At 36.0% G+C, this 72,089-nt stretch overlaps 5 protein-coding genes and 1 long non-coding RNA gene across 7 annotated transcripts; 1 reads left to right on the top strand and 5 right to left on the bottom strand.

Annotated features, from left to right (window-relative positions):
• Nucleotides 1-259: 259 nt before the first annotated feature.
• On the bottom strand, nucleotides 260-4,265 carry LOC131008108 (uncharacterized). Its single transcript, XM_057935008.1, has 4 exons — nucleotides 4,119-4,265; nucleotides 3,405-3,995; nucleotides 2,600-3,226; nucleotides 260-2,488 (listed from the first exon to the last, which is right to left on the bottom strand). Exons 1-4 carry the CDS (start codon nucleotides 4,263-4,265, stop codon nucleotides 260-262), a joined length of 3,594 nt encoding a protein of 1,197 aa, XP_057790991.1.
• A 4,670-nt stretch (nucleotides 4,266-8,935) lies between these two features.
• On the bottom strand, nucleotides 8,936-9,783 carry LOC131015565 (uncharacterized). The gene is made up of 2 exons (XR_009098570.1): nucleotides 9,395-9,783; nucleotides 8,936-9,124 (listed from the first exon to the last, which is right to left on the bottom strand). It is a non-coding gene; the product is annotated as an uncharacterized LOC131015565 (long non-coding RNA).
• Nucleotides 9,784-39,679: 29,896 nt separating this feature from the next.
• LOC131006453 (phospholipase A1-Ibeta2, chloroplastic) lies at nucleotides 39,680-41,392 on the top strand. The gene has a single exon (XM_057933612.1). It carries the CDS (start codon nucleotides 39,744-39,746, stop codon nucleotides 41,307-41,309), a length of 1,566 nt encoding a protein of 521 aa, XP_057789595.1. The 5' UTR covers nucleotides 39,680-39,743; the 3' UTR covers nucleotides 41,310-41,392.
• A 10,830-nt stretch (nucleotides 41,393-52,222) lies between these two features.
• On the bottom strand, nucleotides 52,223-56,818 carry LOC131024497 (uncharacterized). The gene is made up of 2 exons (XM_057954007.1): nucleotides 56,411-56,818; nucleotides 52,223-52,852 (listed from the first exon to the last, which is right to left on the bottom strand). Exons 1-2 carry the CDS (start codon nucleotides 56,794-56,796, stop codon nucleotides 52,474-52,476), a joined length of 765 nt encoding a protein of 254 aa, XP_057809990.1. The 5' UTR covers nucleotides 56,797-56,818; the 3' UTR covers nucleotides 52,223-52,473.
• On the bottom strand, nucleotides 53,504-55,498 carry LOC131024506 (uncharacterized). The gene is made up of 2 exons (XM_057954017.1): nucleotides 53,920-55,498; nucleotides 53,504-53,845 (listed from the first exon to the last, which is right to left on the bottom strand). Exons 1-2 carry the CDS (start codon nucleotides 54,157-54,159, stop codon nucleotides 53,537-53,539), a joined length of 549 nt encoding a protein of 182 aa, XP_057810000.1. The 5' UTR covers nucleotides 54,160-55,498; the 3' UTR covers nucleotides 53,504-53,536.
• A 9,861-nt stretch (nucleotides 56,819-66,679) lies between the features above and the next one.
• LOC131024517 (GTP-binding protein YPTM2) lies at nucleotides 66,680-70,698 on the bottom strand. Of its 2 annotated transcripts, XM_057954031.1 has the most exons (8): nucleotides 70,432-70,698; nucleotides 69,513-69,585; nucleotides 68,131-68,178; nucleotides 67,998-68,045; nucleotides 67,810-67,881; nucleotides 67,560-67,715; nucleotides 67,289-67,392; nucleotides 66,680-67,001 (listed from the first exon to the last, which is right to left on the bottom strand). In XM_057954031.1, exons 1-8 carry the CDS (start codon nucleotides 70,443-70,445, stop codon nucleotides 66,905-66,907), a joined length of 612 nt encoding a protein of 203 aa, XP_057810014.1. In that variant the 5' UTR covers nucleotides 70,446-70,698; the 3' UTR covers nucleotides 66,680-66,904. The 2 variants fall into 2 exon arrangements, with proteins under 2 accessions (XP_057810014.1, XP_057810008.1); XM_057954025.1 differs by having other exon boundaries at nucleotides 66,680-67,392; nucleotides 70,432-70,646.
• Nucleotides 70,699-72,089: the final 1,391 nt, after the last annotated feature.

Below are 72,089 nucleotides of genomic sequence, written 5' to 3' on the forward strand. Positions count from 1 at the left end.
GAGTACTCGTTTAAGAAAAGGTGCCTAAGAAGCTTAGTTGGAAAATTTTCAGAAGCTCCGGCCGAACCATCGCCCCTTAAAAATCCCGGCTCCCAAAAGCACAGAAAAGGAACAAAACAACATAAAAGAAAAGAAGAAGACGGGTACATGGCCGGAAAGACGCCGTCGCCGTGACCCCTCGAAACCGCAGAGCAAACAAAACCGAGGGCCAAGATGAATCGCTCCACCCAAGCGCAAGCCAAACCACAACCAAAACTCATCAATAACGTAAACGAACGTGGCTGTGAGAAGCCATGTCAAGACCAACCGCCGTCTTGATAGCCTCAATCGCATGGAGCCACCAACCATTTGGCACCCCCTCGCTTGCCATAATATCCGCCGGCTTATTGCCCTCCCTGTAAATATGAGTAACCTGCAAGTTGAAATCTCTAAGCAAACCCAAGGTCTTCTTCCAAGCAGCCACGAAGCGCCACGGAACCAAATAATCCCGCCTTCCAAAAATATTCACAATATAAGTAGAATCTGATTCCACCCATAAAAACCGCCAGTTCCGCTCATGCGCAATTTGAATCGCGAGAATGACCGCAAGAAGCTCCGCTTCAAAGGCAAACCCTTTGCCACCATCTTGATGAAAACACCCACGGACACAACCATGATTATCCCGAAAAACTCCGCCAGCAGCGATCTTCCCCGGAGCTCCCAAAGCAGAGCCATCAGTGTTGACCTTAATCCACTGTAGAATCGGAGGCCACCAATGCACATTCACAAAAATAGGAGGCGGCGAGGCTTTAGACGCCACCCCAATCCTCCTAATAATCAAATAATCCGACCAACTGTTATTCATACAACCCAACTTGCTGAAGTTAGCTTCAACTTCTTTAAAAGTAATCCTAATGTGTTGTAGCAAACGCTGCCTGCTAAAAACCTTCCCTTTGAACACACACTCGTTTCTTTGATGCCAAATAGCCCAAAGAAGATAAATAATACCAGCCTTCCAGTACGTCAGAACTTGAGAGCTAGGCTTATGATTCCATGCAGTAACTAAGAAACAATGGATATCAACATGTTCACCATTAAAATTAAACCAGTTTAGGAACTCCTCCCAAACATGTCTAAGCTCGCTGCATTGCCAGAAAAGATGATCGATAGACTCCCCACTCCTATAGCAAAAACAGCAAAAATTAGGCATAATCAGTCCTTGCTTAATGAGGCAATCAAAAGTAGGTAAACGGTTATGAATCAGCCTCCAACAAAGCAACGAACGTCGAACCGGGATGAAATTTTCCCAAATCCAAGAACCCCACTTAACATAAGGAAACCCATGACAGCGTTTTGAGAAAGCTGCGGTAGCAGAGACCGTACCATGCACAGAACTCTTCCAAAACCTATCATCCGAACCCTCCCCGACAAGAAGCAGCAGGATATCACAAACGATTTCTGGGAAGACATTTATAAAGTTTTGAGTGAAATGCCAAATCCCTTCATAAAAATAATCCGCCACTGAGCAAGTCAGCGTCTGCAAAAGAAAATCCGGGACACCACAGCGCTTCACAAGAGAGTAACCAAGCCAATCATCAATCCAAAAATTGATCGAAGTTCCTTCACCCACATAACAATCAGTGTCATCAACTAACTTAGTGATTTCCAGCCTCAAGCCCAACCAGATCGAAGACGCCGCCACCTTGGTAGGACGGCAAAGCGGCGTCAAATATCTACTGCGCATAATCTGATGACTGAAACTATGCCCACCAATAATGTTCCACGCCATCTTCATCAAGTAGCTCTTGTTCATAATATCAAATGAACGAATTCCAAGACCACCCTCCTCCTTAATAGCACACACCCTCGCCCAACGAACCGGGCAGCTGGGTCTCTTGGAGACATCGCCAGTCCAGATAAAATTCCGACACTTCAAATCCAGCTCCTTAATGAGACTTCTCGGCCAGCGATACACCATCATAGAATGCGTAATAGAACTCTGAATCACAGACTTCACCAAACAAATTCTACCAGCCATAGAAAGCTGCATGCCCTTCCATCTAGCAAACTTGAGAATTATCCGATCATGAATTGCACGCAAGAAAGAGGCTTTGACCCGCCCAGAGAAAATAGGCACGCCTAGATAATTGAACGGCAGAGATCCCTTCCTGAACTTCAAAATATTAATGATATGACGTTTCAACCTGTTAGGAGTCTTGTCCCCAAAATAAACGTGAGATTTCTCCATAGAACAGATCTGACCGGAAAGAGAGCCATAAAACTCAAAAATATGAGTGATCTTTCGAGCATTCGCAGTCGTTGCACGACCAAACACCAAAATATCATCTGCATAAAGAAGATGAGTAGGGAAAGCAGTACCTCTGGTAATTTTCATTGGAACAAGATTACCAGAATCAACACAATTCTGGAAGAGGACACTGAGCACATCTTCAGCAATTCCAAATAAAATTGGGGACAAAGGATCCCCCTGCCTGACGCCTCTAGAACACTGAAAATAACCACAAAGATTGTTGTTATAAAGAATTGAAAGTCTAGCAGAACGAAGAATAATATCAATCCATCTGATGAAAGTTTCAGTGTAGCCTCCAACTCACAAAACCTTAAGAAGAAAATCCCAACGTAAAGTATCAAAAGCCTTTCTGATATCAATCTTACAAGCCATGTTAATCCCCCCATGAGAACGCTTGAGGCAGTTAACCCCCTCAGAACCAAGCATAATGCAGTCATGAATGGAACGACCTCTAACAAAACCAAACTGATGCTTGGAGACCAACTCCGCCGCCACACCGCTCAGCCTCGTAGCCAAAACTTTCGAAATGATTTTGAAAATGAAATTCGAAAGCACAATAGGCCTCAGATCAGTAACTGAATTCACCGTCTCTTTCTTCGGAATGAGAATCAAAGTATTGGAGTTGCAACCTGTCGGAAGATAGGAAGCCACAAAGAAATTCCTAACAGCCTCCCAGATATCCTGCTTAATGATACTCCAGCAAGCATGATAGAACCGACCACAAAAGCCATCCGGACCCGCAGCACTGTGTGGATCCATGTCAAAAACCGCAGCAGTAATCTCCTCCTGATCAGGAATCCTAGACAGAAAGGCATTCTGAGCCGAAGAAACCGTGTGCTCAATAACAGCCTCAATCTGCACAATATCCACCTCAGCTGTTTGATCTTCTGCAAAGAGACTAGTAAAAAACTGAACAATATGACCACCAATCTCCTCCTGATCATAAACCATCTTATTATTGGGCAATCATATAAGATCTCTTTTTGTAACGAAGCAGGGAGTGAAAAAACGAGTTGTTCCGATCTCCATCATGCAGCCACTTGACTCTACATTTCTGACGAAGCAGACTACTCTTTCTGGATAAAGACACATTAATTTTCGCCTGAGCTAAAACCTCAGCGTCAAAAAGCGCATCCGTATACCCTTCTTGTGAAATCTGAGCCTGAATCTCCAATAACTCCTGCTGCGCAGTAGCGATTGAAATATCAACATTCCCAAAGACAGATCTATTCCAATTTTGCAGCTCTTTTCGCAGCCGTTTAAGCTTAAACATAACCCTATAAATCGGACATCGCGTGTCCACCGTGTTCCGCCAAGATTTTTCAACGAAACTCTCAAAATCCGGATGACTAGTCCACATATGTAAGAACTTGAAGAAACGACGACTAGTCTGCTGGGCTTGACAACAAATAAGCACCAATGGCGCATCATCAGACGTCACACGGGGAAGAGCATGTGACGTTATAGACTGCCAGTTATCGGAAAAAGAATTCGAAACAATTGCCCTGTCAAGAACTGACTCAACATGAGAAGGCATAAACCTCCGGCCCGACCAAGTAAATCGAAGACCAGAAGTCTGGGGTTCCACAAACCCAGAAGCAGCAATAAAATCGTTGAACTCTCTGCAGGCGGCTGCATTTGGGAGACGGGTGCTAATCCGTTCATGAGCTCCCTTAACAGCATTGAAATCACCAATGAAAACCGTCTAACCATCAAAATAATTCAGCAAATCCAGCCACAGAGTGCACCGTTCAATATGAGAGTTTGAGCCGTGAACCACAGCAACCCTAAAGTTATGATGAAGCCAAACACAACTCAATAAAACAACCTGATCAGTAGATAACTCAATTCTGACAAAAACAACAGGATGAACGAACACCCAAATATTCGAACACATATCAACTCTGGAGTTCTGATGACAAGGAACCACATTCAAAGAACGCCAAAAAGAAGCAGGGCAATTATGAAAAGCCATTTTAGGTTCCAGAATACCGACCACCAACGGCGAAAAAGAGGCACAATGCTCTTTCAGAAGAAGTTTGGTTTCATCCGTGAGCCCACAGACGTTCCAAACAAGCAAGTTCATAAAAACTAATGAGTGTTAGTGGATTGGGACTCCCCCCTCTCCACTTTATCTGCCCAACTGTTAGCCGTAAAGTCAACAACGTTACTCATAACTTTGCCGCTCTTCGACGTCCGCTGTTCAATCACATAACCCATTGGGTTATGCCCCAACTCTTTCGCCTCTTGCATACGTTTGTTAATCAAATCCTCAGATTGTTGATTATGTTCCACCTCCTCTGTTCCACGCAGCCTAGATTTAATTGTTCCTGCCGGCGGGTCCGTGTTCCCGGATTGAGTACCCTGTCGCTTAGGCGGCCTACCACGCGGCCGTTTAAGAGCGCTGTCTCTGTTTGACTGAAGAACCTCCTTAACACGCTGAGCTTTAATAGCTGCCTCCAACTGCGCTGTTTTTTTAACCAAATCCAACCTAATCTCATCAACAGTAGGCTCCATTGGACAAACCTCTGAATCCACCCTAGACTCGGGACCCTCGAAAACATGGACATCATTCTCCAAATTTTCAGCAAAGTTTTCCTCATCCACTTCCTCACAACTGGTAGAACCCGTCTCCACTGTTTTCGAAAAAACTGCATGCAATAAATCCGGACCAAAGAGATCCGAATCCTCCTTCTCCGAGCGCTTCTCCCGAGCAATGTAGCTATCCTTGTGAATCGGAGAACGGGAGTTATGCAACCCCACCTCCGCGTCATCACTATGCCTCTCCGGCATTCTACAATCATCCGCTAAAAAACCCCCCTGAATCACCCGATCCTCCTCAGCCAAAGGACCAAAGGGATTAACATCAGTTGCCACCTTGTCAAAAGACTCTCCCTGCAGATTTTCTCTTTCTTTCGGGGGAGAAACCCGTAAAGGTCTTCCAGTAGGCTGCCAACTTTTCCCACGAGCCCTGGGATTTACATCTTTAGACCTCGCTTCCTTCTCAGTGGCATCATTTTTCGATTGATTGGCATGATCTTTGGCTTTGCTTTTGATACATTTGTCCCGGCTATGCCCCGTAATTCTGCATGAAGAACAATAAAGTGGTAACTGTTCATAGTAAAATTCAACATAAATAGAATTATTGTCACACCCGATGGTCATAGAATCTTGAAGAGGAAGAGCCAAATCAACTTCAACAAGAATTCTTGCAAAGTGTCCGACTTCTTTATACACGGACGGACCATCAAACCGAATCGGAAGACCGATGGTTCTGCCTATAGCCGAGAAAACCTCAGGATGCCATAACTCAATCGGCAGATAGTAAAGCCGCACCCAAACTTGACATAGCGAGGAAATCTCTTTGTAGGGATCAAAGAAACGTGTCCATTCTCGGAGCCGAAAAGCGCCCTGCGTCAAATCCCAGCCATTGCGCTGCTTAGCTAACGCCTTATTCGCTGCAGAACTGAAGTTAATAATATAGAAACCCTTGGCCATAGGTGTTAGCGTCCAGCTACCTTTAATGCTCCAATGATGTTGGAGTTCTTCCTTAAGACCGAAAGAAGTTCTCGGTTTGTCCCCCTTTCGAAGCAACAGACGCCCAATGAGAGCATGATCAAAAGTTTCCACTTGTTTCTTGTAGAATTCAGAAGGGATATCCAAGTTGTATTTATTGCCAATCTTCTCTGAATTAAAAGCCTCAAACTTGTTGGCCAAGATATCAGGCTTACGGGCTGTACGAGGACGGACCAAAGCAGCGTACGACGCCTTGATGTTCCCTTCCGAAGCCGCAACATCAGGCAGTCCCGTAGTCTGCTGCTCAGCGGCGAGAACATGTTGGTCAGAAGCAGAGGTTCCCGCATTGAGAAGAGCACGCGCAGTAGGTAAAGAAATGACATCAACGTGATTTTGATTCTCAGCGGCAGAAATATGTGTTGCTGCAGCCTCCTGCTGCTTAGTGTTCGTTGTAGAAGACCGAAAGTTATTTGAAATAGGAGGGAGGTTGAGTGCCGACCGGTCGGCATAACCTGCCATCGCTGGCACTGCGGCGGAAGCCGCCTTGATGATCTCTACTTCCAGAGCAGCAGCAACAGGCGACTCCAAGCGAGCAGTTCAGCTGCAAACGCGACGGCGTCGTCGGATGCAGCGATTTTTCAGCGAGCCAATTGCTGCTGCTGTGTGCGGTGAGGCGCTGAGGAGAACAGGCGGGGCGAGCCGCCTAGGGCGGCAGCGCGGTGCAGTCGCGCAGCTGAGGGTCGGCGAGAGACGGAAGTCGCGCAGCACAAAGAGCTCCGATCTAGATCTGAGTCGCCGCCCAGAGGTGATGCGGGTTTTGGGCACGAGGACGCCGGTCTAACCTCCGACGCGCCTACGAGCTGTGGCCGGCTGGGTTCCGTCCAGCGAGAGCAGCGCTTCTCCCTCCGCTGAAAACGCCTCCCCTCGACGCAGGCTTGGACTCCGGCGTGCTGACTACCAGCGGACTTCGTCAGGTGAGGCCGCGCGACGTCGTCGGCGTGGCGGATCTGGCGGCAGCGACGGGCTGACGGGAACGAGAAGGGAGCAGCGGCTGCTGCTGCAAACCCAATTCCCAAACCCTTGCTGCTCCAAGTTTCACTGTAGCGAGAGCGAATGGTCTGAAATCTAAAATCTGAAATATTATTATAAATATTAAATATATAAATTAAATAATTAGTTTATAAAATATATGGATAGGTCTGAGTTCGATTGGTTCAAGCGGGTTTAGATCCAAACCGACCCGAATCAGACCACATATGCATATTGGATCGATTCGGTCCGAATCGAACCCGTCGGTTCAAATCGGTTTAACGGGTCCGATTTGAGTTTGCTCACTCCTACGTGCCTCCAATGCGAGACAAAAATGATTTAGTGTGGAGTATATATAGTGTGATTTGCTTCCTGTTTATGTTTTTTTTTTGGATAATTGAATTTTATAATTTAAATTTTGAATACATAGTTACTTTATAATCTGAATTCTTTTAAAAAATTAAAAAGTAGTTTGAATATTACTTTGATACCCACTTTATGGCTGCAGAAAATACTTCAAGATAGTCTTACGACCTTGATTCCTAAAAAGATTATCTAAAGGTGTGTCTACTTAGGTTATAAAATTTTTATTAAAAAATGATGGATAAAAATAGATGAGAATATTATCTTTTTCTTTATTTTTTTATTATATGTTTATTAGAGATGAAAAGATGAGAAAATATGAAAAAATATTTTTACACCCCTATCTTATGATAATATTATCCAGCATTGAAAAGAAAATAAATGAAAAGAGCAGCCCAAAAAAATATTTCATCATATCCGAAAAAAAAAATCATCATAATAAACATGTTAGAATAATAAAAAATGAGCGAAAATATATTTTCTTTCATCTATATCTATATATAATATAAAACACCAGTTTTCTTCCTGCCAATTTAATGGCATTTTTGTAATTATAATGTCAATTAAGGATAAAAGTTTAGAAATTAAAAGAGAGTGGGGTGAGAGGAGAGAGAAAAGTAAAAATGTGAGATAAGTTACGCTTCATCTACTATCATTTTTTCCCCACATTTTATCTCTCCTCATTTTCTTATACATTCACCCATTTTTTCTCAATTCCAAATTTTTCTCTCTTCTAACCTATTTTTCATATTTAGATGATTTTCTAAAAATCTTTAAATTTAATTTATGAAAATATATTCGACATGTATCTTAAATTAAAGATCATGACAAGATTTTTAATTTGATATAAAAATCATTAAATGTGAATTTGAAATAAATAAGTTATTATAATTTAAAATTTTAAAGTGATTATATTTCTCTCTCCTCTTTCTTTTTCTATATTCTTTCATTTTTTCCCCTCTCTCCACGTTATTATATTATCTATATATTAATCTCTCTCCACAAAATTTATCATGTTCTCTTCTCTTTTGATTATAATCATTTTAATTTAATGCAATTAAGGAGAAGGAAATTTCAATATGAATTTGTAAAAAAAATAGTTATTTATCTTAAAATTAGAATTTAAATTGTAATATAGATTTATTTAATAATATGTACAAATTATTTATTTGTTTGTATAAACATATTTGTTGTTATATTTTGTTTTTATATTATTCGTATTTTTTCTATTTTTGTAATTATTTTTGGGCTATTTAAATATGAACTTTTAATAATAATGCAGTTCGTACTTTTAAGAGCCCAAAATTATTATATGACGTCTATTAATATTGTTATTGATAGTTTTAGTGTTATTTGCTCAAAATGAGATTCACTTAAATTATATGCTTTATAATCAGTAAATTTAATTATTATACAATACTCATCAAATTTAATACTTATACTCCTACTCATTAAGTTGATAAATTATCTAATACTAATATTTAAATTAACAGAATTTTTTTGTTATTAAGAAACTTACTTTTCAGGAGTAAGTGGCGTGGTTTACACCAATTAAGTATATTTTCTTTACTGAAAATGAAAAACGAGCCTATTGGAGTGAGACGCCTCAAAAAGAAAAACGAACCTATTAGAATGAGACGGAGAGAATAATATATTTATATAAATTAAAATTTTAAAAATAAATAAATATATCGTGGCCCGTGCATCGCACGGGAGGATGTACTAATTTTCCATTAAAGTAAACATACCATCTATATACTATATAAAAGACCAGTTAAACGGTAACTTATTCCCGCTAAAACACAAATTTTTTCCGCTAAAATTGAATATGATAGTTGTAAAAACTGAAACGCTTACAAAAACTGTGGCAGTTGTCGAGAGTTCTTCAAAATTTTCTCAATTTTTCAGAAACCAAACCCATCATCCCTGCAAAAGAAAGCCATTCAACCTTTCTCCAAAACTTTGAACGAACTTAAGTTTTCAAAACGGATTATACCAAGAAACCTCCTTTTAAACAAAATAAAAAAAGAAAATTCAAGATTCACCAACCCATAAATAGGTACAATTTGAATAGCAGATAAATACAACAAAATTCAAAAATCGTGGATGGAGAAGAACGAGAAGAAAAAAGGGGAAATTCGAAGCCCTAATTGAGTTATTTGGTTGTAGTTGTGAAAGTCGGACGAAGGCACTCACACAGAGCCGCGGAGGTCAGAGAGGCGGACTGATGCAACTGTAGAGGCAAACTTCTCGAGGCTTGCAACGCTACTGCTGATTTTCCCTTTTGCGGCTGTTAGCGGAGAAGACGGTGGCGGCGAGTGGGAGGCGAGGCGGATGGGGCGATGAAAAAAGGAGACGTACCGTACTACAGCTGTTGCCGGAGAAGGCGAGGTGGGAAGATCTGTGCGGCACGACGAGTGAGTGTGAGAGAGATTTTATTTTACGAGAAAGGCAGAAAGAGGAAAATGGTTTTCTGGTGTGAGAGAGAGGCGGAAATAACAAGAGATAAAATTTGTGGAGTATAGTATTTCAAGAAAAGAAATGTACTTAATTGCTATTTTTATTAATGAGTTTTATTAGATTGATTTTTAACATAACGTACTTAATCTAGCCAATTTCAATTTTTCATGTTGTTGAAACTCTTGCGCCAAACAAAAATATTTTATAGTACCTTTAAAAAAATATATATATATATAGTAATGCCCATCTTTCCATTTCTTTCTGCATTTTAATATATAATTTAGTTAAATACGCTAAAACATTCAAATTCTAATTTTTATTTAGGGCTAATATATATATAATGTTCGGTGATTATTCTATATGCTTCCTTGAATTTTAAAATTAATAATTTTTTATATTTTATTGTTATTATATTTAATTCATGCATAAATAAAGATACAATAAAAATTAAAATTTATATACAAATAAACGAGGAGTTTTTTTCCTTCAAAATTTCTCTCTCTTCACTTCTCCCACCAAAATTTCTCTCTTCTTTTTTCTTTTTTCTATGTTATTTCTTTTTTCAAAAAATCATTAACTTCGATTAATGAAAAAGTATTCAATTTGGATGTTAAACTAAAGATCACGAAAAGATATTTAATTCGATGTAAAAATTATAAAAAATAAATTTGAAACGAATAAGTTAAGATTGTTTAAAGTATCAAAATTAATTTTTGTTGCTCTCATTTATCTATAATGTTCAACATCATGCTTTTCTTTTCATTTTATTTTTATTTGTTGGTGAAAAAATAAGTAGATGTTCCTTTCAAAAAAATTTATATGATTGTTTAATTATAATTATTTTAAATTTAATTTAATACAATTAAGGAGCAAGAAATTTGTATTAAATTTTCTCTCTCCTCTCATTTATTCCCTCCAAAATTTTGTTATATTGATAGTTTAGTATTATTTGCTCAAAATGAGATTGACTGAAATGATTTATTTTATAATCTATAAATTTATTTATATTATTATTATACAATGCTCATTAAGTTGATTTACCGTTATATACATTATTTTAAATCAAATACTTATATTTAAATCAACACTTCATCCGTCTACGATATCGTTTCCACTTTGTAGATGATACAAGTTATAAAAAGTGGTGAATAATAGTCCATAATAGTGGGTATTGTTGTAAGTGGAGTTTGTGTCTCACTATTGTGTTTTTTTAGGGGTGGGTCCCACTATTGTTGTGAGTGGAGTTTGTGAACCTCACTGCTATAAATAAAAGTGAAAATGATATTGTGGACATACCAAAATGACAAAAGTGAAATTGATATCGTGGACGAAGGGTGTATAATTTTTTCGTTACCAATTAATCTAATTCATAAATAATGACACTTTGATATTTTAACATAATTTAAAATTTTAAAAAATAAGTAAATATATTGTGGCCCGTGCATCGCACGGGAGGCCGTACTAGTAGATGATTAAAGGTGAGTAGCTGGCAACACGGACAAATAGATGTAGCCATGTAGGCACCGACTTTCCTATGCTCTTTCTTTCCATTTATATCCCAAATTTCCAATATAACAAAACGTCACAAAACAATGTCTCAACGTTTAGGATAAACACTCAAAATGCTTTGTTCTTGTCGTTTTTTTTTTTTCTTTTCTTTTTTTTCTTTTCTGGGCACGGGTGGGGATGGAGGATTAGAGTTTGAACAATAGACTTCACTGTTCATTGATGTCCCCTTAGAGATAAAAACACTCAAAATGTTCAAATGATTCAAATGCAACAATTTTATACCTAAGACTTTATAATTATAACAAAAATATATCAGTGACATTTTCGATAGTATTCACGAAAATCTTAGTACTCTATATAGGTTTTCCACACATTTCTCATTCAAAAATATCGATTTAGGGTTAAATGTATAATTTTCTATAAAATTGAACGACGCCGTTCTTTATTTATAGAAGTGAAAATTTTATTTTCTTTATAAAGAATAATATATAGATGCAGCACTTTAATTGAGGTGGCAATTACACAACTCCACGTACATCTGCAACCTCTGACGGTGATGTATGAATATTCTAGTATCGTAAAATATGATTGGGATATTTTTATTATAATTATAAAATGTTGGTTCCTCAAGTAGTACTCCAACGTCCCATTTTAATAGGTTCATTTAATATAGGCTCATTTTTTTTTAAAATAAAAAATGTACTTAATTGGTGTAGACCACACTAATTTTTTAATAAAAAGTAAATTTCATAATTTTCGTACTCAAAAGAAATGAGCCTATTAAGGTGGGACTGAGAGAGTATTACTCTTGGAATGTTGGGATATTTTTTAAGGTTGAATATCTTCAACTATATCCATTTTATTAAAATTTGTCTCACATTTAAAAAAAAATTATTTAAATAAATAAAATATTCTCTCAGTCCCACTTTAATAGTTTCATTTTCTTTTTGGGACGTCCCATTAAAATAGGCTCGTTTTCCATTTTGAGTAAAAAAATATATTTAATTAAGGGTAAATATCATGAAAACTCCTGAAGTATACCCACTTTATCAAAAATACCCTGAAACTTTCAAAATATTCTCTAAACCCTCAAACTATCAGGTTTTTATCAAATATATTCCGCATCTATTTTTCGGTCACCAAAAACGTGATGTGACTCGTCGGATGCCACAATATAATTTATATTCTATTTTTAAAAAAATGCAATGGAAAAAAAAACGTCGTTTCGTACCATATCATCAAAAAAAATTCACTCTGAAATTTAAAATTCACTTCTATCGTGTTTGAAATTCACGCTAATAACCTAGAATTAGGAATAAACACGATAGAATATGGTAAGAAACGAAGTCTTTTTTTCAATGTCATTTAAAAAAAATAGAATATAAATTACATTGTGGCATCCGACGAGTCACATCATGTTTCTGGTAATCGAAAAATAGATGTAGGATATATTTGATAAAAACCTGATAGTTTGAGGATTTAGAGAACATTTCAAAAGTTTTAGGGTATTTTTGATAAAGTGGATATAGTTCAGGGGTTTTCATCATATTTACCCTTTAATTAATTAGTGTGGACCCCACCATTTTTCTTTTAAAAAAATAAATTTCTTAATCTTCGTGCCCAAAAGAAGTTGATGAATCATAAAAGAATGGATATCTGTTTAATCGGTGAATTATTAGGGAATCGCGAATTATACCTAGTTTTGATCGGAGAAGACAAAAGAGAGTAATCGGAATTTTAGAGCACGAGAGTAAAATGGCGGCTTGATAATAAATAATAACCTAGTCGTACAACATGTGCGTGCACGAGTATTTATAGAGGCATACACGCTAAGGATAAGAAAGTAATTTCGCTCCCCGAACATGCTCCTCACACGGACGGGGGCAAAATAGTAAATTCCTAGTTAAGAACATGTACTCCGCGTAGTCAGGGGCAAAAAGGTAGATTCACTGGTGAGGTGGACGATTCCTCTGGTGCAAGCCTTCCCTCTGGCAGGGACCTTTCCTCTGGTTAAGTATTATTCCTCTGGGAAGTATGATTCCTCTGGCGAGTATGATTATTCTGGCGAATGTAATTCCTCTGGCAAGTATGATTCCTCTGGCGAGTATGATTCCTCTGACGAGTGTGATTCCTCTGGCGAGTGTGATTCCTCTGGCAAGTATGATTCCTCTGGCGAGTGTGATTCCTCTGGCGAATGTGATTCCTCTGGCGAATGTGACTCCTCTGGCGAGGATTTCACTGATTCCTCTAGCGCAAGTTATCTCGCTGCTCCCCGTGATTCCCCTGGTAAAGTCATTCCTCTGTTCCTCATATATTATTCCTCATCAGAAGTGAACATATTAAAGTGGGACGTAGGAAGTATCAATTTTGTATAAAAAATTCGGCATCCATTTTATGGCTCTAAAATATTAATTGATGTGGCTTGTTGGATAACACATTTATTAATTATAACTAAGTATTCTTTCCGTCCACAATAAGTATGGTGTGAATGAGAGGCCACAAGTTTTAAAAAAATATTGGAAGATATGTATAACGTGAAGAAAGAGTCTCACCAAGTAGATTTATTAGGTATAAATGATTTGTGAGATAAGTTTTTTGTAAATATTATGAGTGAATGGGGTAAAGTATAAGGGTATATGTCCTAAAATGAAAATACTACACTTGTTGTAGACGGATGAAAATAGCAAAACTTATTGTAGATGGATAGAATATTTTTTAACTAAAATGGCACAATCATTTTCTTCTCCAACAATTTCAATAACGAACACTGGCAGCAATCACTATATCAACTGCCACATTCATGCCACAACCTCATCCATTCACCCTCTTCGAAACTCAAATATTCTTTCGCTCTTCCTTTCACCTTCCCATTCGCCACAACCCTTCGTCACGGTGGTGCCCAACCCCTCTGATTCTTTATCGACCCCAAAATATTAGCCATCATCACTATCGGCAACAAGCTCTCCGATGCCACCCTTTCCTACTTTTATCGATGCCTTCAGCATACTCTAGGCCGTCCAACCACGTCAACATTTTGATGCGTTTTTTATATAAAACTTATATTTATAATTTAAATAAATATATTTAAAATTTTATAATTCACCATTAAAAGTGATATTTACCCTCCGTACAACCTAATGTTAATATTTTACCAAAAGTTAACCTTGTTGAACTTAATTGTCGAAAAAACTTTATAAATGAAAACTAGTGTGTAACTCGCTGAAATTTGACGGCCAACTACTTTGCATCGTAATTTATAATCATTGTACATGGTTTATAGGCATAGCATTTAAAATGGTCTTTATATAAACTTTTGAGGGACGAAGGGAGTAATTTTTTGTTGATAACTAGAATAGATTGCCTTTTTGTATAAGCTTTCATTTGATGAAAATTTCATAAAAAGTTGATGTGGGGTTAGGGATTTCAAAAAACAAAGAAAAAAATATATATGTAAATTTGACATAGGATATGATGGAGGATTGATACATTGTATTTCTTATTAATCATATATAGAAAAGATTTACTAATTATATAAGAGAATATTTTTTTTAACTTGACAGATAAAAAATAATTTAAGATCACATCTTATATCTGAGTATCATCTCATTCGAACCTTACACGACTTTTGAGCATCATCTTGTCTGAAGTTTGAAATATGACATTTGACTAATGAGTATCACTATCTGAAGTATGAAAGAATATAACTTACTTTTGAGAATCGTCTTATCTACAGCTTAAAAGATTGGAATTGACTTGTTAGCAACATTTCATTGGGGACTCGTAAGACCATAACTGACTTGTGAACATCATCTTGTGTGTAACTTGAAAGATTATAACTGACTTGTGAGCATCATCTCGTCTAGAGTTTGATAGCAAAAGCTGAGTTCTAAAGCATCACTCATTTGAAGTTTGAAAGACTGGAGCTGGGTGTTAAACATCATCTCATTTGGAGTTTAAAAGACTTGAATTAAGTTATGAGCATTATCTCATTTAGAGCTTGACAAACCACTTCTAATTTGTGAGCATCATATTGTTTGAAGTCAAAATTGAGTTCGGAGTACATCTCGTATGGAGGTTGATAGACCACCTTTGAATTTTTAACACTATCTTGTCTGAAGTTTGAAATATCATAAGTGAATTTTGAGAATAATCTCGTCCAGAGCTATAAAGAAGCATATACCTAGTAGAAATGCTTATCAATTTATTGACCAATTTGTATTGTCATTAATTTAATACAAAAGATAAGTTTGTCACGTTAAACAATAAAAAAGTTATGCAGTATGAATTTGTTTTAGATATATTAAGCCAAAATTTATTATATTTTAATTTATTTTATATGCAAATATTAATGTTTATAAAATAATCTTAAGCTTACTAGACAATTAGAGTTTCCAGCTTTCTGAATGTTGATGTTGGCCACAATGCGAGTATGTACTGAGGTATGGAGAAATACACCAATTAGTGTTTTTGCTCAATTTTTCAGATTAAGTGTTCTAAGGCAGGCTAGTTGATAATTGTTTTGTCGTTTTATATGTCATTTTTCTAGTCATTTTAGATATAGGTTTCTTCCGAAGTTGTGTAATTTGAGTGGTGATTTTTGTTTCAAATTGTCAAGTCGAGCTTAGTATTGTGATTTTAATTATTTAAGTACTCGTCATTTAAAGTGGAAGAAATTGATAGTGAAAAGTTGAGAATTGTGGAATTGAGTAAAATTCCAATTCAACCGCGGATGACGAATCAACCATGGCTAATAAAAGAAGGACGTAAAATACAGAAGTGCAGGTGAGCCGCAGTTGACTAAAGAGTCCCAGCGAGACAGAATGATAGGTGAACCGCTACTGACCAGTAAATCGTAGTTGATAAGAACGGTTTTTGTATGAGATTTTGACTTTCTTAAGTAGTTTTTAGAGAGGAAAAATTGAATATTTTTCATTTCAACTTTTACTTATCCATATTTATGAAGCAAGAACTTTAGGAACTCCAGACTTTACGATTTATCTTGACTTCTGAACGCATTTGAAACAGATTTACACTTGACTTTGTAAGAATTACCTTTATTTTGATGGAATATTTTTCTCATGCTTTTATTTTTACTTCATGATAAATTAATTCCATAATCTAGGGTTTGGAGAATCAATTGGGTCATTGATTTGTTGTGAATGGTTGATGCACATATCCAATTCAATTGTTTAATTTTCAATTTAGCAATTAGTCACTACTTTATTGTGTTTGCAACTTGTGAGATCGAGAGAAGAACTCGTTGGTTGACCGGGGTTGAATTGGAATTAGACTTAATCGGACACATACATTATAATAATTGGTTAATACACATGATTTTATTAGCGTAGATTCTAACTTGAATGTGAAAGCTATGGGTTGAGTTTCTAAGTTAGGAGAATTTGTTTGAGTTTATTAATTGTGCAGTATTTATTACTTGTTTATCGATGTCCTGAGAAGATGACCCATCTCACTAGAATCTTTAATTCGGACACTTTTGTTGTTATTTGTTTTGAATTTTTTTTCTTGTTATTAGGGACTATACTTGAACAATATGATTAGGATGTTTAGAATGTATTTATTTTTTCGTATGTGACATATAAATTGCTAGCCCTACTAAGCCTTCTTCTTCGATACGAATTGGGCAACTTATCACTCTACGATTGACCTCGTTCTCCTGTGAGCAATCTAGAGATACGCTTTAGGTTGAACAATAATGAGTTAGCTGGCTGACAAAGATAGGAAACTATGACGAATGTCCAAATAAGCCATGCTCTAACTGAGTGATCAGTTAACAATCCTACTAACTGCTCGTAAGGTGGTCAGTAGGACTAATAACAGAAACATGTGCGGAATGTGGTGGCAACTTTTTAACTCGCTTAAGAAATCTTTTCAAGTTTAACTTTTCAATTTATTAGTGTTCAGTTTATGATCAGTGACTTGAGTCAGCCGATGAAATATAATGAACTGTTTGATGCTTGTGCTGATGATTGTGTGGGTCAATATGTTGAGCAGTTTAAACAATATAGCAAACTGAAACATAAAAGCTTAGTAAACGACACAATTAATTTTATGTAATTCAGAACAAACTCTTATGTCCACAGTCCTGGTTTACAGGACAATCCCTTAACTTGGATTCCTTGCTTTTATAGTTGCAAGTTCAGGTTGATCAGTCAGTTGAGTTAGACTGGTCCATAGGTTATAGGACCATAACCGTTGAGAACTATTTTCACATTTGCAATTTCAATTACAAATCTTTAACTTTCAGATTACGAACTTGTAGCTTACTTGTTGACTTCCTTCTAACACTAACACCTTACTTTTACAAAGGTAAGGGGTTTTAGGTTGGGTTTCCAACTATGAGCACACTGTTACAATAAGAATAGTGGTTTGATAGTGTGCTCGGATCTAGCCTGAGAGTACCAAGATTAATTGTCTAGATTAAGGGAATGTTTATATGCAAATACAGAAGAACAAATTGTGTAATTCCATATGAAAATTTGTAAACACTTTGATGATACTCTTCTTCTAAATACGTTGAGTGCTTGAGAGATTTCAAATTCACAACGTTTTGGTGGTCTTCTCGCTAGAATACCTTGGGGTATTTATAAACCGATCTCTGAATAATTTATTTGGAGAGAACATCTTCAAATTGCTATGGTTAACTTCAAAAAATTTCAGTTGAATTTCAAGGAGAGGTGTTGTCAGTAGTCTGCAGTTTCGTACAGAACAGATGTTGTCATTCTTGTGGTATCCTCATACTATGTTGGACTTTCGTATGAAAAAGTGGGATATTCATTAAAAGCAGATGGCTGCAGCATTAAATGTCCGTCTTGCTTCATACACTTCCGAGATTGACTTCACTTTTAACTCTTGACTTTAGGGTTGGCGTAGCATAAGTGATTTAATTGGGCATATGTTAGCTTCGGTCCTTCAATCAATTCTAGTAAACTGATACTTTCATCCGTTCACGTTCCATGCGTAGGGGACATTTACTTTGCATGATTGATCATGTGGATGAGTGAGTATTACTGTATTTTTATCCTCAAGAGTAGGATTTCTCCAATCCCACATTTTCCACGGGATAAAAATCAAGCAAAACTCGCTTAAATGATAGAAATAATCAATGATTTTGGGATATCCTAAAGTTTTAATCTATCTAAGTAAACAAGAGATGAGATTTACTATTTTTATCTACCTAGAGTAATCCTCCAAAGTAAACGCCTCCTTAGTGAAATCTTTATCACTTTTGCATGCTATATTTAGTAATTCATTCCGTTGAACCTCCAGTTCAGCTCTTTAGGATGCAATCTGTAAATATAATTAAATGAACAGTCTTTAACACGTGAGCTGCAGTCTACAAGATAGAATCTATGACATATACATCAGTTTAGGGTTTTGGCATTAATTCAAAACTTTATAATTTTCTCCAACGGTTGGTATTCTGGTAAACTCATTATTTTTAAAAATTGAATTCAAATAACTTAAATTTAAAGTTTTCATATCTACGCTAAACTAAATTTCCCTCGAAGCAACATCAAATAATTGAATTTTTCAGTTCGATTATTGGTTAATCTAGTTACACCAAGTAACATTTTTAGTTTGAAAAAATTAGTAATAATTCGTATAAGTTGGTTAGTTTGAATTTATAAGAAAAAATAAAACTAAATTATTTGATCTTTTTAATTTTATACAATAAAGCATATTTAAAATTAATTAACTATTTCAAATAAATTAACAATGTGTTATCCAATTAATCTAATAAAATGCTATATGTTGTTATACATAGTTTTTTAATAATAAATTTAATTTACCATTTAAATATGAACTCATATAAAAAATCGATGTGAAATTCCAATTTATGAAGTCTCATACTCTTTCCGTCCACGATATCGTTTCCCCTTTTGTCATTTTAGTCCGTTCACATTATCATTTTCACTTCTATTTATAAACAGTAGCGTGTCAACATAACACTTTATTTTTGTCCACACATTTATAGTGGGACCTAAACTCCACTCACACTACTATTCACTATTTTCTTAAAATCTGTGCCGCTCACAATGTAAAAACGATATCATGGAATATAAAATTACTATTTGTTTCAAATTTTATTTTTTTGAAAAATAAATCCAATATTTTATTATCAATAAATATATATGAATATAAATAAGCAAATATATGAATTTAAAGAAGCCAATGAAATATAAGTCATACACGGGTTAGTAGTTATCAATTCTTAAACTTCATATAATAAAAATCATGTACACAAACATAATCTATATACTGAATTTGATATTTTGTTGAGTAATTGAGAAATGGAAGCTGCAAAGATTAATCTCGGAAAATAAAATTTGTTAATTCATTGTTCTAACATATAATAAAAATCATGTACACAAACTTAATTGTTTTATGTTTAATCATAGAATTAGTAAATTAAAAAAAATAACATAAGAAAAATTAAATTTATTAATTCATCGTTTTAATATGGACTTTTATTATTTGTCAAACTTAGTTATTGTCTAGATTATTATTAGTCAAATTAAATTAAAATTTTGATGAAAAAATATAACTATTTATTTGACCAACTAATTAATTAATCAGTCAAATCAAATTTAAGGTGCAAAACGTATGTAGAATGAGATATTACATAACTATTTATATAGAGTTTATTCAAGGTTAAATATGATTAGAAAGCAATGTGGAATAGAAGTTGTGAGAAAAATAAAACTGAAGGAGAAAAATAAGAATTAAAGAAAATTAAGGCCGATGAAGCCTAGCTCAAGTGACAAAACTGAGACACCCAAAAACTCTCATTTGTGAGAGATTTTGGGTTCAATCCCGTATGCGTGCGAGTAATTTTTCTTTATTTTTTCACCATTGTGTGTGATCTAAAAAGAATTAAAGAGAAACCAGGGGGCTTAGCCCACTGGCCACCAGGTCCTCACTTAAGTGAAGTGACCCGGGTTCGATCCCTCTTGGGAGCGAATTGGAGATTGGAGATATAAGGTGAATTTGGTGAATGAAGAGACAAGGTGGTTCTTGGAGTGGATGGGGAACTAACTACTAACATCTAACATGACTTTGCCCGATCAAAAAAAAAAAAAAAAAAGAATTAAAGAGAATTAAGAAATATATAAATTAAAAAAATCGAGATATGCCACCTAAAAAGAGAAAATAAAATCCCCTAATCCTATTATTATATTGTTTATGTGTGTGATAATTTCTTATAACGACTGGGCTGGGCATGTTAATTCAAATGTATTGACCAACTTATCCAGTAAATTCGAAGAGGGTTGTTGCATTATGAACGGCATATCTGAGAAGACTTTCTTTACTGCTGTTTAACATGTCGACTTAAAAAGTCTAAACACGATTAATTCATTAATTAATGATTTCGTTGACAAAGAATTTACTTTCACTGTGATTCCCATTTCCAACAACCATTTTCAGCCTGATAAGTGATAACTTTTCATTTCTATATATCCTTAATTTATCCGAGTTTTCCAATCCTCTTTTCAAACTAACGTTAAGACTCAAGTACGTGCTACGAAATTCATCAATTCCTTACATTTTTTCATATCGGTAGTTACATTTTTTTTGCATTTATATGTCTTCTAACCATCTATACTATATCAAAGGGCCAAGATTTCAATTTAAAAATAATTTTAAAATTGAGTGGCAATTTTGTATTTATAATAAAATTGAAGGTTTATTTGTAAATTATTTTTTTTAATTTAATTTTTTTTAAATTGTGAAATTCGACTAATTATAAAATATTTAGTATGCATTTCAAATTAAAGATCATGATAAGAGCTTTAATTTGATATTGTTTATGTAACTATTTAATTTAAAATGTGTAAGTTATATTTATTTAAAGATTAATTTTTTTAAAAAAAAAATCTCTCTACTTATCATTTTTTATTGAATAATTTATTTTTTCATTTTTTAACTTTTTTTAATCTTTTCATTAATATCAATTTTTATTATTGCGGTTCTTCTTTATTTTTTAATTTTTTTAATATGAAACCCAAACATATTCAATTAAAATTAATATTTATAAATATGATAGTTGAGTTGACATTAATTTTATATAAATATAGCAATAAAAAAATATTTTTAGTGCACAGGGTGTAAATACTAATTAGGTTAGATAGATTAAAATAACATAGGGTAATCTATATATTGTTTAGTAAAATAAATTGTAGGGCTCAATTTTTCTTGACGGATTCTATAATCTGAGGTAACTTGCTTGATTTTATTCCATTCAAATACGTAAGCTTGGAGAAATTCTAATAGAGGCAAAATTTTGTATATAGACAGTGGAAATTAATAGTTGGCCACAAATTTAAGTCGTAAAGCTTTTAGCCAAATTTTAGTAATTTGACAAAATTGCTCCTAAAGTAATGCATACAGATTACCCACATACTCTGTTTCTCTCTCTCTCTCAAATACCGCAATCGTCATCCTATTTTTCGATTATCTTCGTCGCTACCATCACTTACGCCAAGTCATTCTCTTCTCTGATTCACCGTTATTGTCGCCATCATCTCCAGAATCTATTAAACTTTGCTTCCATGCAGTCGTCTCCAAATTTAGTTTTAGATCTATTAGATATGTGAGATCCAGTTCTAGATATATGAAGAAAATGTAGATTTAGTTCAAACATTTAGTAACATGTTGGGTATCTTCGCCTTGCCGGGATTACTCCTCTTGTTTCCCGAACCTCCGGTCCTTCTCACTCGACACTCTAGTGCCAAGATCCACTTCTCGTTCCTTCTTCTTCTTCGTCTTCACTCCTCTGTACCTGTACCTGTAGAACACCAAGAAACCAACAAGTAAACTGATACAAAGTGAAGAAAACAGAAAGAGACAGAAAAAGCAGGAAAGAGCAGAAATGATTGAAGTGGGAAAATGTGTCCTCGGGACACTTTGGCTCAGATTTTCCCACGGTAGACTCGGCTTCTTCCGGCAGCGTTAATGATCACAGCACAAAGGAACGGTGAGAGCAAATCGGCACTCAGATCTCAGATGGTCAGTCACCAACAGCAGGAATCCTAAGGGCAGGAATTCCGATGACTTCACAATCAACCAGAGTATCACCAATCAGGAATCCGGTGATAACTCTCACAGCAACAGAGAAGGTCTCGTTCACACACAGGAGAGAAAACTTAGAAGGATTAGCAGAGCCTTCTCAAGAAAATTGCCTGAAGACCTTCCCATTGCTGTGAAGAATTAGGGCCAGATTAAAAAGGGTGGGAGGCATCGGGAAGGGGGTGGAGAATTGAAGACGGAAGGAGAACCGAGGAGTCGGGCGGCGGAGGGAACTGGAAGGGCGCAGATGGGAGAGAGAGATCACAGCGGCGCAAGGTAGGAGAGGGATTTAGGGTTTGGTTGAGGGGAGGTTGGATATAAAGGGGATGGGCTTGGGCTGAGAGTTTAAAGGGAAGGTGGGCTCGGGTTTGGGCTTGGGGAATTTTAATGAGAATTGGGCAAACACTCCACATTCCACCTTTGGCACAATGATCATTAAGTTACCAGGGAAGAGCCAGCCTTTGATTCGAGCTTTATCATCACAGCCATTTTTACTATCATCCTATCACAAAGACAAGATAATAGAGGGTGAGAAAAATATTATGCATATTTAACTCAATCTCAACAACAGAGACCAACCCAAAGGGAAATCACCATTTCTCAAACCTAAAGGGTTATCATTGAAGACACACAGACACCACAAAACACACACAAACATACAGAGCAGTCAACAAATTAAGCAGAACAAGGCAGGTACACACAAACAGAGCAAAGAGAATCATAAACAGAAGACAAAAAACAGGACCAAAGCAGGCAAACAGAACACAAAAGGCAGAATAAGGTCAACACAAAAACATGCAAAAGGAAGAAAAAACAAAAAACACAGAAGAGACAAGCAGCCACAGAGGCTGAGCTTGTCACACAAAGACACAAAAGGATTAACCGGGACCTATATTCAAAGTTTCCAAGCAAGATTCCAGCTTTGCAACTGGAAGACACTTGGTGCCCATATCAGCAGGATTGAATTCAGAGGGAATCTTATCAAGCAAAACATCTCCTTTTTCAACTACATCCCTAATGAAGTGATATTTAACAGCAATATGCTTAGTTCTATCATGGAACACAGGGTTTTTGCATAGTTGAATGGCAGATTGACTATCAGAGAAAACAATGGGTTTATCATCAATGTATCTAATTTCAGACAGCAAACCATCAAGCCAAAGAGCTTCTTTCACAGCCTCAGTTGCAGCAATATACTCAGATTCAGTAGTAGACAAGGCAACAACGTTTTGCAATTGGGATTTCCAACTAATGCAGGCATTACACAAAGTGAATACATAAGAAGTAGATGACTTCCTACTATCTATATCATTTGCATAGTTAGAATCAACATATCCAACACATTTAATGCCATCTTGAGCCTTAGCAAAATTCAGACCATAATGCATAGTAGACTTCAAGTATCTGAGCAACCATTTCAAAGCTTCCCAATGAGAAGCACCAGGATTTGCCATATATCTACTTAAACAAGAAACAGCATACGCAATATCTGGCCTAGTACTAATCATCAAGTACATGACAGAGCCTATAGCATTAGCATATGGAATGTTTCTCATTTCTTCAAGTTCAAGATCAGTTTTAGGGCATTGCTTTTTGCTTAATTCAAAATGTGAACCAAGAGGCACAGTTACAGATCTGCAATTTTCCATATTGAATTTCAAAAGAACTTGTTTCACATAATCACTTTGATGCAACAACAGGGTGGATTTCTCCCTATCTCTTTCTATGCTCATGCCCAAAATTTTCTTGGCATCACCAAGATTTTTCATGTCAAAGTTTTCACACAACTTTTTCTGCACATTTTCAATGGTTTGCAGACAAGGGCCAAGTAAAAGCATGTCATCCACATATAATAACAGAAACACAGGAGGTTCAGAATTTGAGTAATACAAGCAATGATCATATTGACTTCTAGAAAAGTTCAAGTTCTGCATGCATTGGTCAAATTTGAGATTCCATTGTCTTGGAGACTGTTTAAGACCATATAGGGACTTTTTCAGCAAACACACATGATCAGGAAACTCATCACTCACAAATCCCTCAGGCTGTTTCATATAAATGTCATTTTCAAGATCACCATGAAGGAAGGCAGTAGTAACATCCATTTGCTTCAGTTCCCAGTTAAAATGAGCACATAAAGCAAGCATAATGCGCACAGTGGTGAACTTAACAACAGGAGCAAATATTTCATTATAGTCAATGCCTTCTTTTTGAGTGAAACCTTTAGCTACAAGTCTAGCCTTGTATCTAATGTTATTAGTTTCATGCTTGACTTTAAACAACCATTTACACTCAACAACAGAACAGTCCTCAGGTTTCTTGACTAAAATCCAAGTTTCATTATCATGCAGAGACTTCATTTCAGAATTCATAGCAGTCAGCCACTTATCAGAATCAGCAGAATTAACAGCATCAGAATAAGTGCAGGGTTCAGAGTAATCCACATTGTTGAACACATTGAATGCATACATAGACAAGTTATAATCATCAAACCGAGCAGGAGGTCTGATGTTCCTCCTTTCTCTGTCCCTAGCAAGTTGATAGTCATTCAAAGGAGTATTATCAGGAGGTGCTGAGTTGGTGGGATCAATGTTGAGTTCCGGGTTGGGAGTGGGGTTAGTTTCAGCATGCTCAGTCATGGTAGGAGGATCATAAGGCAGAGGATCCACCTCAGGAGGATCCATGGTTGGGGTGAACATAAACTCATACCTGTTGAAGTCATAGACATGCATTTTCTCCACCTCACTTGGAGTAGCAGAGTGTGAGGGTTCAGATAAACAAGGGAAGTTAAACTCATTGAAGGACACATCTCTGCTCACACAAGTTTTGAATCCAGGAACTGACCTATCCCACAACCTATAGCCTTTTACCCCTTCAGGATAACCAAGGAATATGCATTTCTTAACCCTAGGTTCTAGTTTCCCAACATTTTGGTAAACATAGGCAGCACACCCAAACACTCTCAAATGTTTCAAACAAACAGGTTTATCATAAAACACAGATTCTGGTAGTTTGCCAAGTAAGGGAACAGAAGGAGATCTGTTGATCAAATACACAGCAGTCATGAGGGCCTCCCCCCAAAAATGTTTAGACAAACCAGATGCAACAAGCATGCTCCTAACTCTCTCAAGGAGAGTTCTATTCATCATTTCAACCACTCCATTTTGCTGTGGAGTGTAAGGGACAGACTTATGCCTCATGATACCAGACTCAATGCACCAGTTATCCATAGCATGATTACAGAATTCAAGACCATTATCTGTCCTAATGCATTTAATCCTTTTTCCAGTTTGATTTTGAATCTGTGTAGCCCACGTTGACAATTTTTCAAACACATCAGACTTGTTTTTCATTAAAAAGACCCAAGTTTTTCTTGAAAAATCATCAATGACAGATAGAAAATACATGTTTCCACCATGAGTGGGCACTTTAGCAGGACCCCAAACATCAGCATGCAGGTATTCAAGTATTTCAGTGCTAACATGCTTCCTAGGATAAGGAACAGAAACTGGAAAAGCAGACTTATGGTGTTTTCCCATCACACATGGTTCACATAAAGGAATTTCAGAGATCTTATCATTGCCAAACACACCAGATTTTTTCAAAATTTCCATGTCTTTGTTACTCATGTGCCCTAATCTAGCATGCCAGAGTGCAGATTTGTCCTCATGGACCACATTAGCAACAGGTAAAGGAACTGACTCAGCACTTACAGCATACAAATCTCCCTTTCTTGGAGCAGTAAAGTAAAGCATAGAGTCTTTTTCAAATTGGAATCTCAAGTAGTTCACAGAACCATTTAGCATTTTATCAGCAATTTTGGACACTGAAAGCAGGCTGAATTTCAAGTTTGGTACAAATCTAACATCATTCAAGGTAAGGAGACTCCCATTTTCAAATTTTAGACAGACATCACCTTTACCCAAGATATCACAACTCTGACCATCAGCCAAAGAAACATGCCCAGACTTGACCAACTGAAGGTTTTGAAACATATGCTCAAATGGGGTCACATGAAATGTACAACCAGAGTCAATTAACCACTCATTTGAACTAACAGATTTAGACACAGCATTTGAGTAATTAATGTACTGAAAATCATAATCATGGACCATGTAGACACCATCTTCTTCAAAAACATTGTTTGCATGCTGTTTAGGCTCATTAGGAACAAAGTTCTTATTTTTTTTAGGTAATTTGCACCTATTTATGAAATGCCCCGGTTTTCCACAATTCCAACACACTTTCCTAGGTTTCTGATCAGGATTTTGATTCCTATTTTGATTTTGATTATGATCAAACCTATTGTCTTCCCTCTGTTCAGTTGGAGCAGCATTTTTATGATGATCAGACTTCTGGCCCTTTGAAAAATGATGATGAGGGTTTCTTTGATTATCCTTATTCACATACATAACCTCACCCTGAAGAGACTTGGGTTTTTGCAGTTTAAGTTCATTTTCCTTGGTCTTAAGACCATTGACAATCATCTCACAAGAAACCTTAGACCCACCATATTTTAAAGCTGATTTTACTTCAGAAAAGGACTCAGGAATAGAACCTAACAGAATCTGAGGGGCATACTTCTCAATACTGTCATCTCCAGCAATTTTTAAATCATGCAAAAGTTTATGAAAATCATCAAGATTTGAATCAACTTCCTTTGAAGGATCCATTTGAAAATTCATAAATTGATTTTGTAAGGTCCATGCAGATTCTTCAGATGAAGTGGAGTAAATAGAGTTCAAGTCATCCCATAAATCTTTAGCACATAAATGATGAGATACTTTCCTAACCACAGAACTGCTTAGATTTAACAAAATGGTAGCCCTAGCATTATCATTCATATCATGCAGTTTTTCATCAGTCACAGACTTGTCAATTTTAGATAATAAAGCTTTTTTAACCTTTTCTTTGACTAAAATGCACTCTATTTTGGTCTTCCAATCTTGAAAATCATCTCGGCCATTGAATGGCACCAAATGCATGTTGTTCATGGTGAATGCAGATGCAGCACTTAAGCAAACACACTTTTCACAGAAAATCCCAGCAGCCACACCAGAGTAACAGGTCAGTCAGACCACAGAGCAAGTAACACCACAACAAAAGGTCACTAGGACCTCAAGGAAGGAAACTTCTGGAGTTCAGGAGCAGGGAAGAGCCCAGATCTCAGCACAGATTGATCTGTAGAGCAAGGTTTCACACTGGTCCCTCCAAGAAGTTCCAAGAGTTCCAAGAGGACTATCTGAGTCCAAAGAAGGGTAAAACTCTCAATCCAAGAGAGCTTTTACAGAACAAAGCAGAAACACCAGAGAGAGCAAAACAATCAGCGGAAACAGTAAGGAACCAAAGCACACACAACCTGTCTAGATAGCCCCCTTTCTCCCTTGATTTCCAGGGTACTCGCACGAGGAGACTCCTTTAAAGGAGAATCCAGACGAACTGGACCAAATGCAAGGGAGAACCTTACTTGGCTTTGAATGCCAGAGGTTTATCGAGATGACAAGGCAACAAGCGGAAGCAAAAAGGGTAACAGGATCGCAAGATACCAGACAAAAAACAGGTAAAAGAACAAAAAACAGCAGGCAACCCAATCCTAATGACTAGGAGTTTTAGGGTCTTAAGCCAATTTACCAGAGCCGACTTCCCAGGTAGGGGAAGAGTCGGTCTTACCAAAACCTTGCTCGTTGGGAGCGAGTCGGCGCAGCCAAAGGGCGGCGGGGTGAGAGGGATGTGTTCGGGGGGAGCCCCGGCAAGGTCCCCGTGGCTCTGATACCACTGTTGGGTATCTTCGCCTTGCCGGGATTACTCCTCTTATTTCCCGAACCTCCGGTCCTTCTCACTCGACACTCTAGTGCCAAGATCCACTTCTCGTTCCTTCTTCTTCTTCGTCTTCACTCCTCTGTACCTGTACCTGTAGAACACCAAGAAACCAACAAGTAAACTGATACAAAGTGAAGAAAACAGAAAGAGACAGAAAAAGCAGGAAAGAGCAGAAATGATTGAAGTGGGAAAATGTGTCCTCGGGACACTTTGGCTCAGATTTTCCCACGGTAGACTCGGCTTCTTCCGGCAGAGTTAATGATGACAGCACAAAGGAACGGTGAGAGCAAATCGGCACTCAGATCTCAGATGGTCAGTCACCAACAGCAGGAATCCTAAGGGCAGGAATTCCGATGACTTCACAATCAACCAGAGTATCACCAATCAGGAATCCGGTGGGCAGGAATCCGGTGATAACTCTCACAGCAACAGAGAAGGTCTCGTTCACACACAGGAGAGAAAACTTAGAAGGATTAGCAGAGCCTTCTCAAGAAAATTGCCTGAAGACCTTCCCATTGCTGTGAAGAATTAGGGCCAGATTAAAAAGGGTGGGAGGCATCGGGAAGGGGGTGGAGAATTGAAGACGGAAGGAGAACCGAGGAGTCGGGCGGCGGAGGGAACTGGAAGGGCGCAGATGGGAGAGAGAGATCACAGCGGCGCAAGGTAGGAGAGGGATTTAGGGTTTGGTTGAGGGGAGGTTGGATATAAAGGGGATGGGCTTGGGCTGAGAGTTTAAAGGAAAGGTGGGCTCGGGTTTGGGCTTGGGGAATTTTAATGAGAATTGGGCCAACACTCCACATAACATCTATCAGATTTCGTGTTATTTTGTTGTTGTAATTCAAAATTGTAATTTGAACAAATTGCTCCTCCTTCCGTCCACGAAAAAAGAGCCTTATTTACCCCTTTTTTCCCACAAAATAGAGTCTCAGTTCACCTTTTGAATCATCATATCATACCTTCTCTTCTATATTTAATTATAAATTGTACTTTTATTCCATTCTTTAACTAATAATGTAAATTTGTTTTACCTTTTTATACTAATACTACCCTTACAAATTGTACTTTTATCCTTTTTATAACAACTTTATTATGACATGTGTTCATCCTCAAACGAGACTCTTTTTCGTGAACGAATGGAGTATTTTTTGCGACGAAATGGTACAAATGATTTTTTTTAGTACCATTCGTTTCAAGATGTGTCGTGCCAAGGTATGGCACGAATGGCCCAAATGGCCCACTAGCACCATCTGTTTCATTCGTTCCAAGGTCTATTGTGCTAACACTTGACACGAATAATACGAAATGACTTATTCAAACAATTCGTGCCAAATATTGTGTTGACACAAATGGTACGATTATGCTCTTTCATACCAAGTGCTGACATGAAACACAAAAAGTATATATATTTGGATAAATAACTGAGAAAACCACGTCACTGGAACTAACTTCAACTAATTTCAATGGAGAATAAGACCGAAAAAAGTAAATACAAATAAGAGAACTAGGTCAAACTAAATATCTAATAAAATGAACGCCTCCCTCACTAGAGAAAATACTATAGAGACAGGAGAGATGGTGGGGGGGGGGGGGGCGATCCAGAAAATCAGATGAGAGAGAAAGTTGACCAAATAAGGGAGAAAATATTGTGATGTAAAAATTACTCACCCCGTCCCCCATATTTATGCATATATTTCATTTTTGGTACGTCTCTCAAATTTATGCATACCTTATTTTTGCACACTACTCCATATATATTTTTTACAATTGTATCCTTGTATTACATTATTTACCCACAATCTATTTAACAATAATGTGAGACCCTTTTTTCACTATCAATATTCAAAACAATTTTTCATTAAAACTCATGCCAAAAGCACCTATGTATATTTATGGAGAATAAAGAAAATAAAATTTATTAAAATTAATTTGGTGGACAACTATTAATTTCGACTTCATTCTTTGCTAACCTTGCGCCATTAAGACATCCTAACAGTGGAGAAAGAGTTCACAATTATGTATATTATCATTGATTTAGAAAGTAAACATTCCTAAAAAATTTAATATTTTGAGAATAAAGATATATACAAGACAACAGTTATTGAATGCATTGTCTTTAATAATTTGTGTTCAACATTCGTGTTTAAAAATTTTGTTCATAAAGTTTTGATTAATTTTGTTTAGCTCCAAGTCCCTTATCACATAATTGAATGCATCAATTTGATATCCTCCTTCAAATATCTCTTTGACTAGAATTTTTGTTTGTTGAAATAAGGGGGAAACTTCGTCATAGAAATAAGCAATTAATTCCAACTTTTTTTGAGAAAACAGCTGTCACGATCAAATTTATGCAATCTTTCATTAAATTGCTTCCAACCAAAAAATTTGGTAGAGTATCAAAATTATGGAACTTTTTCTATAACAACTATTCAACTTTTAGTCTCCAAAAAAATCTTATTGGCCACCAAAAGGTGGAGCAACGCGAAATCCTTCAGCAACTTCAGCAACTACCGACTTTTTGTTTGAACTTACGTGAACACATTGTTAGCTACTAAATTACCTTTTCCCCTATTCATTCTAACTGAATTCAATTACAAATTTATCAATATTTAAATAGAGTTTATTATCAATATTTAAATAAAGTTTGTTAATCTTTAATTATAACTTATTAATCATAATTATAATTTAATTATGACGGATAAACAGTGCATCCAAATGAAGCCTCACACATAAATATGTACTCCCTCCGTCCCATTGTTCTTGTCCTATTTTCATTTTCGGGTTGTCCTATTGATCTTGTCCTATTTGATAATAATTTTACATTACAAACAATATGGCCCCACACCTTTACACACTTTTACTATACTAATTATACTTTTTTTAATTACCGTGCCCAGAAGAAATATAACAAGTCTAATGGGACCGAGGGAGTATATGATAAGTTATATTTTAATGTAGCTCCAATTATTATGAATATAAAAATAAGATTGATTAGCACCAGTTGAGAATTACATTTTTTTATGAGAATATATGAATATTACACTAAACGTATAAAGTCCCTGCATTCCTCGTGAAATTAATTGTACCAAAAATATTGGAAATTTTCCCCTTTCATGATTCGAATCAGATGATGTATTCATCTATTAAGGTGATGCATTCACCGTAAATCTTTTGTGTCCGAATAACTTAAAGTAATTCTCATATTTTTAATAAGAATTTTCATTTGATTCTCCTCCTACATAAAGAAATTATAAAGCTGAAGTATATTATTAAAATAAAAGTATTATTTTTTAAATATTCCCATTGTTATATATGATCATGTAACATAGCATTCATCTATATTCTTATACTATTATAAAATTATATTGATTGTAAGATTTTAAAATCTACTCGATATTCAACTAATTTAATTATGAAAGTATAGATATTGAAAGGATACAAAGAAATATATGAAAATGCTAATTAGCTTGTCAATAACTAAATAATAGATTTATATAATTAATATGAATAGTCTGTATATTTTCATAATAAATTGCGTAAGTAGTAGAATTTAGATCAATTTATTCTTGAAAATGTGTGCCCACGTGTCTTTGTCGTGAGCAACATCCACATATTTTCCAAGTGTGAAACATATTCGTCGATCACTTTCGGAAAATAAAATGTTCTAAAAAATAGCATGTTTGACATTTGACTTGATTGCATACAAAACGAGTAAGCTAATTTGCTCAAACTAGACGTGTCCACTCGGCAGACAATTCGGACAAGAAAGTAATTCGATATTTTTTTTTGAGACGCGAAAGTAATTCGATGTTAGAAAAGAGGGGGGGAAATTTTCATGAGAACTTAATTTTATTTAGTACTAGGTCAAGGTGCAAATGTATTCCTAAGGTAGATGGCTCTAGAACGTATATCCTCCGATCCATACTCGATATTGGATCAAATAAGTCTCCAATAGCCCAAAATTGGGGCAATTAAACCCAGCCCGCTGACGGTATTACACAGCCGTTACTTATTTAATACTCCTTCCGTCCGCGATATCGTTTACACATTACAGACGGCGCGGGCTTTAAAAAAAATAGTGGATAGTAGTGAATATTGTAGTGAGTGGAGTTTGGATCCCACTATTGTTGTGAGTAGAAGTTTGTGGACCCTACTTCTATATATGGAAGTGGAAACGATATCGCGGACGGACCGAAATGGCAAATGTGGAAACGATATCGGCGCGGACGGAGGAAGTATATATATATATATATATATATATATATATATATATATATATATATATATATATATATATATATACAGGGAGAAGATCCATGGAGAATGCTAAATATTTTGAGAATAGAGAATGTGTTCGAATAAGTCTATAGTTTCGATGAATAAATCAATGTATCGTATGAATAAGATTTTTGGTCTGGGTTCGAATCCTGATAGGGGCGAGATTTTCACTATTTTTACTGTATTTACTGAATACAATCTGTTCATTAGTTATGTTGATTTGTTCGTAAAATTTATAGATTTATTCGTTATTCTTCATTCTCTCGAAAAATATAATTCTCCATAGATCTCTCTCCTATATATATGTATATATAGGGGAAGGCTAAAATAAGAACGCTTCTTAAAATATAAATTAGGACCCATTTTCACTTAGATCATCAAGATCTACGGTTGATTCATCACCTTGTTGGATAAATTCATGGTCCTGAGTTCGAATCCAAAAGGTAGCAAAAAATTATTTTTCGCAATTCATGCCTTTTATACAGTTTATTCATGCATTTTTGCTGGTTCGTAATTCTTAAAATAAGGGTGGTTTATTGAATAACTGCCCCCTATATATATATATATATATATATATATATATATATATATATATATATATGATTGAGTTCAACAGAGAATTATTTTTTTATTCATCATGAATAAATCTATATATTTTACGAACAGATCAACATAAGTAATGAACAGACGTATTTAGTAAAAATAGAGAAAAAACTAGCCACTAGCAGGATTCGGGCCTGGGGCAAATTGTTGTTCATGCGGTACATTGATTTGTTCATCAAAATTATAGATCTGTTCGTTTTTGTTTCACGATTTCTCTATTCTCTAAATATTTAGCATTCTCTGTTGAACCATTCTCTCTCTCTCTCTCTCTCTCTCTCTATTTATATATATATATATGAGGAGGTTCAATAGGAAAATAAATGTTTGCAAACAAAGGATAAACAATCTCAGCCATTGATCATGATCCATCGAACGGTCAATAAGTAAGAGTAAATTTCGCATCCAGATTTTTTATGAACGTATCGGTACTTGTGTTGAACGTATCCAGGTATCGAACCCCAAAAACCCCAAACGTTCAATAAAATTATTGGTATGTTCAACCGCATTACTGACATGTTTTGTAACACCCCAATTTTCATAAACTTTTCCATCTAAAAACTTTGAAGAACTAATAGTTAAAATAAAATTTCTTGACTATCAAAAGTTTAAACTAATTTAAAATCAACTTGCTAAAACTAAAGTAGTAACATAAAATAAAAATAAAATAAAACGATAAACTAAAACTTAACAAATTCAACTAAAATTTTCATAGAAATACTAAATCTCTAGTCATTCTCCACTTCCATGGCCACTTCGACTCTGAAACTGTAAAACTGAAAAGATAAGGGGTGAGCATATTGAAAATATACTCAATGAGGAACATAACGAAAATATCCATATACGTCACATACGCAATCAAATCAAGTTATCATACTTGCAAACATACGCCAAGAGACCGGAGCCCCTTGATAAACATAATCGTAGTTTGAGTCGATGGCTTAAGTCCCATGATCAAACACATACATAGATCAATGGCTTAGGTCCCATGATCGCACATAACATCGTAGATCAATGGCTTAGGTCACTACAAAAAAACATATCGGACATCGACGGAATTACCGACGGAAAATAATCAGTTGGTAATCAGCGACGGAATTCCGACGAAGATATTTTCAAAATTTTACCGACGAATTACCGATGGAATAGCGACGGAATTATTAGCGACTGAAAATAATCCGTCGTTAAATATTATTCATTATTTTTCATTTATTTTTTTATCATTTTTTTAAATTTACCGACGGAAATAGCGACAAAATTTTTAGCGACGGAAAATAATCCGTCGTTAAATATTATTTATTATTTTTCGTTTATTTTTTATCATTTTTTTTAACTTTACCGACGGAAATAGCGACGGATTTCCGTCGCTAAATATGATTTATTTATTTATTTTTATTTTTTTAAAAATATATATATTTTTATTATTTTTCGTAAAAAAATAGCGACGGAAAATATTCCGTCGCTAAATATAATTGTTTTTTATTTTTTTTTGTTATTTTTATTTTTTAAAAAATATTATTAATTTTTTTAATTAATATTCTAATTTATTCTTATTTTTAAATTATTAAGAATATTTTAAATTTATTGTTATTTTCAACAATAATATATATATTTTTTAACTAACTATAATATTAATATTTTTTTTTATTTTAAATTCGATCGTATATTTAGCGTCATTCTTTCGTCGGCACCACAAGTCTTAGATATGACTTCAGCATATTCTAAGGTCATGAATAAATGATATTGTATATTAAAATAGAGTTTAAATGAATTAATAGGTGATAGTTATATCAATAATACGCGTGTTCTGTACTGGTGACCACTCGAAAAGAATTTCAAGGTTAAGCGTGCTTGAATTAGAGCACAACTAAGATGGGTGACCCACTGGAAAGTTCGTCTTAACGTATGCAATTAAGTTCAAAATATATTAGAAATACCAAAATACTTGTGGAGAATAAAGCTACATTGATATTTAAAAAAAAAAAATTTATTATTTTTCGAAGAAAAAAAAATAGCGACGGAATTTCAGTCCGTCGCTAGTTACCGACGGAAATTCCGTCGCTATTTCCGTCGCTATTGACTGACGACTCCTTCGTCGTCGTTTTTCCGCCGACGGTCGCGCCGTCGTTATTTCCGTCGGTAACTTAGCGACGAACTTAAATTCCGTCGGTATTCGGTTTAGCGATCGGTTTTACGGCGACAGACGGCCTCCGTCGGCCTTCCGTCGGTGATTGAAAATAGCGACGGAATATTGGGGATTAGCGACGAAAAATTCCGTCGCTAATCGCCCAGTTTCGTGTAGTGGGTCCCATGATCGCACATAACATCATAGATCAATGGCTTAGGTCCCATGATCGCACATAACAACATAGTCATAAGATGCACGTAAACAAGTAATCATACGCGAAAATAAAAACATATATAACTATATGAATAAGCGTAAAATCCCTCACCTTAATATCGAGACTTATAAATTCAATCAAAACCGGAACGAGGATCCTAATTGCACCACACTGAAAATGCGATCAACCCAAAGACTTTGATGAGAAAACTTGAAGACAAGAAAACTTATAGAGAAAATATTTTTTCTGCGTGTGTGTCCTTTAGGGATTAAAAATAGATCTTATATTTATACTAGTTATGAGGAGTTTTTGATAAGTATAAAAATTATATTCTACGTATATCTCCAAGGATAAAGAATAAAGATGATAAAAGAGTTCTAGTTCTAATAATAATAATAATAATAATAATAATAATAATAATAATAATAATAATAATAATAATAATAATAATAATAATAATAATAATAATAATAATAATAATAATAATAATAAAATAAATAAATGCTGCATATCTATATGTTTCATGTAATTATCTAAAAAAATAACTATAAAAGAAAATACTAATAATTCAACTTATATATAAATCTAAATATTTGGGATGTTACATGTTCAATGTTTCTCCTTTTCTTGTAGAACTCAACCATATATATATAGGGGTGGACTACCGTGAAAACACATCTTAAAATAAGAAATAAGAGCAATTTTCAATGTATGAATTTTATGTAGAAACACGTATGAATTCGCTGTATAAAGGTATGAATTGTGAAAAATAAATTTTTGCCACCTTTGGGATTCGAACTCAGGACCATGAATCCATCCAACAGGATTACGAATCAACTGTAGATCTTGATGATCTAAGGGCTCAAAATGATTCTTATTTTATATCTTAATAAGTGTACTTATTTTAGCCTTTCCCTATATATATATATATATATATATATATATATATATTATCATTCTTTCTCTCTCAAGCTGAAGACACGCACATAGAACTCCGGCGCTGCTCATTCCTTGGCAACGGTGGTTGCAGTAGCCGTCGTCTCCCACTTTGAACCCTCTCTCCAATGACGGTTCTAAAGGGACCGCTGCCAGACAACCCTAGGCCCCGATTTTAGACGTCTCCCTCATCGAACCCCGGCAACCGCGGTGTAGCGATGATTAGGGGTGTAAACGAACCAAGCCGTTCACGAACTATTCGGGGCTCGGCTCGAAAAAAGTTCGTTCGAAATTCGTTCGTTTTCTAAACGAGCCTAACTCGAGCCCAAATCCCGAGCTCGATAAAATTATCGAGCCGAACTCGAGCCTGTGCATGTTCGGCTCGTGAGCTCGCGAACATGTTCGGCTCGAACCTATTCGCGAGCCTATTCGCGAATACATTCACGAATATGTTTCCGAAAAGGCACACGAATAGGTTCACGAATATGTTCGCGAATAGGTTCATTAAATAATAATTTTATATATTTTATTTGTTAAATATTTTTTAAATAATAAAAATAATACTCATAATTAAAAAAAATTACTACTAACTTGATCAATTATCTATTTGTTAAAAATAAATTATAAATTATGATTCATAAATAGTCTAGTAATATATGAAAAATAGAATTTTTTTATTTTAATGAAACCTTAATATATAAATAATTCAAACCGAGCTCGAATTCGAGCCGAGCTCGAGCTCGAGATAAACGAATAATTAACGAGCCGAATTCGAACCAAACTCGAGCTTGGTATTATATAAGCGAACCGAGCTCGAGCTCATTTTTAGGCTCGAATTCGAGCTCGACCGAACCAAATCTTCACGAACCGAGCCCGAGCCTGGAGGTATTCGGCTCGGCTCGGTTCGTATACAGCCCTAGCGACGATCGCCGCCCCCTTTCCCCGACTTGATTTGACAGCATCAACCACATCCCCACCTGACTCTCACCTTCAATCTCTCTACCCTTCCACAATTCTAGTCGCCACCTGAAAATCCTATGCTCCAGATCGCGGGCTCCCTTTCTCCGATGGTAGCAGCCACCGCCACTGCCACCGCCTCTGCGAGCAGCAACAAGGCTACCACCACTGCCCCTCCCTTGACTTCTCTCGACAACACAACAAGTTTAAAATCCCTTCTTCATTTTATTTACTCAATTTTATTCATACGTGTGTGTACAGTTTATGTATTGAGCATTCTTGGTGATCTGAAATTCCAAGTATTCGAAACATAGGCATATAATTAAAGGGATTTGAGAGAGATTGACTAAGGATTCGTGGGTTTATCCAAGTGTTGTTATATACAATGTTTTGATCAGTGGTTTGTGTAAGTGTGGGAGGTTCAGAGAGGGCGTAGAGCTGTGGGAAAGGATGAGAAAGAATGAGCATAAAAGGAGCAGTGTCGGAGTTCTGTGTGCGTGCGCGTGTTTTCAGCTTGAGAGAGAAAAAATAAAATAAAAATTTAAATAAGTAACGACTGTGTAACGCCATCTGTGGGCTGGGTTTAATTGCCCCAATTTTAGGACATTGGGAGCTTATTTGATCCAATATCCAGTATACAGAGTAATATCGAGTATGCGGAGTATATGCTCTAGGGACCTCTACTTAAAGGTGCATTTGCAACCTTAACCCTTTTTTAATTACTAAAAACCGTTACGGTTTATTTATTTTTCCTTGTGACTTAAACAAGTAGGATGTAGGTGCATAACATCAAAAAATATAGTACTACTTGCATAATGAATCCTCAATATCGTTAATTCTTAGACAAATGATCAATTTCATAACTATGGTGTTATATTAGAATGATAACTATGAAATGGTATGTTTTGGACTAGCTACTAGTAATGTATCAAGTTCCACGTCACGCGAGCTTTTAAAATATTAATTTATTGCTCTCATAAAAAAGATTAAATATAAGATGACAGAGAATTTTCCTATAAATCCTTCGAGAGTATTTAATACTATTTAAGAATAATTTAAATAGTAAGAAAAAGAAATTATATAGTAAAAATGTCCCTTCTGAAAAAATGACTCATATGGCATGTACACAATATCTCGAAGTGGTGGGACGATTTTTTTTTTTTTGGAAGTTATAAGATGTATTTAAATACAATCAATTATGCAACTCACATGCATGTGGGACCTCAACACCATTCAACGGTGGGAAAATATTACCGTATGCAGACGAGCAGCACGAAAACGAGAACGCCGTGCGTGTGGGATCACAACACCAAACAATATAACACAACAACAATACATCACCATCTAAAGTGGGAAAACATCACCGCCAAGCGGAATTGAACCCAAGACCTCCTTGGCAAGTGGTGGGACGAAATTAAACAAACATCGTTCATCAATCGTAGTGGAGTATTAAATTTATCTAATATTTTATCCATATTTACATTTACTTGGAAATTATATTTAATTTGTGCATCACATTGGAATATGAATTTTTATTTCACTACCCTTTGAATACTACAAAAGATGACGGTGTCATATCCTAATTATGGATTTTGAAAATTTACCTAACAAGCAATTGAAATTGAACTATAAAGGCGGAGTCAAAACTATTATAATATGTATATGTACAAAATCTATAGTATGTTTTATTGAATTTTGACAATATTATTCAACTCCAACGATTTGATGATACTACACATTTAGAGTTTTCTCTGTTCAAATATTTTCACTTCCCTCGGAAAGAGTCAATTCAAGTTTCAAAATAAGGTGTTTAAGCAATTGATCATGAATAAGATAATGTTTAGGATAAAAGTCAGTACTAATTCACAACTTTGTATAGAATAGCAAACTGAGAACTTTGCAAAAATTAATATCTTAGAATTGTTTCTATATATATATATTATCCCCAATATTTGATTTTTCTCACAAATAATACCATAAAGTATAGATAATTAGTACAATAAAACACCTAGCTAGCCTATTAGTTTTTTTTCAAATCTACCTTATGTAATACTTTCAGATGGCTGAATTGTTATTCAATACGCTGAAAAGCCATGTTGATTTTCAAGAGGAAAAATGAAAAGTGGCTCAAAGCAAGAATATTAGTAATTAACAAACTTGTAAATGAATAGAGATATTATTTCCCATTCTCTAATTAAAATTAAAGAAAATTCAAAATCAGAAAAGATGAATGTATGGATTAGGTTTAGCAGTGTTTAGTTTAATGAGAGGAATATCAATATGGATTTCATTTTTCATTTTTCTGCAGCCAACTAGCTTTTCCATAAAAGGCAACATTATTTATTTTCAGATTACGAAAGCAGGCAGGCTACAGAACAAAGTCAGAATTTAAATATTTCAAATACAACCATCATATCATATGGTCCACATCGTAATTTATCATAACCTCAAGGGCATTTAGTGAACATTCACTCCTATATAAACCTTCATCGATCTGTCACAGACAACTTGATTTCAGTTCTCTCTCTCTAAACCTCTTCCTTTTCTTCTCCATCATCATGATGCAAATCGGAGCAACACTTCCCGCACACAATCTCCAAGTATTTCAGGTGAGGCGGGCCGTGTTCGAATGCTCGGGCTCACCTCTCAACCCCCACAAACGGGCCCCGGCCCGAAACTCGCCGGAGAATTTATCCACCGACATGACGAGGAAGCATCTATCCAACCTCGAAAGACTGCTGCAGAAGCAGTCCCACCCGAATCCGCCGCCCGGCCCGGAGGCCGAACCCGAACCCGAACCCGAAACCCGGACCAGAGGCATCCTGGAAGGCCTGACCCTCTGGCCCGAGATGAAGGCCGCGGAGGAGATGTCGCCCCGACACCTCAACCGCCTGCAGCGCCTCTTATCCAAATCCGCCGAGTACTCCCCCCGCAACAGCCTCGGCTGCCGCTGGCGCGACTACCACGGCGCCAACGACTGGGCCGGCATGCTCGACCCGCTCGACGAGAACCTCCGCCGCGAGGTGGTCCGGTCGGGCGAGTTCATCCAGGCGGCCTACCACGGCTTCCACTCGAAGCCCGCCACATCGCCCGAGGAGGTCCAGTGGCCACGCCACGTGGCCCTCCCGGACCGGTCCTACAGAATGACGCGGAGCCTCTATGCTACCGCGTCAGTGGGCCTCCCCAAGTGGGTGGACCACGTAGCCCCGGACCTCGGGTGGATGACCCAGAGGTCCAGCTGGGTGGGCTACGTGGCCGTTTGCGACGACCGCAGGGAGATCCAACGGATGGGGAGGAGGGACATCGTCATCGCGCTACGTGGCACCGCCACGTGCCTCGAGTGGGCCGAGAACGTCAGAGATGTCCTCGTTCCCGTCGCCGACGACGACGAGAACGGGGACACGCCAGCCAAAGTGGAATTGGGATTTCAAAGCTTGTTAAAAACGCGTGGGGAGCACGTGCCCAGTTTGGCGGAATCCGTCGTTGAAGAGATCAAAAGGCTAATGGAAAAATACAAAGGTGAAACCCTAAGCATAACCATAACGGGGCACAGCCTCGGCGCGGCGCTCGCCCTGCTCGTGGCCGACGAGCTGAGCACGTGCGCCCCCGACGTGCCCCCGATCGCCGTGTTCTCGTTCGGCGGGCCCCGCGTGGGGAACCGCGGTTTCGCCAACCGGCTCAGCTCAAACAAGGTGAAAGTCCTCCGCATTGTGAATTCCCAAGATTTGGTGACTCGGGTGCCGGGCATGTTCGTGAACGAGGATCTCGACAACAAGCTGCGGGCGACGGGGGCCGGGGGGAGGCTCCTCGACGCCCTCGTGCCGTGGTCGTATGCGCACGTGGGGACGGAGCTGAGAGTGGATACGAAGATGTCGCCGTTTCTGAGACCCGACGCGGATGTGGCGTGCTGCCATGATTTGGAGGCGTATCTGCATCTGGTTGATGGGTTTTTGGCATCGAATTGCCCGTTTCGGTCGAATGCGAAGAGGAGTTTGTGGAAACTGTTGAATGAGCAAAGATCCAACGTCAAAAGATTGTACACGAGCAAGGCTAAGGCATTGAACTTGAGCAATGTCAAGAGTAGTGGAATGGCTATGTCTAATTGTTTGCCAAGTCCATCATGATTAAATTATTATGGTGGAATGGATACCTGCTTGTAAATTTTAAATAACAAGCTTTATAAATAGTTGACTTGAAATTGCATATACTCCATCGCTCCATGAAATATTTTTCTCAATTTCTGGACATGGGATTTAAGAAAATTTAAATTGATATATATCTGATAAGTGAAGAATTGGCCTCACAATTTTCAGAAAAATATTGGTGATCGTTAGTAAATTTATGTGGATTCATTAATAACATTATATACACCCTCCATTTTATAAAAATATAAACAATTGGGAGAGATACGAATCTTAAGAAATATTAATTGAGAGTTATTGTGAGTGTAAAATGGATTACACTTTAAAGCAATATGAGAGTAATGATTAAAGAAAAGTAAAAGTGGGTCATGATGGTTTTTTTTATGAATAAATATGAAAAGAAGTGATAAAAAATAAAGGAATAGTGTACAAAAATAGAAATATTCATGTTTTTGTGAGACGAAGGGAGTATAAATATGTGGAAATTTTAAGTGTATAGTGAGTGAGATTAGATCCAAGAAAATGTAGAAAGATGTTTTATGGACGGATAAGAAAAATTAGGAAGATGTTTTGTGGATAAGGGAGTACATCCGTCCCGCCGAGCTTGAGACGTTTCTTTTCGGTACGAAATTTAAGGAGTTTGTATTTAGTTGTTTAAGTATGTTTGTAGGTTTGAGGTTAAGTCATTATTATCTATATAGTTAGTAATTTTGAATTATTTTTAACTAAAAATTTTAAATTCAATAATCTAATTATTTTCAAAAAGTGTCGCCATCGACATAGCGCCGCCGCCGGTCTTCTTCCTCCCACCACCGACCCCAAATCTAATTATTTTAGATTCAAATTCAATATTTAGCATTTTAGAGCTAGGGTTTTTGTTTCTCCTTTTTTATTTAACATAACTGAAGCTAATCCCCCTTTGTATTTAGAGCAAAATTGTTTCATTTTGTGGAAAATAGCTTAGTTTAAAAAATAAAAAAATGAAACGGTTTAAGCCAAACCAAACCGAACCGAACCGAAAATTTTACGATTTGATTTGATTCGATTTTGGCAACTGAAACGGTTTGGTTTGGTTTGAATTTTTTAGGACGGTTTGGGTTCGGGTTTTGTTCGGTTTCAACTAGGGATGGCAATTTATCCGCGGGTAATGGGTACCCGCGAAAACTCGAACCTATTAGGGTGGGTTTGAGAGGCATTTGATATCCACAGATAGTTTCGTGCCTGCAATTCACTATCCATTTAGTTCGTGGGTATGGATTTGTATACTTACTATCTATGCCCGCAAAACTCGTTTACCCGCGAAAAATATCCGCAAAAATACCTGTCAATTACCCGTGAAATACCCGTCAATTACCCGTTAAATTTGTTATAAATTTATAATTAAATTTTATTTTGCGGGTATTCAATGGATAGTGGACGGCGGGATCCGGCAGATAGTGGGTGGCGGGTATTCGACGGATAGCGGGTAGCGAATACCCGACGGGTAGCTGGTTCGTGGATACCCGACAGGTAGCGGGTATCCGTGGGTGGCGGGTTTGGATACCATTTGATAACCATGGATAGTTTCGTGGTTAAAAACCACTATCCATTTAGTTCGTGGGTATGGGTATGGATAGTCATTATCCGTACCCATCGTACCCGATTGCCATCCCTAGTTTCAACCTGAACGCTCGAATGCTCACCTCTAGCTGCTTCCCCCTAATATCAACACATCACAACAGCGGGGGAGTACCAGGGATCAAATCAACTAAACACGGAGGAGCCAAAGAAGGGGCGGCGTTAGGTTTGAGTTTACAACCCCATCGCCACCTTTCCCACTGCTCAAAAATCTCATTGCAGAAGGAGGCGGCATGGGAGTGGCATCTCGCCGCGATGTCGGCGCACATCGACCCACCTTAAAGCTGTAGGCGGAGGAGAGTGAAAAGGGCCATTTTCAGCCATTAAAGTGAGTGGATAAGGCAGATTTAGAGGGGAGGCGGAAGGGTTTCGAAGTTTTTGGATTCGACATAATGAAAGATGAAAAGGAAGAATGAGCCGCAATTTTGGTAATCCAAAATTTAAGAAAAATAAGAGAACAATTACTTAAGTTTAATTAATTACATCCTTAATTTTTCTAATTTTTATCAAATATAGAAACAACTCAATCTTGCTGGGACAGTCTAAAAAAGAATACGATTCAAGCTCGGTGGGATAGAGGGAGTATGAAATTGGTTATTATGAGAATTATATATTTTTTTAGGGTAAATATCATAAAACCCCATGAACTATACCTACTTTATCAAAAATACCCTGAAACTTTCGAAAGGTTTTCTAAACCCTCAAACTATCAGGTTTTTATCAAATATATCCTGCATCTATTTTTCGGTCACCTGAAACGTGACGTGGCTCGCCAGATGCCACAATGTAATTTATATTCTATTTTTTTTAAAATGATATGACAAAAACGACTTTGTTTCGTACCATATTCTATCGTGTTTATCCCTAATTTTAGGTTATTAACGTGAATTTCAAACACGATAGAAGTGAATTTTAATTTCAGAGTGAATTTTTTTTAAATGATATAATACAAAATGATGTCATTTTTGCTATTGCATTTTAAAAAAATAGAATATAAATTACATTGTGGCATCCGGCGAGCCACATCACGTTTTTGGTGACCGGAAAATAAATGTAAGATATATTTGATAAAAACCTGATAGTTTGAGGGCTTAGAAAACATTTTGAAAGTTTCAGGATATTTTTGATAAAAATGGTATACTTTAGGGGTTTTCATGATATTTACCCTTTTTTTATAAAAAAATATAAGAATACTACACTGAACATATAAAACGACGGATATACCATACAATTTACTACATTTTGAAAAAGTAAAACTTTCATATTTCATGAGATTCAAATCTTAATAATGCATTTATCCAAATTTAAAGTTAAGTGGTGTATTTACTCAACAAGGTAATGTAGAGGAGTGGAATGACTATGCCTAGCTAATTGTTTGCCAAGCCATTTTGATTAATCTATAATATATTTAAAAAATAGTTTTCAATTTCAAATTGATTTAAATGATAATTTTGTAAATGAACTCAATTCATGAGGGTGAAATTAATATTTCAAAAACTGCCAACAATAGACATCTATTTCCATTAACCCACGATCTTAGTCGACATTATATTCTCTAATTATCTTCTACTAATATTAGTATTTTATTACATGTTATTTTTGGTGAATCTTATTCCATATCTAGCTTTTATTATTCATAAAAAAATGTAAAAATAATGATTATCATTTATGCATTAGGATGATATACATATTTATACATAAAAAGAAAATTAACATCTTAAAATTAGTATTAGTGAAGATCTCAAGTGATGAGAATGAAAAAAAAAATCAAATGGAAATATGGAAAACACAATGGATCGAGCTCAAAATAAAATTATTAAGGTTATAAGAAAGGGATATTGAAATTTTTCTTTCAAAAATAAATCATACTCCATCCGTTTACAAAAAATAGTCTATTTTTGCCATTTTGGAACATCCATAAAAATTAGTCTCTTTATCCATTTACAAAATAATTAATTATCATTATTAACAATAATTTGTATGAATTTTTATTATGAATATAAAGATAAATGAATTTATAATAAAAAATTACCACTTACTATTTAAATTTAAAATATATATGTGTTTGCTCAAAAAAAATTATAATTACCTTTAGTATTGGTTGATTCCATTGAATGGGTAATGCATCTATAATTTTGACAAATGTTATACGTAGTCTTCGCCTAAATTAATATATTATTCATGTAATATTGAATTGAAGATTATCTATATATAATATATAAAAAAAGCTATGACTTTTTCAAATATATTAATTGTAATTATTCTGCCAATTTGTAAATGTTCATTTTTAAAAAATAATCTTATGAAATATTAAAGTTTTTATTTTGTTAGTGTACTACTCTATTTTTTAGAGCGCTTTTAAAATAGTTATTTTGAAGAAGGAAACATAATATTTGACCACTAATTTAAAAAAATACAAAATATGGCCATTTACTATGTATAAAGATTGTTTAGCCCTTAATTAGGACGGACCGACTTCGGATTTGTGCGCATGTTAGGCACATATGGTCATATTAGTACCATATGGTCATATTAGTACCATATGTGTCAATCGAAAAAAAAAATATAAGTAAATTGGTACTTATGGTCATATTAGTGTCAATAGTGTCATGTACGAATGATATTAGAGCATCCGCAGTGGTGAACCGATAGGGGGTCTCGAGTCACTCCCCCCCCCCAGATCGGGTCGCCCACTGCAGCACAAGGCGACACGAGGCTGTCCTGATAGAACGGGGCAGACATGATGGGCAAAAAGGCGGGCGCGTGCACGATTTAAAATATATATATATATATATATATAATTCAAATTTTGAAAAATATGTACTTTGGCATGCATTGGACCGTTGCTTTTTTTGTTTCTTTCCCATTTTTCGGTCAATTGACCGATTTTTGTTTTTTCTTTTTTTCCTCTTCTATAAAATCTCATCTTCTTCTCCTTCTTCTTCACTTCTCATCTTCTTGTTTTTCTCTCTATTTCTCTCACAAAAGAAAGAAAAAAATGAATCCACACAATCCTAATTGGTACGATCCAAATTTGGTACCCGACCTCTCCGGCGAGTATCACCCCGATTTAGTCGGTATTAACTTAGAGGAGAAGCCTCGTCCAAGTGAAGAAGATGACCCACCGGCCGCCCACAGTGCGTCGAAGCCATGAAGAAGGCGCCGGAGAGAGAGCCGGAAGAGGGAAGGACCATTCGACACACATACACCCCCGAGGGAAGATGCACGACGACCGGATTTTATTCATGAAGACCGACGACATGAGTCCAGAAACCCTCGCCCTCCACAAGCAGCGTTGCGCGAAGATCATCGCTAGGATGAGAGAAGCTGGAGATCTTTAAGATTTTATGTTTTTAGTTTTTAATTAATTAATTTTAAATTATATCTTTAGGTTTTTTTTTAGTGTAATCTTTAGGATTTTTAAAATTAAATAAAATTTAATTTGAAGTCAATTGTGTTATTTAAATTTCTGCACTTAAAATTAAATGAAAAATACCATAATCAAAACTAAAAAGATCAGGTCAGCTATCATGTCATCCCTCTGCAGCCTAACTGATCCAATGTGGTCCCCCCTCTATCAGGTCAGCTATCAGGTCACCCCCATTGCTGATGCTCTTAGAGACCAGGAGACAAAGTATATGACATTAATGACATAAATATGGCCATAAGTACCATTCATGCAGCACCTAAATGGATAATCTAAACCCTACGGGGAAGTGCTTAAAATTGTCATATAATTGTACTCATCTATATAAGACAAGACAGTGTATGAGCACAAGTATATGGCACTAATGGTACTAATAATGCCATGTGTACCAATTTACTTAGAATTTTTTATTTTTTATTTTCGGTTGGCACATATGGCACTAATATGACCATATGTGCATAACCCGAGCACAAATTCGAATCCGGTCCGCCCTAATTAAGGGCAAAACAGTCCTAAAACGTGAAAGTATATTGTTTCCTATTTTTTTGTAGTACAACTATAAATATTATATAAAATTAATTAAACATTTCAAAATTAATTGTGTATTACATTTAGTAATTTTTCTAATATATTATATATATATATATATATATAATTTTAATAATAACTATTATCGTGCATAGCTTTATAGGCAAATCTAGTATTATATTAATTATATCGTTATTAAGATCCATCATACAAGGGATGGTGGAATTAATAGCGCTGGCTGCTTATAAAATTTGAAATAATATGTCAAGTGGCAAAAGGCACTTAATGACATCCTTTACGAGAGATCTTCGGTTTAATCATGGCTAAGGGTGTAATTGAATCGAGTCGAACCGAATAGTGATGTGCTCAAGTTTGATTTGTTTAGTATCGAATCGAATCCCGCACTTTATTCATCGAATACTTTGAGGCTCACAAGCCTAATCGAACCTACACGAACTTTCTGAATTTATATTTATATTCAAATTATTGATTAATTTAAAAAAAATTATTTCATTCAAAATAATAAATATATTAATTATTTTCTTATAACAAACAGAATTAATTTGAGATTTAATACAATTTTTATTAATTTTAATTGATAAATATTAATTGTATCTACTAATAATTTATATTTTTCAAGTTAAATCACTTGACGAACATGTTCACGAGCCGAATACTACCAAGTTCAAGTTTGGTTTGTTTAGTTATCGAATTTCTCTAAACGAATTTGAACGAGCTTTTCTCGAGTCGAGCTCCAAATAGTTCGCGAGCGGCTTGGTTTATTTACAGTCTTAATCATAACTGCATGCAATTTGTATTTTTTCACAAATTTTTCTCTTTGTATGGTGTGTAAATGTCCCAATGTAGCATGCAGTGTAATATTTTTTTTTCATTTTTATGTGGTGTGTACGTAAATGTGATGTTATATATACCTCATGTAAAAAAAATTATATATATGATAGATGTCTATATATCTATCTACATATATACATGTTGTGACCACTTATATATTGGGGAAGTGATATTTCTCATTATCAATCTACAAGTAGTGCCTTGAATAATGTGGCGGACAATTATGATAACTATCTTTCACGATGGTAGCTTATTGCTTGTTCCACCAAAACAAGGGTCACTCATTAATATATATTGATGAAATAAATTATTAAAATCTTTCTCAAAATATAGATCCTCCATTACATTATTGTATAACATCTCTTAGATAATTTTGCACGTGGCTATAGGTACAAAGTTGAACCTAAACCCTATGCTATCTATTTGAATTAGCTTATGGTAACAAATTTATAACGTAATAGCAAATTGCAAATATATAGTTTAGTGGTGTTCGCCATCCATTTAAGGATGAGAGATCAGAGTTCGATCCTCACTCTCCCTTTCCCAACTGAAAAAAAAAAACTTAAATGTAAGACAACTACATATATTTTATTGAACTTTTCTAAGTATTGAACTTTTCTAAGTATGTGTCAAAGACGTATTTTGATCAAAGTTGGATGATTAGTAATTTTCTAGGTTGATTGTGATAAATGATTTGTTACTTATGGTTTTAATTCGATCATAATTATCTATTTTTTTAGAGCCTATTATCTAATTGGTTAGGTTGGTATATTTTAGATTTTTTTGGATATTTTAGGTATTTGGATTTTACTGTTTTCGAATTTATTTTACATTTTAAATTTTTTGTTTTAGATCGGATTTGATCCCAAAAAAAAAAAATGATTATCAAATTTGAATTCGGAATTTTGGATATATATTATTATTTGAATCGAATTTCATTTTCTTCAAATTTCAATTTTTTTAATAGAATTAAATTAAGTAAAATTTTGATCCAATAGCAAAATTTTGAAGACATTTCTTCTTCGTTCCATTTTTTGTAACATTTCGTTCTATTACATTTCAGTCGACTGAAAACATGGAAATTATGACCGGAATTACGTAAATTATCGGCCGAATAGTTAATCATAACTTTAAATTTTAATTAAATAGTAATTGTAGCATTTAAGTCGATTGAAAATCATGAAATAGTTACAAAAATTGAAAAGTGAGAATCTTATTGACCGAGTAATCCAAGAGAATCGTGCTTACATGCATGGGCTCAATTTTGTTGCTTACTACAATAAGTTTATATGATTTTTTTGTCTAAAAAACATAGAAATGGATAAGGAGCGTAGCAATTTTCAAAAGTAGGTACTTCTGGTAGCCACTTTTACAAAAGTGAGTATTACTATTTTTATGTATTCCCAATTGTAATTATGTACGATTATTCTTATTTTTGGCAATTCTTTGTAATTAAAACGATTTCTTTTGATGCAATGATTAGAGTCTCGCAACTATCCAACTGCCAAACATGATATTGATGTCTATTCATCAATGATATTTTCTCCTCACGATTACTAATGCTCAAGGAGATAAATGACATGTAAATGAAAAAGCATAAAAAAGGATATGCATGCATTTAGTGTCAGATTAGAATAAGTCCTATATATTCTATAATGGTCTAGAATTATTTCTTTACAAAAAAAAAAGTGTTGAACTGTTGATGCTGGCCTCCATAGCAGTCTTTGGTGGCGGAAGAAAGGGCTCCAAACCAAACTCCAAAGCTAGTACCAAGGCAAGGCAAGCAAGGGTTCTCTTCTCTTTCATAAACATGAAATATATTGTAGCAATTTGTTGTTTCAGAACTCAATTACGTACCCATCTTTTGGTTAATTGGATACTTCTTTTACTTTCGTTGATTGAAATAATTTAGCATACTTGGTTAAATTACAATATGAAATGTTTATCAAAATCGACTAATTGGAACCCCATAAGTTCAATAATAATAATAATAAGGGGTAATTGCCTGTAAATTCCTAACGTTTACACCGAATTAGTTTTTGCACCTTTTTTTATTTTTCTACTTTTAAATACCTAACCTTTCGTTTTTGTCTCAAATTTGTCCGGTCACCGGTTTTTTCTTACGCCGGCGCCGGAAATGCCACTGTGGCAGCCGGAATCGCTGATTTGGCAGCCGGAAATTGACACATAGCCTATTCATGACATGTGGAATTAAAAAAAAAAAAAAAAATCCATGTCATCATCTTCCCCACCCCACCCATCGCCTTCCCCTTCCCCCACTCGGCGCTGCCACCCTCTGCCGCCACCACTGCCCCCAGCCACACACCACCGGCGATTCGCGCGCTACCGGCGAGCTCAGTCTCAGCCGCACCCTCCACCGGCGATTCCCTCACCTCTGCGAAACACAGCTCCCAGATCCATCTATGTCATCATCTTCCCCACCCCACCCATCGTCTTTCCCTTCCCCCACCCGGCGCTGCCACCCTCTGCCGCCACCACCGTCCCCAGATCCATCTATGTCATCATCTTCCCCACCCCACCCATCGTCTTCCCCTTCCCCCACCCGGCGCTGCAACCCTCTGCCGCCACCACCGCCCCCAGCCACACACCACCGGCGATTCACAGCTCCCAGATCCACCCATCAATTGAGCGCCCAGATCCCTTTTCACCCATCAATTGAATACTACGAGGCGGCGACGCCGCCCCCTCCATCAATTGAGCGCCCAGATCCATCCATCGTCTTCCCCTTTCTCTTCCCCACCCCCAAACCCTAGTTTTCTGAAATTTCATGGAATTGTGTGGGGGGAAATTGGCGGCGTCGCGCGACTCCACGAGGCCGAGGCACAGCGCCTCCGCGACGGCCTCCAGCACGGCTGCCTTGGTCGGCTCTGGGATGGAGAGGGTGGTGGTGGCGGCAGGGGGCGACGCTGGTGGTGGTGGCACCGGCGTGTGGTGGTGGCAGGGGGGAGAGGAAGAAGACGAGGGGGGAGGGTGGGATTTTAATCTTTTTTTTTTAATTTTTTTGCCATGTGTCAATGAATAGGCTATGTGTCAATTTTCGGCTGTCAAATCGGCGATTCCGGTTGCCACAGTGGCATTTCCGGCGCCGGCGTAAGAAAAAATCGGTGGCCGGATAAATTTGAGACAAAAACGAAAGGTTAGGTATTTAAAAGTAGAAAAATAAAAAAAGGTGCAAAAACCAATTCGGTGTAAACGTTAGGAATTTACAGGCAATTACCCCTAATAATAATAATAAATTATGTGTTCTGAGATTAAATTGAAAGGTCATGCGCAAAAAGCGAAAATAGCCAAACTTTGTGTATTTATCATTAATTCCTTCTAATTAAAAGCGACGTCGTTTTAGTATACTGTTGGTGACTTGATGCGTCTATGCTGTTAGTTTCGGAATACACGTCAGGCTTGATTTGGGTGATGATCAACATTAATTTTAATTAAATTAAAATTTTCTGTATTCTTAGGCTAAATTGAAAGGTCATGTGCAAAAAGCGAAAATGGTCAAACTTCATGTATTTTAATATTCAATATAAGATAAAATTAAAAATTGATATGTTATTTATAGGAAGTCATGTGCAAAAAGTGAAAATGGTCAAACTTTGTGTATTTTAATATTCAATATAAAATAAAATTAAAAATTGATATGTTATTTGTAGAAATGCAAAAAAGTAGTTGATTGATTATTATCAAAATGGTCAAATTTTGTAGTATATTTTAAAATTGATATATATCATATTTTAAATTCTATTTTTAAGATATACTCCCTCGATCCCGCAAATCTTGAGGCAATTATTTTCGGCACAGGAATTAAGAAAATAGTATTTAGTGTGTTACGTGTGGTAGGTGAAAATGTGAATAATTTTTTTTTTGCCATATAAGGAAATGACTCAAGATTCATGGGACAGCCGAAAAGTAAAAGTGACTCAAGATTCGTGGGACGGAGGGAGTATATATATATATATGTATTAAGGATAACTGTTGCTAGATTTTGTTTGTTATTGTTTTATTAATACAAATTTTAAAATTAAACTATATAGATCATTAAATATAAAAAAGAGTAAAATTTTGAAGTAGCCAAAATGAAGCATAAAACACAATTTATGGCCACACATTGAAAAAAAACATAAAATTTGGCCATTTTTATTGATTTGGACGTTTTTACCCTTAATGAGGCGGACCGTGTAGGATTAGGCACGCGGATCGCGTGCCGGGTCGGGTTAGGCACTATTAGTGCCATAAGTGCCAAGATTTTACTTTGGTTTTATTTTGGATTTCCGTTGGCACTTATGGTTGCACGTATGACACTTATGGCACTAATAGTGCCATAAGTGTCATACATGCAACAGAAACAACAATAATAGAATCAAGAAATTATAAATGGATAATCTAAACCCTAAATGGAACATCTAAACCCTGCAGGGAAATGTTTAAAATGGTCCTTTTGGCACTTATGGCGCTAAGAGCATCCGCAATGGGGTTACATGATAGCTTACATGATAGCCTACTTTATGATGGGGGGACCACATGGTGTAAAGATGCTGCAGTGGGGTTACATGATAGAATTAGTTTTGATTTTTTCATTTTTCATTTAAGTTTAATTTCATAAATTTAAATTACACAATTTACTTCAAATTTAAATTGCATTAATTTTGAAATTCCTAAAAATTACATAAAATTTAATAAAATAAAAACAAATACTACAAATAACTATTCCGGCCCTAGAGATCCGAAACGTGCCCAAACATGCTCCATCAAATCATATTGGAGCGCGGCGTGCAACTGCCTATCTCGGAGAAGGGCATCTCTTTGGACATATTCCTCGAATGAAACGGGGGTTGCTCGACCACTCTCCGTCGAGTCACTGCTAGACGCCCCATGTCCCGCGTCGTCATCTCTCCAATTGGTTGCTCCTTCACCTTCGTGCTCCACAATCATGTTGTGGAGAATGATGCAACACAGCATGATGTCCCGGAGGTGCTCCAAGTACCAATTCCGCGCGGGACTGCGAATTATTCCCCACCGTGCTTGAAGGACTCCAAAGGCACGTTCAACATCCTTTCGTGCCGATTCTTGCATCTTCTTGAACCTCGTGTAATGACCCGACTTTTTATTAAGGATTATATACTTTTAATTACTGATTTAAGGATTTATTATGGTAATTAGAGTTCAGCTTCCATTAATAAAATACGAACTTATATAAATTTGATAATTTATATATGTGATGATTTATTTTTTTTTATTTTCAATAGATGATGCACTCAAAATATATTTTGAGTCCATTAATTTATTGTGGAGAATTTAACACTGAAGTGTTAAATATGAATCTTTTATCGATTGTTTACTTAAGCCCATGAGTAATTTATTTTATGTTAGAAGCAAGCTCAAATGGATTTTATGCTTCAATAAGAATTAGGCTTATATGTCTTAAATGTATTTAAATGAGTTTGGAACCATATAATTAATATATTAATCTCTTAGATATTTTAATTAGAATAATCTTAAGCATGCTGAATCCTAAAGCATGCTGAAGAAATTTGGAGCGCATGCTGAAGGAAATTCTTCAGTCTTACATGCAGGCTGAAAGTGTTCATACCTGTAAGTTGAAGAATTTCCATCCAAGCCACCCCATTTTTTCTTTTATAACCTACACCATTTTTCAGCCAATTCCCACCTCTCACATTCATCTACCATCTCTCTCGCAGCCAAGAAACGACACCACATCTTTCATCATTCAAGGTTTATATTTCTAATTTATATATTATAATATCCTTCAATTGTATACATCAACTCCAGAATACCAACACATGCTCATTAACTCAGATTTACATATGCTTTGATAAATGAAGAAAATGAGTAGCAAATTCATAGATTTACAGTTACTAAATATGTACTTGTGAACTGAAGTTACAAGGAAAGAGTTAAAACTTTTATTTGAGCAATTACAGTATATGATTCTCGCACAAAAACCCTTTGTGTTGGCTGATTGCGTGTGTGAGTCGAGGTCAGGGGGAGGGCAGCCTCGGTGGCTCGTCGTCGCCGGCGGTTGACGGACGGCGACGGAGCCGCGGTTGTCTCCGATCTGCCAAGAAAGGGAAAGAGGAGTTTCAGTTTTTAATTTAAAATGAAATGAGAATAGGGAGATCCGGGGCTTACCTTTGTGAGACGGTGCTCGGCTCCTCCAGCGAGCTGCTGGCCGTCGATCGCGGGCCAGCCAGCGGCGACTCCGGGCAAGCCAACGGCGGCGGGAACTCCGAGCAAGACGAACGACTGAAGGCCAGATCCGTCGACCTCAGGCGAACAGCAGCAGCTCCAGGCGGCCGTGGCGTTGAACGGCGGCGGCGGATCTGCCGCGAGGATGAGGGAGCAGGCGGCGGCCCGGCGATGGCGGCACATCGGCGTGGTTGCGCTTGCTGTGCCTTTCCAGCGGCCGAGATTGAGCGAGAGAGATAGAGGAGAAGAGGGGGGGAAAAGTTCAGGGAGAGAGAAGGAGAAGCCGCGCCGCTCGCCGGCGGCGACGGCGCCGTTGAACGGCAGCGGCGGCGGCAGAACGGCAGAAAACGAGAGAGAGAGGTCCGAGAGAGAAAGGCGAGAGAGAGAGTGAGAAAGAAGAGATGGGGCGCAGCTAATGTGTGTGTTTGAGTGTATTTGGTGTGTGTATATTTAGGTTAGAAAAGGGAGCTGGGTTTGGGCCGGGTTTCAGCTGGGTTTGGGCCGGGTTTGAGCCGGGTTTGGGCCGAAAATTTTGGGCTTTCTTATTTGGGCCTATTTTAATTTAATTGTTTGGGGCTTATTCAAAGAAAAACATGATAGACTTAATTTATCTAATTAATTTGGGCTTATATCTATTTAAATTATTTGAGCTCTTAATTATTAATTTAAATTGAGCTTGATTAATTTAATTATATATTGACCTTTAAATTAATTATTTAAATGGAGTTCTTTATTTCAAGTATTTATAAAGGGATTATAAAATAAAATATTTTGAGTTAAACTCTCATTTAAATTAATTCTTTTCAAACGACTTATTAATATGGATTATTTGAAAAGGATTAAATTGTTTTATGTATGAGAAAGCATGATCTATGATGATATAATTTATCTATGTAATATTATAGGTTTTGTTTTTTTTTAAATGACGGAATATTTGACTTGATGACATAAATAGAACGAGTTATGATTAATGCGCATGTTGATGTTCGAATAAATAGTTTCGAACCTAAATGGTAGTATGTGATAATGTTTTGAGTCTAAGGTTTTGACGAGATAAGATTAATATTAAAATTTACTAATTATTTTAAGGGTGATGATGGGCTCACTTATTGGGCTTCATGATTTTATTATCTTGGGCCTCATGTGTTGGGCTCTATAAATTAATTGATGTTGGGCCTAATATTATTAATGCACTGGGCTTCGAATTTATTCTTTTGGGCTCGAATTAAATTCCTTTTGGGCCTTGATTATTTTATTTTAATTGGGTCTTCATAATTATTCTATTAAATTTAATTAGAGAAGATTTTAAGACTTACTAATTATTAATTAGTAAGTGAATTAGATTATTTTAAGATGAGTAGATTATTAAAGATTAATAATCCGACCTCATAAGACGAGCTTTAATTCCTTAAATAGGATTAGCATCTCATAATTTAATTAAAGGAATATGAGTCATGCATAATCATTTCACGCATCCTCATTTATTGAGATTTTTCGAGAATTAGAATCTTATTTTATTTTCTCGGATTAAAGGTCAAGCACCAGAGTTAGAGCTAAACCGTGAGTCTGCTATTCAGGTAGGCTTTCTACGTATAAACTAAAATTATATATTAGAATTGTTAAGACTTTATGCTTATGAATTTAAATGATATTGTCAATGCCTAAATGCTTTATGTTTTATTATTAATTGCCTATCTGATGTTAATCGAATTCGGATTCTGGATGGGACCGCAAATCCCTTCGGAATTAGTGTACACTTTGTGATCGTGAGTCATCTAGCGGGTTGGCCGATCATAGTGTCCGTAGAGGGAGGCCTCCCTCTCGGCACGAGTTACTGATATGGTAATTAATGATATAAAATACCTGCGCGGGTTATTGATGAAAGAAATGATATTATGTTTGGTAAATACGAGTCTTTAAAGGAAAACCCTCGTATCTTACTACTATTGAAAGGCTTGACAATAAAATATTATGCATGTATGTAAATTTCGGCAAGTGTCCACTAAGTACTCCTGTACTTAGCCCTGCATGTATTTATAAATGTGCAGGTTGAGCTGTGATCGAGGATGTAGTGTGCAAGCGGAGCTTCTGTCAATCTAGGATGAGTACCTCAGAGTAGAGTATATGTCTTCATACATATATTCAAATTATTATTCCGCTGCAAACACTGATTTTACTAAGACATTATGTTATCTGTCAAAACAATATGTACTATTTAATAATGTACTCAAACTCGTTGAGTACCCCTTTGAATAATATTATGTACGGTCCCCTTGTGGCCTTCATTGATATCTAGATATTTCGATTGATTTCTTTATACAAGTCGAGTCATCAAGAAAACGAATATGCCCCTTTCTAAATCCCGCTCCTAAATTCCCTCCCTTAGTCGCGGTTTTCCCGAATTTGCTATCCTTAGCAAGTGCGGTCGTGACACCTCGCCTCCTTCTGATTTGTCGCCATCGGTGGACTCTTGACGAAGCAACGCCACTCTGGATATATGCCGTCGCACAAGTAGTAGCCCATCTGGTAGTAGCGATGGTTCGCCTGAAAGAGCACAGGCGGGGCAGTTCCATCCAACACGTCGGCGAAGAGAGGCGACTGGTTGAGAACGTTGATGTCGTTGTTCGAACCAGCGACACCAAAAAAGGCATGCCAAATCCACAAATCGTGGGATGCAACGGCCTCCAATATCAAGGTGGGCTCTCCCTGATCCCCGCGTGTGTAGGCGCCGTGCCACGCCTTTGGGCAATTCTTCCACCCCCAATGCATACAATCAAGACTCCCGAGCATCCCGGGAAATCCGTGTCGCACCTCGTGCATCTAGGTAAGGCGTGTGATGTCCTCCGGCGTTGGACGGCGTAGATAATGGGATCCAAAAGCCCGGATGACCGCCTTGCAGAACTTCTTGAGGCATACACGCCCGGTGGAGTCGGCGACTCTGAGATACTCGTCAAAAGTATCCGCAGAGAGCCCAGTGGCTAACTGACGGATAGCCGACGTGCATTTCTGCAACGGGGAAAGAGAGTCCCGACCTATTGCATCAGTGGTCATGTGGAAGAAAGTATCTACACCTTGAACAGCCTCCACGATGCGCAAGAAAAGCTCCTTCTGCATTCGAAAACGCCGCCGGAAAACTGTAGGTCCGTACGTCGGATTGTCGTTGAAGTAGTCTTGCATAAGACGTAGGTGGGCTTCCTCTTTATCACGGTGGACGTAAGATCGGTGACGTTTCACACGTCCCGCCTCCGGAGCCGGCTGGCCATAGATGTGAGCAAGCAGTTGTTTCTGCAACTCTATCTCCTCCATGATCGTATGAGCTACACCGTCGGATGAATCAGACGAAGAACCGTGGTCGGATTCCGCCATTGTCGGAAGAAATAAGATGAAAGCGCTTGAAAGAGGAACAAGAATGAAAGAAATTGAAAGAAGAAGGAGAATTGTAGAGTGAAAGTGAGGAAGAGGAAGGAGGAAGATGTAGTTATAAAGAGAAGAATAATTGAAAAAAAAAAAAATTCAAACGGTCAAATTTTGGCACACAAACCGAGGAGTCAAAGCAGTAAAACACACGCCTATATATTACCGTTTAAAGGGCTACACGATAGAACGTGTAGCCCTCGTGTAAACCTCTCCCGCAACGGTTACACGATAGCTCATTTACACGATAGCCCTATCGTGTAATGGCTATCGTGTAACCATTGTGGATGCTCTAATAGTGCCATAAGAGCAACTCCAACAATTGTTCTATTCTAGCATCCACGGCTATTCTAGCGTGAGTGGCTCCCCCAATCACGTCCGCTACGCCACGGTAAATTGAAGTTTGTGAACAGTGTCCCGCTTCATGTAGCGGGTATTGTTCACTCTGTTTCTTTTTTTGTTTGTTTGTTTTTCATTTTCTTTTTGTTGTTTTATTATATTTATTTTTTCTTTTATCTTTACAAAATGTTTACCTTTACTTGATTTAATTTGTAAAATATAATTTATTAGTCTCTATATTATTTATATTTTTAAATTAACATAAATATATACAATATTTAAAATATATTATGTAAAATTTAAAAACACAATAATGTGAAATATAATATGAAAGCGCATTAACATAAAATTACGACAACATAAATTACAACATAAAAACACAATAGCATAAAATTACAACAACATAAAAATGCAAGAACATTAGTTAGTTTTATCATGTAATTTATGCTTTGTTAAGTATTATGTATTGTTTAATTCTAAGAGTATTATGTAATTTCAGTTTTTATATTGTTGAAATAAATTAATCGTTCTACAATATTTAAATATAACACTTTATTAATTAATTTTTCTAAAAAATATTTAAATTAATTTATATTTAAATTTTAATTGCATTTAATTGAATATAAATATAATTATTTATAAATATATATGATATATAATAATTAAATTGATAAAATAATTTAATGATAAAGAGTATAAAAATGGAATATTCCATTGTAGAGGGAAATGTAAAGTTGATTGTTGGAGATGAAAATCCAAAAACTCTATATTTCAACTCTACAATAGAGTGAATGACCCTCTACAATAGAGGAACGCTTGGAGATGCTCTAAGTGCCAACGGAATATAAAATGATGCGTATGGCACTATTAGTGCCATAAGTGCCATATGCGCAGCGGGCGCTGGCTTTTCCTCGCGAGCGCGCAACTCACCCATAAGCTTCCAGCGGCCGAGCAATCACCCCAGCGTCCGAGTAAAAAGGGCAAATTAGGTATACCATATAATTAATGGCCATATTTTGATGTTTTAAGATTATGGGCCAAAAATTGATTTTCAATCTCCATTATGGCCATTTGACTACATTGTTTCTATAAAAAAAAGTATATATAGATATAATATATTAATACTCACACACACACACACACACACACACATACATATATTAGTATTGTATATATTTCAGTAGAAATTTTGTATAAGTTATTTTAATATAATGTGTATATATTATATCATCTTTAATTTTTTCATGTATGTTTTGATTTGGATGAAATTATAATTCAGGTCAAATTCCGGAATGGGCTAAAGGTTATGTATTTATATTACAATTTTATATAGTTGAAAAATTAGCAAAATTCACTAATAGTTTGTGGATTTACAGTCAATTAAAGCCATAAAAAAATATTGTGAAATGCAAATCATTAAAAAGTAATTAAAAGTTCCAAAAACCCTTTCAAGACTAATAGAAAATTTGAAAGAAAAATATCTAGATTTTTTGGTGAAAATTTTAAATAGATAATAATAATCATTAGCTAAAAAAGTTTTGTCAAAATATTGGTCATTCATTTGATACTCCTCCAACTATAAGATGATTTCTTCTTCACTTTAACGCTATTATTAGAGCTATTTTATATGATAATATAAGTAACTTATAGTAAAATTTTATTTACTAAATATAATATTTTAATAAATATATATATATTTTTACTATTTTTAGTTAAGTAGGTAAGTAACTTATAGAATTTATTTTCTAAATATAATATTCTAAAAAGTATAATTTTTTTACCATTTTTACTAAGTAGGTATTACCGTGCATCGCACGAGAGTAATACGTACTAGTTATTATCAAAATGGTCAAACTTCATGTATTTTAATATTAATATTTAATATAAGATAAAATTAAAAATTATTATGTTATTTATAGAAATAAAGAAAAAAAAGTAGTTAATTGCTTATTATCAAAACCAAGTTTTGATCATGTGACCTGTGGGTTATGGACCCACCACACTTCTGCTGTACCACTTTGATTTGATAAAATTAATATGTTATTCTCATATTCATTTCTAAATGAAGGTAAATGAAAGATATTTTTATGATTGGTGTAATCTTAATTAATATGTTATTCTCATATTCATTTCTAAATGAAGTTAAATGAAAGATATTTTTATGATTGGTGTAATCTTGAAATGAAATGATGGTATATAAATAAAAACATTTCCTATGATTGGTGTGTTCATGAAATGAACATGAGCATAACATATCGTTTTTTATTCATTTTCGTTGTATCCAGGGGCAAAGCCAAAGGGGCCCAAATTTTGATTTTTTTTTAATTTTTATAAATATATATAGATATATTATAAAAAAAATCTATTTTATAAAAGAGTATTTGATTGTTATATATATTTCCTCGTATATACTTAATTTAAAGATAATTGTATTATTTAAAACTATATAATCAATTAAAATATTGTTTGTTATTATTACTATAATGCTTGTCTTTTAATACAAAATGTCTAAAATGTATGGAATGCCCTATTTTTTTTTTTTTTTTTGTTATTATACTATTATGCTTTTATTTTATTAATATTGATTCTAGCTTGTAATGTATTGAACTATATAATCTCTGAAAATGTTTTCGTTATTATTACTATTATGCGTGTCTTTTAATAAAAAATGTCTTAAAAATACGGAATGCCCAAAAAAAAATTGTAATATACTAAAATTATAAATCTATGAAAATGTTGTTCGTTATTATTATTATTATTATTATTATTATTATTATTATTATTATTATTATTATTAATATTAATATTATTATTATTAGTGGTAGTATTATTATGCTCGTAATTCAATAAAAAATGCCTTAAATATACGGAATGCCCAAAAAAAATTATCGAGGGCATCGTACAAGTTCAGCTCCCCCAAACTTAATTCCCGCCTCCACCCCTTGTGTTCAAATGGTTGTAGCCAAATATAAGAGAAACAATAAAAAAGAAAATGAGAGAAAATAACATCCTATGAGATCCAGGGGATTGGCTGTAATACCCCGATAACTTAGATTTATTTTATAAGTTTAATTAATGGTATTTTCTTGTATAGCTTATTATTATTATTATTATTATTATTAATGATTCCTATTAGAATTAGAACTCCTTTTATCATCTTTATTCTTTATCTTAGTAGGAGATATACATAGAAAATAATTTTTTATATTTATCAAAAGCTCTTTAGAAACTAGTATAAATATGGGATCTATTTTCAAACCCTAAAACAGACGGACACACTAATTAATTAGGGTTTTAGAGAGCAGAGAGGGCTAGAAACGTGTAGGCAGTTTCTCCCTTGGGACTTTCATAGAACGTTGTCCATCCAACGGTGAAAGCTGAGCGGGATACAGTTCAGAAGATCTGAGCTGGAGTCAGATTTTCGCAGGAAATCAAGTTCTGGCAATTAACAGGCGGCCACGGAAAGCTCTCTCGAAGACGAAGAAGTCGTATTTCTGGGAAAAATACGATTTGAGGACGTTTGAGGCTTCAAACGAAGGCTTGAAGCTGACTGATCTGTTCAGCTGCGATTTTGACGAATTCTTCTGAATTCTTTAGGTGCGGTGCGATTAAGATCTTCATTCTGAATTTGATTTATAAACTTCGATAGTTAAGGTGAGGGATTTTACGCTTATTCATATGGTTACATATGTTTTTGTTTTCGTGTTTGATTACTTGTTTACGTGCATCTTATGACTATGTTGTTATGTGTGATCATGGGACCTAAGCCATTGATCTATATTATGTGTGATCATGGGACCTAAGCCATTGATCTATGTTATGTGCGATCATGGGACCTAAGCCATTGATCTATGTTGATAAGTTGATCATGAGACCTAAGCCATTGATCTTATGTATGTGTTTGGTCATGGGACTTAAGCCATCGACTTAAACTATGATTATGTTTGTCAAGGGGCTCCGGTCTCTTGGCGTATGTTTGCAAGTATGATAACGTGATTTGATTATATATGTGACTTATATGAATATTTTGTTATGTTCCTCACTGAGTATATTTTCAATATGCTCACCCCTTATCTTTTCAGTTTTGCAGTTTCAGAGTCGAAGTGGCCATGGAAGTGGAGAATGACTAGGGATAAGGATTTTTCATTGAACATTTTAGTTGAACTTATTAAGTTTTATTTTATTTTATTTTTATGATACTACTTTAGTTTTGGCAAATTGATTTTTAAATTAGTTAAATTTTAATAGTCAAGAAATTTTATTTTATCTATTAGTTCTTCATGATTTTTAATTGAAAAGTTTATGAAAATTGGGGTGTTACATAGTGGTATCAGAGCGGGTCTACGTTCCTGTAGACTCGTGCTTTAAAAAAAAATGTTTTGCTTTTAAAAAGGTTTAAGTAAGCTTAAAAGGTTAAATAAGCCTAGTCATTCGAAACTCATGTGCTACATCGACTCCAATGTATGTGTTTTAATTGTTTAAGTATATGGCCGTTATGATGTTTTACATGACTTTTTTTTTATGATGCCTTTATGTTCTAGTACTATTATGTTTAGCTTCGTTAGAAATAGTTGAAATTGTGAAATTGTTAGATGGCACGGACACGTCAAACTCCCACTAGAGCTCAAGTTACCCTACAAGCACGAATGGAGAAATTGCGTGAAGAATATGAAAGATTAAGTGAACGTTGTGAATTCTTGAGTGTACAATGCGAGAGATACGAAAGAATTAGGAGGCTGCAATCGGTGTACGACTGCTACACATGGAGTAGCGACTACGGGTTCGTGGAACACGTGCGAAGGATGAGCAACCTCTTTCACGAATTGATCGAACTAGGAGTCTTTATAGGGGATTTTCTATGCGACCAAACATCTCATGAGCAAAGTACCTGCACCGCTACGACTCATTGCCCAAGAAGTGTACGATATGGTTACGTCGTTAGAATCTTATGATTCATTTGTTCGAAATTTACTTGATCGTTGGTGTTTTTGGGCCGATGGACTTAAAAGAAAAGATGAGATAATTAGCGAGGAAGATCCCGAAGAGGAACCCCAAAGCAATAAGGAAGAGGGACCACAAAGGAAGAAGACAAGGAGGGATGAGAGCGATGGTGATGAGGATATTGCTTTGGGGTTCCTCTTCGGGATCTTCCTCGCTAATTATCTCATCTTTTCTTTTAAGTCCATCGGCCCAAAAACACCAACGATCAAGTAAATTTCGAACAAATGTATAATAAGAAGTAAATTTCGAACAAATGAATCATAAGATTCTAACGACGTAACCATATCGTACACTTCTTGGGCAATGAGTCGTAGCGGTGCAGGTACTTTGCTCATGAGATGTTTGGTCGCATAAAAATCCTTTATAAAGACTCCTAGTTTGTTCAATTCGTGAAAGATGTTGCTCATCCTTCGCACGTGTTCCACGAACCCGTAGTCGCTACTCCATGTATAGCAGTCGTACACCGATTGCAGCCTCCTAATCCTTTCGTATCTCTCGCATTGTACACGCAAGAATTCACAACGTTCACTTAATCTTTCATATTCTTCACGCAATTTCTCCATTCGTGCTTGTAGGGTAACTTGAGCTCTAGTGGGAGTTTGACGTGTCCGTGTCATCTAACAATTTCACAATTTCAACTATTTCTAACGAAGCTAAACATAATAGTACTAGAACATAAAGGCATCATAAAAAAAAAAGTCATGTAAAACATCATAACGGCCATATACTTAAACAATTAAAACACATACATTGGAGTCGATGCAGCACATGAGTTTCGAATTACTAGGCTTATTTAACCCTTTAAGCTTACTTAAACCTTTTTAAAAGCAAAACAATTTTTTTTAAAGCACGAGTCTACAGGAACGTAGACCCGCTCTGATACCACTATGTAACACCCCAATTTTCATAAACTTTTCAATTAAAAATCATGAAGAACTAATAGATAAAATAAAATTTCTTGACTATTAAAATTTAACTAATTTCAAAATTAATTTGCCAAAACTAAAGTAGTATCATAAAAATAAAATAAAACTTAATAAGTTCAACTAAAATGTTCAATGAAAAATCCTTATCCCTAGTCATTCTCAACTTCCATGGCCACTTCGACTCTGAAACTGCAAAACTGAAAAGATAAGGGGTGAGCATATTGAAAATATACTCAGTGAGGAACATAACAAAATATTCATATAAGTCACATATATAATCAAATCACGTTATCATACTTGCAAACATACGCCAAGAGACCGGAGCCCCTTGACAAACATAATCATAGTTTGAGTCGATGGCTTAAGTCCCATGACCAAACACATACATAAGATCAATGGCTTAGGTCCCATGATCAACTTATCAACATATATCAATGGCTTAGGTCCCATGATCGCACATAACATAGATCAATGGCTTAGGTCCCATGATCACACATAATATAGATCAATGGCTTAGGTCCCATGATCACACATAACAACATAGTCATAAGATGCACGTAAACAAGTAATCAAACACGAAAATAAAAACATATATAACCATATGAATAAGCGTAAAATCCCTCACCTTAACTATCGAAGTTTATAAATCAAATTCAGAATGAAGATCTTAATTGCACCGCACCTGAAGAATTCAGAAGAATTCGTCAAAATCGCAGCTGAACAGATCAGTCAGCTTCAAGCCTTCGTTTGAAGCCTCAAACGTCCTCAAATCGTATTTTTCCCAGAAATACGACTTCTTCGTCTTCGAGAGAGCTTTCCGTGGCCGCCTGTTTCGCTTGAATCGGAGTTCTGTGGAGGAAGTTATGGCCGTTCTCCCGAAATTGCCAGAACTTGATTTCCTGCGAAAATCTGACTCCAGCTCAGATCTTCTGAACTGTATCCCGCTCAGCTTTCACCGTTGGATGGACAACGTTCTATGAAAGTCCCAAGGGAGAAACTGCCTACACGTTTCTGGCCCTCTCTGCTCTCTAAAACCCTAATTAATTAGTGTGTCCGTCTGTTTTAGGGTTTGAAAATAGATCCCATATTTATACTAGTTTCTAAAGAGCTTTTGATAAATATAAAAAATTATTTTCTATGTATATCTCCTACTAAGATAAAGAATAAAGATGATAAAAGGTGTTCTAATTCTAATAGGAATCATTAATAATAATAATAATAATAATAATAATAATAATAATAATAATAATAATAATAATAATAATAATAATAATAATAATAATAAGCTATACAAGAAAATACCATTAATTAAACTTATAAAATAAATCTAAGTTATCGGGGTGTTACATTGCCCTGCCACAAAGGGTGCAAAAATTTCATTTGGTTGTAAAAACTGTAACGATAAAAGAGGAAAATTTTACTGATTTTAGTGGCTTCCATTTCTTTTATCTCATAATCTCTATCGTGAAAAAAATTGTCCCACTGTTTTCCTCATATTTTAGATAAGAAAATGTTATCATATACTATAATAATAATAATAATAATAATAATAATAATAATAATAATAATAATAATAATAATAATAATAATAATATTATTATTATTATTATTATTATAAAAAAAAGGCCTTATATTTTTCTATGAGTAAAATTTTGAAGTAGCCAAAATGAAGCATAAAACACAATTTATGGTCACACATTGAAAAAACACAAATTTTGGCCATTTTTATTGATTTGGACATTTTTACCCTTAATGAGGCGGACCGGGTAGGATCAGACACGCCGGTCGCGTGCCGGGTCGGGTTAGGCACTTATGGCACTATTAGTGCCATAAGTGCCAAGATTTTACTTTGGTTTTATTTTGGATTTCCGTTGGCACTTATAGTGCCATAAGTGCCAATGGAAATCCAAAATAAAACCAAGTAAAATAATCATTTTGGGCACTTATAGCACTAATAGTGTCATAAGTGCCATACGTGCAGCACAAATACAGAAACAACAACATCATTTAAACCCTAAATGGAACATCTAAACCCTAAATGGAATATCTAAACCTCAAATGGATAATCTAAACCCTAAATGGAATATCTAAACCCTAGGGGGAAGTGTGCACTTATGGCACTAATAGTGCCATAAGTGCCATACGTACAGCACACAGATCAGATCAGATATGTCATGGCTGAAATCGAAGGAGGCGGAGATCAAATCTGCCGATGGAGGAGGCGGCGCAACGATCAGATCAGATCCACCGCCGCCGCCTCATCAGACCAGATCTGCCGTTGCCGCCTCATCCTCTACTCCGACGAATTCTGCCCAGACGGCGCGCTGGAGAGAGAGAGAGGGAGATGAGAAAGAGAGAGGAGAGAGCGGCAGCCGCTGGAGAGAGAGAGAGAGGGAGGATCTCCTCCACCACCGCCGCGAGAGCTCCGACGAATTCTCCAAGCTCGGCGCCGCTGCCGCGCAGCCGCTGGAGAAGGAGAAAGAGAGAGAGGGGGATGAGAAAGAGAAAGGAGCCGCTGGAGCAGAGAGAGGGAGATGAGAAAGAGAGAGGAGCTGCTGGAGAGAGAGAGAGGGAGATGAGAAAGAGACAGGAGAGAGAGAGAAGGGTATAATAGTCATGACATACAAAAAATGGCCAAAATTTATGTTTTTTCAAATGATGGACAAAATTTGATGTTGTATGTTGAATAGGGCCATTCGGCCCTATTGTTTCTTTTTCTATCATGTCCAAAAGAAAATTATCCACCCTATAAAAGCACATGAAAATTCTGGAAAAAAATAAATACTAAATATTTTCTATCCATTTCCAAGAGAAGCCAACCATAACAAACAAGAATGATTTGGCATTTCCATCAACGTTTATTCCTCTTTTGTTTTTCCTTTCCTTTTAAAGAAGGTAAACATGACACAAAGATCTAGCTGTTGAAGACTTGGATTATTTTGGCAAAAATATTGTTCCATCCCTAGAGAGCTTCATTAAGATTAAGTGCGATGCATCATCCATCACAATTAGGCGCAAGTGAATTCCGACAAGAACGCAGAGCGGTAACACTAGTTCCGACCAATAATGTTACTTTGTACAACGTTCCTTTTCGAGTGAAATACATTTAAAAAGAATTGGATATTTGTCCGCCACAGATAAAACATGCCATGATTATGAAGTCTTCTTAAACCCCTAGCTAAATGAAGCTCCAATTTTACATGCCCTGACTGACAAATCGATGTCATCCAAATGCACGGCTTATGATTTCAGGTGGAGCAGCAGCCCGATTTTTGGTTAACGGGTTGTCCCCTAATCTGCACGCTTGGAGGTCGGACATTATTCATTGCTGGTTGACTCGCCATCCTGCAGTAGATACCAGACGGGTTTCAGTAGATTATCACGTACGATAAAGAAGTACTTCTAAGAATTCATGATCAGTTGGATAACGACATGTTGACAAAGAACACCAACACAATTGGTAAAACGCTTCTCCTCCAACCAATAGGTTGGGGGTTCGAGTCACCTAGTGTGCGTAAGTGTGGATGTTAACTCTATACAAAAAGTCTATTGCAAATGTAGGATAAAGATATGTTAGATAGATCATCTTAAAGTTTCCATGCATACAATCCGTGCGATATGAAAATGTGTACCTGTTCTTGATGGAAGCAGACATAGCCATGAAAGCTTGCTCCACATTAGTAGCATTCTTAGCACTTGTTTCCATGAAAGGTATCCCGATTTCATCAGCAAATGCCTGAAATTGAACAAAGGTATTCATTAAATTTAGCCATAACTTAACTCATTAACAACTACGATCTTGTATGAAATTATTATGGTTTCTCATGGTGTGTATCTACATATCCAATTGGACCTACCATCAGGTTCAAATATAGTAAGTACGATGCAAATTAAACATTTTACCTGGGCTGTCTCAGTGGAGACAACTTTCTGGGAAGTGAGATCACACTTGTTTCCAACAAGAAGCTTATTAACATTGTCACTTGCATATCGATCAATTTCATTCAACCATTGCTTCACATTGTTGAAACTCTCTTGATCAGTCACATCATAAACTACCTGGTAAGTGTGACCATTACGACACTGATTAATTGATTCCATAACACTGATTATCACATGGACGAAAACTGCATTAAAATTGCCCGGCACTTACAATGATGCCATGAGCACCGCGGTAGTAACTGCTAGTAATTGTCCTAAAGCGTTCCTGTCCAGCAGTATCCCACTGCCCGAAGGAATAAATGGTTAGTCCTTCGAAACTGTTTACTCCAATGTCTTGGAAAAGTAAAGACCTTACACCCATTCAATGCAGGTTAGTAATCCAGAGTTCCAGATACTTACTATTTGCAGCTTAATCGTTTTCCCATCCTGCTCCACCGTGCGGATTTTCTACATCATAGAATATAACAAGTACATTATTGTAGAAATTATAAGACCGTATTGCGTGAAGGCATAAAACAAAACAGTCACTTACGAAGTCTACACCAATGGTACTAATGTAACTCTCAAGATACGAGTCATCCTGCATACAAAGGCAAGAAGATGAATAGAGAAAGTTAACAGAAACTCCTCTATATCCTCAGAGAGATTGTGTTGTGCAAAAGTAACACAAAAAAGAATGCTCAATCATTTTGCAGTGGTTGCAGAATAAAAGGCGTATCACAAGAACAAGCACTAAGTTTCGTCATGATAAATTTGATTGATTTTACCTGATTTTGTCAACTCACCCCTACAAAAATACTACTCATATAAGTTTGCAAATTATAAATATCTTTTAGTTTGAACCTTTTTCCAAAGGCAACATACAAATATGTGCAGTAAATAAACTAGAGATGAATCATTGATGGATGAGTCGTAGTACTTTTTGGGAGTTGTTTACTTTTAGTGATAGCTTAAATAGATAGAAATAATATAAGCTTATCCACTGCATACTTTGATGGATTGAAAGCACTACATTAAATTGAATCGTGCAAGAAAGCAAGTTCTGCAATGGCCAGATTAGCACGAATTTTGGCTTTGTTATTTTCTTTTTGATGACTGAAGACATCTTGGACATGTAATCCCTTCAAACAAGATAAGAAGGGGCAGTAGTCTAAGCAGTTTCAGATCCTTACTAAGGAAAACCACCAAATAGAAACAGCCAGATTGCCTAAGAAACCGACTGAACATAACCGAATTAACTGAACAATTTTTATTTTTTTTTTGGATTTTTCAACTTTTCTCTTTTCTTAATTTTTTTGTTTTAGTAATAAAATATATAATTATTAAAACTATTGTAGAAATAAATGTATGGCTATTTTCGTTTAATTAAATATATTTTGCATATATTAATTCCAATTCGGTTTTTTTCAGTCTATTTGGTCAGGAAAATACCAGACTGGCCAAAAAAATCGAATTTTTTTGTTAAAAATTAACCAAACCAAACCTAAAGATAAATAAACCAAACTGTTCTAACCAAAATGTGTTTGGTTGGGTTAGAGTGTTCAGTTTATTTCGATTTTTGCGGGGTTCTGCTCACCGCTACATGGGCGTATTGCAATAAAATTCTTCTATCAATGGTATAACTTACAAATACGGAACTTTCACATTCTAAGCTTCTAATGAAATCTCACTAAGTTTTAACTTTTAAGACAAAAATCCACCTTATATTCTGAATAAAGAATGAAAAGCATTTCTAGCCAAATAAATAAACCAGAACATTGTCCAAATCAGCTAGTAATAGAAAGAAAAAAATATCAGCATCTGATATTTACCATCAAACAATCGCTAATCCTTGAGACATTTACGACTTCTGGCTAGTGGAAATAAATGGACAGTATGTTAAACAAGTCAGTTCAGTATCAAAAAAGAACTTACAGCAAACCTCAGAAGAAGACATGATTTCCCAACACCGGAATCTCCAATCAGCAAAAGCTTAAATAGGTAGTCGCTGAGAAAAAATCACAAAAATGAAATGTAAGAGAAGCACCGCTGCAAGAGCACAAAGATCTTCCCATGATCTAACAAAAGAAATCCAAGTCGTCTTTCTGCATGATTTAGGAATTGGAAGCCAACCGAGAAAGTTGTAGTTTCAAATATATTCAAGATCACATAACTCATAAGCATATAACGACAGCGGAACGATAGCGTAAAGGAACACCACACCATCACATCACGATCCCCGCAGTTGATAACACACGCAGTTTAGAAAGGGAAAATGCAGTATAAGCAAGCACTAGTAGCACACCTCTGCGCGTAAAGATCAACAAGAATATGTACGAAACAGACTAGCATATCCAGAACATTGGAAAGTTGAAAAATCTGACTGAGAATTACATAAATTTCAAAAGATTTAGAGTCATCGGATTCCATAACAATGCATCAATTCCCAGGAAAAACGATAATCACAATATAAAATGTGAAATCTATTCAAAGGAAAGAAAAAGGCTGATCACTCCAAAAGCTACCCATCCGTCCATCCCAAAACACAATTCAGTGAAATAATCATACATATATGATTGCAAACACATCATCAAGATCAGTGCCCTGGCGATCATATGAATCATTTAGCTGATTTTGGTCATTAGAAACGTTATTAGCTAGCATGTTCCACAATCATTGTCATTCGATGACACCACGATGATCAAATGATCATCTTAGAAACCTAAGCACAACGGATCTTCAATCAAATCATGATATACCGGATCCAAGCGATCAGACAACCAATTCCAAACAACGAAGGGAAAAAGCTGAACTAAAACAATAAATTCGAGAGAGATAGAGAGAGAAGGCTTACTATTCTGGATTCATGGCCGGCGCAAAAGCTGAATAGTGAAGATGATCGGAGAGTGAGAATTAAGGGTAAAATTCAATTTTCCCGGCAACGATTCTATAAAGAGGGAATTTGAGCGATGAAAGTAGAGAATGAGGAACAAGTTAAAAGGGGGAAGCCTACAATGTCGCAACTGTAGGGGTGACGTGGCAACCATAGTAGTGCTTGCCGCGTGCCATTCACTTTACGTATTTGCTTGGTTAGTTGTAGTTATTATCCCGATATTTCGTTGTTTTTCAATTTCATAAAATTCAATTTTATATATGATCTTCAAAATATTTTTAAATTTATAACCGGACTACATTTTAGGCTTTAAATTGGTCACATTCGCATGTCACAAGTTTGTGTGTAGATTTTCTTCCAAGCAAAAAAAATAATAATAATCAAATATCGTCAAGCTGAAGAAAAAATATTAAGTACTCCCTTCGTCCCAGCTGAAATGTCCTATTTTCCTTTTTGGGTTGTCCCACTTGAAATGTCCTATTTTCTTTTTTGGCAATACACTATTTCTCTGTACTTAATATTTAAATAATTTCCACCAACCCACTTTATCTACTTTATACACATTTCTTAATCTCCATGCCGAAAAGAAACAAGACATTTCAACTGGGACGGAGGGAGTGATTTAGAAATAGAGTCAAAAATATTTGAAAAGATTGTGTACAAAATTTTATTTTGTTGATGTTTAAAAAACTGCAAAAATGATGATAAAAACTCTTATTAATCCTATTTATACATAGGTCTAGTTATCATGAGAATGACATTTTTTGTGACAACATAAAAACAATGCATTTTTACAAAATTAATGCATTTATTACTTAATTTAATGTATTAAAAAAATATAATTTTTGGTTTCTATAAAATTCGAATTCAGGTGTGGTATTCATTTATCAAAATAATGTATATTTATTATAAATCTTCACAATCAAATGGCTGATAATTGATCTTTGTTCTCTAAAATAAGGATTCTCATTTGAACACTCCATGACATATAGATAGTAGTTGGTAATAGTAAAAGGGTTAAGGTGCAGATAGGCCCCTCAAGTGAAGGCCCTTAGAGCATTTCAGTCCTCTTACTAACTGTGTGTGCAGATTGGCCCTCGAACTCAAAAAAATGGTGCAGATCGCCCCCTCTGACTTAACACCGTTATGGGCCGTTAGTCAAAGGGCGCGATCTGCACCGTTTTTTTGGAGTTCAGGGGCTAATATGCACATTTTCCCTTTTTGGAGTTCGGGGGCTAATCTGCACACTGTTCATTAAAAAAAAATCACATCTCATCTTCTCCGACCAACTTTTCCGGCGTCAATCGCCGTCAGATGAGGAAAATCACGAAATCAAGTTCCCAAGCCCCAAATCGGGAATTCCAAATCGGTGTCATTGCTCCCAAAAATCACATAATTGAAATGAAAACTCGAATTCTCCCTCGAACGTCACCGCCCCCAATTGCAGAATCACCCCTAACGAATCGAACTTCGCCTCGCCGTAGGCGGTGATCGTGACCCCAATCGAGATCGAGATCATGTTGGCCATGGTCTCTGATTTGAAGGCGTCCTTCTTCAACAGCACGCCGATAGTGTAGATGGCGACGGGCATCGTCGGCCTTTATCACCGGATTTCGCTG

The sequence above is a fragment of the Salvia miltiorrhiza genome, chromosome 1 (assembly GCF_028751815.1).
Source record: "Salvia miltiorrhiza cultivar Shanhuang (shh) chromosome 1, IMPLAD_Smil_shh, whole genome shotgun sequence".
In the NCBI taxonomy this organism is placed as follows: Eukaryota; Viridiplantae; Streptophyta; class Magnoliopsida; order Lamiales; family Lamiaceae; genus Salvia; species Salvia miltiorrhiza.

What these genes read in the sequence shown, in the direction of transcription:
- LOC131008108 (XM_057935008.1), bottom strand. Translation starts at nt 4,265, where the DNA reads ATGGCTTTTCATAATTGCCCTGCTTCTTTTTGGCGTTCTTTGAATGTG. An exon ending in TTGAGTTATCTACTGATCAG is followed by an intron (nt 3,996 to 4,118) that starts GTTGTTTTATTG and finishes TTTGATGGTTAG; the next exon opens with ACGGTTTTCATTGGTGATTT. An exon ending in GTTGGGATTTTCTTCTTAAG is followed by an intron (nt 2,489 to 2,599) that starts GTTTTGTGAGTT and finishes GGTTATTTTCAG; the next exon opens with TGTTCTAGAGGCGTCAGGCA.
- LOC131006453 (XM_057933612.1), top strand. Translation starts at nt 39,744, where the DNA reads ATGATGCAAATCGGAGCAACACTTCCCGCACACAATCTCCAAGTATTT.
- LOC131024506 (XM_057954017.1), bottom strand. Translation starts at nt 54,159, where the DNA reads ATGTGCCGCCATCGCCGGGCCGCCGCCTGCTCCCTCATCCTCGCGGCA. An exon ending in CCGAGCACCGTCTCACAAAG is followed by an intron (nt 53,846 to 53,919) that starts GTAAGCCCCGGA and finishes CTTTCTTGGCAG; the next exon opens with ATCGGAGACAACCGCGGCTC.
- LOC131024497 (XM_057954007.1), bottom strand. Translation starts at nt 56,796, where the DNA reads ATGCACGAGGTGCGACACGGATTTCCCGGGATGCTCGGGAGTCTTGAT. An exon ending in ACAAATCAGAAGGAGGCGAG is followed by an intron (nt 52,853 to 56,410) that starts GTGTCACGACCG and finishes TCATTACACGAG; the next exon opens with GTTCAAGAAGATGCAAGAAT.
- LOC131024517 (XM_057954025.1), bottom strand. An exon ending in GTCTTCTTCTGAGGTTTGCT is followed by an intron (nt 68,179 to 69,512) that starts GTAAGTTCTTTT and finishes CTTTGTATGCAG; the next exon opens with GATGACTCGTATCTTGAGAG. An exon ending in GTACCATTGGTGTAGACTTC is followed by an intron (nt 68,046 to 68,130) that starts GTAAGTGACTGT and finishes TCTATGATGTAG; the next exon opens with AAAATCCGCACGGTGGAGCA.